General features: G+C 38.5%; 3 protein-coding genes across 3 annotated transcripts; 2 read left to right on the top strand and 1 right to left on the bottom strand.

Annotated features, from left to right (window-relative positions):
* The first annotated feature begins 25,159 nt into the window (after positions 1-25,159).
* Positions 25,160-26,489, top strand: LOC132306904 (ribonucleoside-diphosphate reductase small chain-like). Its single transcript, XM_059804496.1, has one exon. The coding sequence runs from the start codon at positions 25,289-25,291 to the stop codon at positions 26,282-26,284; it is 996 nt and encodes a 331-aa protein (XP_059660479.1). The 5' UTR covers positions 25,160-25,288; the 3' UTR covers positions 26,285-26,489.
* An 8,080-nt stretch (positions 26,490-34,569) lies between these two features.
* Positions 34,570-36,355, top strand: LOC132309492 (uncharacterized). The gene is made up of 4 exons (XM_059807796.1): positions 34,570-34,680; positions 35,504-35,756; positions 35,943-36,001; positions 36,173-36,355. The coding sequence occupies exons 1-4, from the start codon at positions 34,570-34,572 to the stop codon at positions 36,353-36,355; spliced, it is 606 nt and encodes a 201-aa protein (XP_059663779.1).
* Positions 36,356-39,728: 3,373 nt separating this feature from the next.
* Positions 39,729-42,857, bottom strand: LOC132310229 (uncharacterized). The gene is made up of 2 exons (XM_059808429.1): positions 42,268-42,857; positions 39,729-41,378 (listed from the first exon to the last, which is right to left on the bottom strand). Exons 1-2 carry the CDS (start codon positions 42,735-42,737, stop codon positions 40,043-40,045), a joined length of 1,806 nt encoding a protein of 601 aa, XP_059664412.1. The 5' UTR covers positions 42,738-42,857; the 3' UTR covers positions 39,729-40,042.
* Positions 42,858-72,089: the final 29,232 nt, after the last annotated feature.

Here is a 72,089-nt window from a genome sequence, read left to right as displayed (position 1 = left end):
ATCAAACCCAGACCCGACCATGACACTACTTCCACACCTTCTAACCACCGGCCGACGAGTGGTTCACCATCTCCTTCGTTCACATGTTGGTTACTCCTTTCACCGACACCTTCATCCTCCAAGAACACCTTCGTTCACATGTCTAAGCCTGGAACTGTCGTGTACTTGAAAAATAGAAGTGGGTCAGGCCCACGCGCAAGTTCTATACTACTACAATCCAAACAGAGGCCCGATACGCATGTACATCCTAAACAATTCAACAATAGCTAATAGTCCGTAAATATATATATATATAGTCACACTAAATGACTCTCACTGGACTACAGGCCGGTCTCAACCTGAATAGAGGTAACATGCTAAAACGCACACGAAGTGGGCATATGTACCTATACCTAAACAGGGTACACCTCCAACCATCGTAGCCAGCTACACATCCCGATGCATATACGCTCCCTAGCCATCGGTCCTGAGGCTCAAGCTCATACCGAGGCACCATAACAGTACATATATAAAATCCATCCAAAATCCCTGGTATTGCCGCTCAACAAGTAGTTGCCATGACAATACAAATCCACGGGACTTAACTTTTAGTTAATCCCATCCTTATTCCAAGTAGGTGGGTAATGGTATTGTTTTAAAAACCAAACCCATCCTTAGTATGCCACCGTCCCATACCGGTGCCTACTTTCCAATCCTCCAGTAGTCAATAATACCAATAAATCAAGTATATATCAACTAAATTCCAACATCCAACATTCAATGTTAGCAGTGATAAAATAAGCATTGATAAACAGGGTCACAATAACAACATATACATGCCCAATTTAAGTTGTTTCCTTTAGTCTGATATAAAGACAATTTATTAAAACTTCCATTTAACACCTTACAAATGACATACAGATATATAGGGTATGTATCACAAAATCCTAACCTCCACAGTTGATACTAACTGTGATAATGTAAGCATCAAAACAATATTCACAGTATGTATGTAGACATGCTCAAATTATAGTGTTCCACAAAACCGATCTAGTGTTAAACTCAAATCCTCCTAATATTTAAGTTCCAACAGTTGCTATTACAGAAGTTAAGATAGCTATCATCTAGACCCATCCTTCCAATAATTTATACTAGCAGTGGTAAGGAAAAACGTGAACCACAAAACCACAATGCATCCACAAACATGCGTAGTCTAGGTTGAACAAGCATACAACACTACTGTAACTACCAGTTTCATAGCAAAACAGATATCATTTTAGTTTGGTTTAATCTTCATTAATCCTGAAATCATTTAAGAGTGCAAAGAGTATGAAGCCTAAGGGAAAGAGTAAGGATAGAATCTTGCCTCAGAAACTTTTGTTCAAAGTTTCAACGTTGTCCTCTTAAAACATCCCGGCGAGTTCCAAAACCCGGTTACTGTTCACGGGTACGAAACACTATTCCCGAACTCAAAATCTGATCTCCACCGTTCAGATTGTGCAATACTGAGTCATGAACCTATCCTCCAAATTTCAGCTCGATCGGACCACGGACGAAGTGGGATCAGATGTTTGATGAAATCTGGGCAGAATGGAAAAAAACCTGTGCTACCCAGTTACTGTTCACGAGTACGAATCATTGTTCCCGAGGTCAAACTCTGATCTCCACCGTTCAGATTGTGCGTCACTAAGTCATGAACCTCTCCTCCAAAATTCAGCTCGATCGGACGACGGACGAAGCAGGATCGGTTGTTTGATAAAATCTGGGCAGAATGGAAAAAAAACCTGTTTGACCCAGTTACTGTTCACGAGTACAAATCACTGTTCCCGAGGTCAAACTATGATCTACACCGTTCAGATTGTGCTTAACTGAGTCATGAACCTCTCCTCAAAAATTCAGCTCAATCGGACCACGGACGAAGTGGGATCGGATGTTTGATGAAATCTGGGCAGAATGGAAAAAACCTGTGCGACCCAGTTATTGTTCACGAGTACGAATCACAGTTCCTGAGGTCAAACTCTGATCTCCACCGTTTAGATTGTGTGTCACTGAGCCGTGAACCTCTCCTCCAAAATTCAGCTCGATCAAACCACGGACGAAGTGGGATCGGAGCTTTGATGAAATCTAGGCAGAATGGAAAAACTGCGTTTTTCCTTCTCCACTTCCACAAAACGTGTGCTTTGTTTAAAAAAAACCCTACACAGACGTCTACCTTACACTTATAGAGTTTTCCTAAACCCTAGGTTCATTTAAGTCCAACTCACAATCCTAACCGGCCCATCCAATTAACGTAGAAACCTACGACGGTTATAATATAAAACCTTAATTTATACTGTAATTAAAACCCTAGTTAGATGTATTTACCTAATTACCCTATTCACCATTAAATACTTAACAAATAATCTAATTGAACAAAATAATAATTAGTAAACCCAATTAAACCAAATAAGACACACATAAAATAAGACACACATAGAATAATTAAACCAATTACACTTAAACCATTAATGCCAATTAAATAATTAAAATACTAACAAGTAATTCCAATCAAATAACTAAACCAATTATACTTAAACCATTAATGCCACTTAAATAATTAAAACACTAACAAGTAATTCCAATCAAATAACTAAAAATAAATATCATTTAAATAAATTAAATCACCACAAAAGAAATAAATTAAATCACCACAAAAGAAAACAATTAAGCACCTAATAAAAAAAATAATGACACATAATCAAATAAAATGCACTTAAATAATAAATTAAATACCATTAAATACCAGGGATATCCTTTTTAAAATTAGGGGTATTACATTCTTCCCCCCTAACAAAAGGAATTCCGTCCTCGGAATTCACTCTTACCTTCTTCTAATATTTCAGGAAACCGTGAGCGAATGACATCCTCTCGTTCCCAAGTGGACTCAGACTTATTGTGATGACTCCACTGAACACGAACCAAAGGAATAACCTTATTACGAAGAATCTGATCTCGTCGGTCGACAATACGACACGGTGGCTCTAAATAAGTTGCATCCGGCTGCAACGCAATCTCCCCAACATCGATATGCTGATACCGATCCTCATCTCGAAGAAATTTCCGCAACATGGAAACATGAAACACGTTGTGGACGCGATCCAAAGTATCCGGAAGTGCCAACCGATAAGCAACAGCTCCAATGCGATCCGTAATCATGAATGGACCAACAAATCGCGGTGACAACTTCCCTTTCTTCCCAAAGCGCATAACACCCTTCATAGGAGACACTTTGAGTAGAACCTGACCCCCACCTGAAACTCCAAAGCCCGAGTACGACGATCAGCATAGCTCTTCTGCCTACTTTGGGCAGTACGCATGCGATCTTGAATAAGAGCAATATTTTCAGAGGTATCCTTGATGAACTCAGGACCTAAGAATCGATTCTCTCCAACCTCCATCCGACAAACAGGTGACCGACACGGTCGACCGTACAATGCCTCAAATGGTGCCATACCAATAGTCTTCTGGAAACTATTGTTATAAGCAAACTCCACAAGTGGCAAATATTCCTCCCAGTGGCCCTTGAAATCCAGAACACACGACCGAAGCATATCTTCCATAATCTGATTCACCCTCTCAGTCTGTCCGTCAATCTGAGGATGATAAGCAGTACTAAGGTGTAACTCCGTACCTAAAGCCTGCTGAAAACTCTTCCAAAATCCAGATACAAAGCTCGAATCCCTGTCCGATATAATAGACAATGGAATGCCATGTAGCTTCACAATCTCTGAAATGTAAAGCCTCGCCAACTGCTCCGAAGTGTAGTCAGTGCAAATAGGCAAGAAATGAGCTGACCTGGTCAACCTATCCACAATGACCCATATGGAATTATGCCCCTTGAAAGAATTTGGCAACCCTTCCACAAAATCCATAGATATGCTCTCCCATTTCCACTCCGAAATTGGTAGTGACTGTAGAGCTCCTGGCGGCCTCTGATGATCAATCTTAACCATCTGACAAGTACTACATTGAGAAACAAAAAGAGCAATGTCCCTCTTCATACCTACCCACTAAAACTGCCGCTTCATATCTTGATACATCTTATCGCCTCCTGGATGAACAGAGAACTCAGAGTGATGAGTCTCAGTCATCACATCCTTCCTCAAATTATCAGCAGAAGGTACCACTAACCGTCCCTTGTACCTTAAACCTCCATCAGCCCCAACATAGTAGAATGGAACCTCTCCGGAAGCTATCTCTGCGACCTTGTCGACACACTGCTGATCGGTGAGTTGTGCTTGTAAAACCTTGCGAATGATGGAAGGTGTAACCACCATGCAAGCCATAAAAGCATCCGATAACTCATCCACACTCTTTAAAGCATTCCACTCAGTAGTGAATAGAGCAGAAAGACTACCAATAGGTCGGCGACTGAGTGCATCCGCCACTACATTCGTTTTCCTTAGATGTACTGTATAGAAAAATGATAGTCTTTTATAAACTCCAACCACCTGCGCTGTCTCATATTTAGCTCCCGCTGAGTGAACAAGTACTGCAGACTCTTGTGATCACTGAATAATCTGAAGGACTCACCCAACAGATAATGCCTCCAAATACGCAAGGCAAAGACCACTGCTGCCAACTCCAAATCATGTGTTGGATAATTAAGCTCATGAGGCTTAAGTTTCTGAGATCCATAAGAAATCGGTCGCTCCTCCTACATCAATACCCATCCAAGACCCTGCAACGAAGCATCCGTGTAAACAAGATACTCTATCCCGCTCTGCGGAGTAGCCAGAACCGGTGCAGAAGTCAGCTTCTTTTTCAGCTCATCAAAAGCTTGCTGACAGTGTTCATCCCACACGAACTGTACACCCTTCTTGGTCAGATGAGTGAGTGGTCCTGGTATCTTGGAGAACCCCTGGATGAATTCCTGTAATATCCTGCCAAACCGAGAAAACTCCGAATCTCAGTAGGTGATGTAGGCTATCCCCACTCAACCACCGCTGAAACCTTGGCCGGATCCACTGCTATCCCCTTTTCTGACACCACGTGACCCAGAAATTTCACCTCCCGCTGCCAAAATTCACACTTCTCAAACTTGGCATATAACTGGTGCTCATGAAGCGTCTGCAAGATTATGCGAAAATGTCTAGCATGATCGTCCTCCGACCGAGAATAGATCAAGATGTCATCAATAAAGATAATAACAAACTGATCCAAATAAGCCCGGAAGACTCTATTCATTAAGTCCATGAATACTGCAGGTGCATTAGTCGTCCCAAACGGCATAACTCGAAACTCATAAGAACCATATCGCGTGAGAAATGCTGTCTTAGGAACATCCTGCTCCCTGACCCTCAGCTGATGATACCCAGAACGCAGATCAATCTTAGAGAAATATGTGGCTCCCTCTAACTGATCAAACAAGTAATCAATCCTGGGCAAAGGATACTTGTTACGAATCATAACCTTGTTCAACTCCCTGTAATCTATACACAGACGAAGCGAACCATCCTTCTTCTTTACAAACAGAACCAGTGCTCCCCAAGGTGATGTACTCCTACGAATAAAACCCTGGCTGAGTAATTGCTGAATCTGATCCCTCAGCTCTCTCATCTCTACCGGTGCCATCCTATAGGGTGCCCTAGCAATAGGCGCAGTGCCTGAAGCTAAGTCTATCACAAAATCGATCTCGCGACTAGGTGGCAACCCTGGAATCTCCTGAAATACATTCGGGAAATCCTGTACAATCGGTATGTTATCCAATGACACAGTAATCCCCTCCTCATTTTCCTCCTCCACATGGAACAAATAGGTGCTACCTCCCCCTTTAGAACGTGGCATAGCTACTACATACATATCCTGACCAGGTATGGTAAAAATAATAGATCTATCACAACAAATAACTTGGGCATGGTAGTGAGACAACCAATCCATCCCAAGTATCACATCATAAGTGTGCATGTCCAGGACCAATAGATTAGCTAGAAATCTGAGTCTGCCAATATCAAGTGTCACAGGCCCATCACTCTCATGTATAATAGCTGTATCACCCAATGGTGTAGAAATACCCTGAGGTCTAGTGCATACCCTCGTCCTCATCCCAGACAAAGCAACAAAAGTCCTAACTACAAATTAGTGTGTAGCACTCGTATCAAATAAAACACGTCCATGCAAACCATGAATAAGAAACTTACCCTCAATAGTCTGAGGTGCCTGAACATCCTGTGGCATGGGGTTATACACCCTGCCATAGTGCAACTACTGTGGTGTCTGTCCCTGAGTCTGCGGCGGTGCCGGTAAAGCCAGATGTGTCTGTCCCTGAATCCGTGGAACCTGTGGAGCTGGTAGAGGCACTGGCGCCCTCTGTCCCTGCTGCACATACTGTCTCTGTCCCTGTCCTTGTCCTGCTTTAGGACACTGCCTGGTGGTATGACCATACTCTCCACAAGTGTAACAACTACCCTGGAAAGTACCAAATGGCCTCCTCTGTCGGTTAGCCTATGGCTGACCCTGTCCTGCCTGTGGTCCCCCATTCTGTTGCCTCTGAATAGGTGCCCCATTCCGATAAGCATCTGAACCACCTTTGTGCTTCTTCCAAGGCTGTTGTCCTTGGAACTTGCCTTTGTCATTCTATCGGTGACCATTGCCATTCCCCTTTTCAGCTGACTGATTAGTAGAGTCTTTATCTCCCCGCTTCTCACCACGAGCCTGTCTGATATCCACAGTCAACTGATACTGTTGTAGAGCGGCGTCTACCACCTGAGCATAGGTAGTATAGGCTGGACTACCTGTAATAGCTCTCTTGATAGACCACATCAGTCACTTGACAAAACTGTTGCGCTTCTTCTCCTCTGTATCCACCTCTTCCGGTGCAAAGAGAGACAAGCGTGTGAACTGCTGCTCATACTCCGCCACTGTCATGTTTCCCTACTGCAGACTTAGAAACTCAGTCTTCATAGCTGCCCTGACTGCATAAGGAAAATATTTCTCATCAAAGCGAGTACTGAACTCATCATAAGATAATGTCATCCTCTCCTCTGAGGTGGTAACTAACTCCCACCACTGTAGTGCATCCCCAACTAGCTTGAAAGTAGCAAGCATCTGCTTCTGAACCTCCGTGCACTGAACCAAACGAAGATGACGCTCAATGTCCTGTTTCCACTGGTGAGCTGCTCTCGCATCGGTTGAGCCTGAGAACACAGGTGGACTCCCCTTTGTGAAAGAGCTCCTAGCCTTTCCCCAAGAATCCGTCTGAACCACTGGTGCTGGTACAGGTGCCGGCTGTACCTGAGGCTGATTCCGAAGTGCAGCTGTTACCCAAGCCTCTATAGCCCGAGCAACGAGGTCATTGAGGTGAGGAGGAATCTCTGGATCTCTGACCTGGTCCAGAGTCTGTTGAACATTCTCCTGTTCCTCCTGAAACTGATCCATGTCATCTTGAAACCCAAGCCTTTGTTGCTCTTCCTCCATTTGCTGACGCCGTAGGAGATATTGTTGCCTACGTGCCGTTCTCCTTTCCTTCCTAATTCCTTGCATGTTCTGTCCATTTCTAGTGTTAACCATCTATTAACAAGAAAAGACAGACGTCAGTACCCTTTCTATACGAACCATAAGGAATACAATGAATCCTAACTTAAGCTCTATTCAAGAGAAAACGCTACGCGGAAGACTTAATACGAAAACATCCTAGAGACACTTGAACCTGGAGTGCTCTGATACCAACTGAGATACCCCTCGGATCCGAGACACGGGTTGATCAGGCCCAGGCCCAAACCCGAGGGAATATCAAACAATTAATATTTTATAATGAACACGGAATACAAAATAAATTAAGAAATGAAATTAAAGCTGGAAGGAACTAAAAATAGAATCCGTAAAATATTATAATTATTAAAATCCATCAAACCCAAACTCCAAAACTCCATCAGTTTACAACTTGGGAATCCATCTCTAGTGAACCCCTATTAAACATCCAAACGGAAGATAGAACAACTGTAATAAACGTCCAGAAATAAAACTATAGAGAGAGCCCTACATCGTCGGAAGAGTGAATAGAGACCTCTGCTCAGCACGAACACGTCTAAGCCTGGAACTGTCGTGTACCTGAAAAATAGAAGTGGGTCAGGCCCACGCGCAAGTTCTATACTACTACAATTCAAACAGAGGCTCGATACGCATGTACATTCTAAACAATAGCTAATAGTCCGTAAATATATATATATAGTCACACTAAATGACTCTCACTGGACTACAGGCCGGTCTCAACCTGAATAGAGGTAACATGCTAAAGCACACACGAAGTGGGCATATGTACCTATACCTAAACAGGGTACACCTCCAACCATCGTAGCCAGCTACACATCCCGATGCATATATGCTCTCTAGTCATCGGTCCTGAGGCTCAAGCTCATACCGAGGCATCATAACAGTACATATATAAAATCCATCCAAAATCCCTGGTATTGCCGCTCAACAAGTAGTTGCCATGACAATACAAATCCACGGGACTTAACTTTTAGTTAATCTCATCCTTATTCCAAGTAGGTGGGTAATGGTATTGTTTTAAAAACCAAACACATCCTTAATATGCCACCATCCCATACCGGTGCCTACTTTCCAATCCTCCAGTAGTCAATAATACCAATAAATCAAGTATATATCAACTAAATTCCAACATCCAACATTCAATGTTAGCAGTGATAAAATAAGCATTGATAAACAGGGTCACAATAACAACATATACATGCCCAATTTAAGTTGTTCCCTTTAGTCTGATATAAAGACAGAATTAATTAAAACTTCCATTTAACACCTTACAAATGACATACAGATATGTAGGGTATGTATCACAAAATCCTAACCTCCACAGTTGATACTAACTGTGATAATGTAAGCATCAAAATAATATTCACATTATGTATGTAGACATGCTCAAATTATAGTGTTCCACAAAACCGATCTAGTGTTAAACTCAAATCCTCCTAGTATTTAAGTTCCAACAGTTGCTATTACAGAAGTTAAGATAGCTATCATCTAGACCCATCCTTCCAATAATTTATACTAGTAGTGGTAAGGAAAAACGTGAACCACAGAACCACAATGCATCCACAAACATGCGTAGTCTAAGTTGAACAAGCATACAACACTACTGTAACTACCAGTTTCATAGCAAAACAGATATCATTTTAGTTTGGTTTAATCTTCATTAATCCTGAAATCATTTAAGAGTGCAAAGAGTATGAAGCCTAAGGGAAAGAGTAAGGATAGAATCTTGCCTCAGAAACTTTTGTTCAAAGTTTCAACGTTGTCCTCTTAAAAAATCCCGGCGAGTTCCAAAACCCGGTTACTGTTCACGGGTATGAAACACTATTCCTGAACTCAAAATCTGATCTCCACCGTTCAGATTGTGCGACACTGAGTCATGAACCTATCCTCTAAATTTCAGCTCGATCGGACCACGGACGAAGCAGGATCGGATGTTTGATGAAATCTGGGTAGAATGGAAAAAACCTGTGCGACCCAGTTACTGTTCACGAGTACAAATCACTGTTCCTGAGGTCAAACTCTGATCTCCACCGTTCAGATTGTGCATCACTGAGTCATGAACCTCGTCTCCAAAATTTAGCTCGATCGGACCACGGACGAAGTGGGATCGGATGTTTGATGAAATCTGGGCAGAATGGAAAAAAAACCTGTGCGACCCAATTACTGTTCACGAGTACGAATCACTGTTCCCGAGGTCAAACTCTGATCTACACCGTACAGATTGTGCTTCACTGAGTCCTGAACCTCTCCTCCAAAATTCAGCTCGATCGGACCACGGACGAAGCGGGATCGGATGTTTGATGAAATCTGGGCAGAATGGAAAAAACCTGTGCGACCCAGTTACTGTTCACGAGTACGAATCACTGTTCCCGAGGTCAAACTCTGATCTCCACCGTTCAGATTGGGCGTCACTGAGTCGTAACCTCTCCTCCAAAATTCAGCTCGATCGGACCACGGACAAAGCGGGATCGGAGCTTTGATGAAATCTGGGCAGAATGGAAAAACTGCGTTTTTCCTTCTCCACTTCCACAAAACGTGTGCTTTGTTTAAAAAAAACCCTACACAGACGTCTACCTTATACTTATAGAGTTTTCCTAAACCCTAGGTTAATTTAAGTCCAACTCACAATCCTAACCGGCCCATCCAATTAACGTAGAAACCTACGACGGCTATAATATAAAACCCTAATTTATACTGTAATTAAAACCCTAGTTAGATATATTTACCTAATTACCCTATTCACCATTAAATACTTAACAAATAATCTAATTGAACAAAATAATAATTAGTAAACCCAATTAAACCAAATAAGACACACATAGAATAATTAAACCAATTACACTTAAACCATTAATGCCAATTAAATAATTAAAACACTAACAAGTAATTCCAATCAAATAACTAAACCAATTACACTTAAACCATTAATGCCACTTAAATAATTAAAACACTAACAAGTAATTCCAATCAAATAACTAAAAATAAATATCATTTAAATAAATTAAATCACCACAAAAGAAATAAATTAAATCACCACAAAAGAAAACAATTAAGCACCTAATAAAAAAAATAATGACACATAATCAAATAAAATGCACTTAAATAATAAATTAAATACCATTAAATACCAAGAATATCCTTTTTAAAATTAGGGGTATTACACCTCTCTTCCCCCACTCTCTACACCCACCACTACAACCGCAGCCACAACCACCACCCATCTGATCTCCCTTCTCTCTCCTCTGGTGAACTGTATAAGGTGGGTTCGGGTTTGGGTTTGGGTTCAATCAAAGGGTATTTAAGTCAATTAAAATGTTAATTTTATTTGAAAGGGTAATAAGGTCAATTCACCATCTTCAGGGTCTCTTTGTCCATTTTTCAAACTTGAAGGGGTGTCATTGTCCAAAAACATGCTAACTTCCTCTGCTTGTCCTTTCCTCAAACCTCAGGGGGTGTCAATGTACTTTACCCTTTTTTTTAATTTGTCTCTCAGATTTTGACGGGCATTTTACTATATAAGTTTAAGAAAGTTAAATTGATACATTAATGGTAGTAATGAAATTAGTTTATATTTTTTAGAGGTAAGTATAAAAAACAACCCTAAAGTATACTTTTCATAATACTTTTACCTCATATTTAAAAAAGTGTGCAATAAACACTCCTATTCTTTTTAATTTGTGCAAAAAAAATCCTCAATTAATATAATGCCCATTTTACCCTGTACTCTCTCTCTCTCTCTTCTAGTTCAGCTGCTGTATAAATATTATTTGCAGCACATACATGCTTTATTTTATTTTTCTCAAGGAGAAATAAGTTTATTTGCTTAGAAGGTATAACGAGAATTCATATATAAACTATGTGTGACTTACTGTTTCAGTGCACGTGCGCACACATATTTACACTTGTGGGTACAAATTGTTCGATCTGGCATATTGGCTTACTTATTCATTTGACATAAAGGTAAGAATGATAATGAAATTATTCTGGCATATGTTCTTATTAATTATGTTGATACTTATCCCCACTCCTTCAAATAAATGTTATTTGTTTAGATGCACGTTCTATCACAATATTTACCAGTTTTCATGTATTTGTGTTTGCAGTAGGAGAAAAAGTGCAAAACATTGAAGAGTGGAGCTGCTACTGAAGGATCTCATGGACCTTGTATTGGACCTTTAAATGATATCCGCAAATCGCAATGAACTGAACTCTGAATATATAGACACTTATGACAAAAATAATATCCTTTCTCTTAAATCAAGCTTTTCAAACGGTGTTGGACCTTTAAAGTTCAAATGGTGTTTTTCAAATGGTGTTTTGACAAAAATAATATCATTTCAAGTTCCAAGTTTTCATTTTCAAGAAATCATATCCAACTGGATCCATGCTATTCTGATTTATGGAGATCAATATCATGATGATGATGAATCATGTCTTTGGCTAGATTCTCTCACAAACTTTTTGACCCTTTGACTTGAATTGCAACAAAAACTCCCTTAGCTTGTACAGAGGGTTCTCTCTTTCCTTCTCCAATGGATGAATGTTTGGGGTACTAGAACAGGACTATTGGCTTCTGTCCGGTGGTGTTTGGTTCTCTTTTTTCCTTGTGTTGTCAAGACTCTCTGAGATTTTTCCAGTTTTGATCTCTATGGAAGACGACCTTGCTTTCCATTTGGGGTTTTGTAAACTCTCCGAAGAGGAAGAGCAAGAGTTAGTTATTGCTGATTCTGTGGCCGGCGAAAGCTCTCAATGGTGCGAATTCAGTCTCGCCGGAAAGCTTTTTCCCGACAAACCTTTAAAGCTCTTCGGTATGCGTAAGGCTCTCAACGAAGCATGGGGTTGTGAAAGTCTCCAAATGTATTATATCAACGACCAAATGTTCCAGTCTGTTTTGTCTTGTGAAGAGGATCTGGATAGAATTTTAAGAAATCGTCCTTAGAGTTTCGATGGGGACCTTATTTCAGTTCAACTTTGGTCGCTGGATTTTGAGTTCCATACGACCTCATTTCGCAATGTTCCCTTTTGGATCCGTGTAACTAATGTTCCACTTTAGTTGACCACCGACGAGGTCGCCCGTAACATTGCTTCTTCCTTCCTCTCCTGGGAGAAGGTTGAGGTTCGGGACTTGAGTCTCCAAGGCTATTACCTGCAGATAGGGATGGCAAATTCCCTATCCCCGTCAGGTCCTTGCCCCGCCCCACCCCGTTTATAGCGGGGATGGGGACCCTTTTATGTAAACAAGGATGGGGATGGGGGTAAGTTTTGAAAATCCGCCAGGGCAAGGATGGGGTAAACCCGCCCTGCACCACCCCGATTAAAGGTTAAATTACTAATATACCCTTATATTTAATAATTTTTTACTAAATTAGATTTAGTATATATATATAAATAAGAAAAAATATGTTTTTTTTTTAAAATAATATATGTTAATCTGGCTGGGGCCAGGGTCGGCGATGGGGCGGGGACGGGGATAAGGGGTCGGGGGCAAGGGCAGGTATGGGGGTGGTGGTGAAATTTTAAGCGCGGATGGGGGCGGGGATGGGGATTGAAAAATTCAACAGGGATGAGGATGGGGAATGAGATCCCCGCCCCACCCCGCCCCATTGCCATCCCTACCTGCGGATTCGAGTCGAAGTGGATTCCTTTAAACCTTTTCGCCGCGGTATGAAAACCTTTCATGGGGGTAAGCGACAATGGATGAAATTCAAATATGAGTATCTTCCCTCACTCTGCTATAATTGTGGGCGAGTGGGCCATGAAGTTCGGTCATGCCCGGAGAAGTTACTCCCATCGATGACCGTGAATTCAGTTCATGGTTAAAAGCTTCTGGTAATGTAGGTCGTTTAAAGAAAGGCTAGACAAGTTCGGGGTCTCCCAATTTTTCTACATCCCAGAGCTCTCCCTCGGGTGCTCCATCTCTGGCCAGAGTTTTCAACTCCGGTGAAGTTAATAGTGGTAACCGAGCTACAGTTCTAGTTTCTTCTTCAGTAGGCCTAGTTTGCATGCTACCCATCATTTTAGCTTCTCCTAGCTTAGGGGTTAGCCCTATTGATGTAGCTGCCACAGAGCCTGACACTGTGCTACCTATGTATGTGCCTATAGGGGTAGGTTCTCTGTCTGATTTGGTGGGTGGGGTCAGTGCAGCGACTTTGAATATCTCTTTAACCCTAGGCGCAAATGATGATGGTGTAACCCATTTCACAGCTTTAGAGGCTGACTTGCCTCCTAGTGGCTTGAGGGGTGGGCCAATCCTAGTGAGCCCCTCATTATCCATTAGACTCAGCCCATTTTGCGGCCTCTCTTTATGAGGAAAGCGGATCGGCTACTGGTATGGACCGAGCTCAACTGGGTCCATATGACCCATGCAAGTCCATATCTGGTTTGACTCCTCCTTTTTCTGGGCCCGATCCAGCCCATCTGCAATCTTTGTTTAACCAAAAGACTCCAGTTACTCCTAATTCTACAGGACACACGTCTTGGAAGCGTAAAGCCATAATAAAGAAGGAGTCTTCTCCGACCGATTTTGGTGTCCAGTCATAAGAGGAAATCCAATGGCGATGCTCCCTCCCAGATTTCTGCACCAAAGAAACCCAAAGCGGCGGCACTTAGTGATGGCAATTTGTGTTTTTTGACAGACTCTACAGTCCCTTCATCCAAATCGGTGGTGGTAGCCAGTCTAGATTAGCCCTAACCCCCCCCCCCCCCCCCCCAATGAAGGTTCTGGTGTGGAATTGTCAGGGTTTGGGAAACCCCCTGACAGTTTCCCTGTTGAGGAGGTTAGTTCACCTCCATTCTCCACCTTTGATTTTCCTTTCTGAAACTAAAAATGCTAGTGATCGTGTTGAGAAGATTCGGGCGTTGTTGGGTGCATACGAAGCGTTCGTGGTTCCTTCAGTAGGGCGCACGGGAGGTTTGGCATTGTTATTTTCCAAGGAATGACAGATTTAAATTATTGATTTTACTGAATTTCAAATTACTTGTAAGATTATTGGGGGCCGGGGTGACCAACCTTGGTTCTTTATGGGTGTTTACAGTTCTTGTACTGAGCATGAAAGGGTTCAACAATGGAATTATATTCATAGCCTTCATTTTTAGCTGGGACCCAATGGATTCTCATGGGGGATTTTAATGCACTAATTTACAAAGACAAAAAAAGAGGCGGTCATTTAAAATAGGGGTGGATGCTCAAAGAATTTAAGCAATTTATTCAAGATTGCTTTCTTCAAGACGTACGTTTTAAGGGATTTCCATTCACTTGGCGTAATATACGAGAGCAAGGTAAGTTTATTTTGGCTAGGCTTGACCGTGCTCTTTGCTCTTCTCCCTGGTCTCAGCTCTTTCCCCGTTGTATGCTTCATCATCTTACCGTCCATGTTTCTAATCATAATACTTTGTTGTTATGTCTGAATGATAGCATCTCTCATGTTAAAAGAAATTTTCATTTTGGATGCGTGATGGGTTCAGGAAGAGGATTTTAAATCCACAGTGGTTAAGGCTTAGGATCTCTATTGTCCGGGTTCTCCACTTCAGGGAATTTTTCAAAAATTGGTTCAGTGTAAATCGGACCTCCAACTCTGGTGCCGGGGTAAATGCAATAATACCTATGTTTTGATCCAAAAGCTTGAGAAATGGTTGCAGATTTTAAAAGAGCAAGTCGGTGGTTACAATAAGTCTGAATGTTTCCATCTTGAGCACGAGTCGGGGAAAGCTTGGTGTGAGGAAGAATTGTTCTGGCTTCAGAAATCTTGGATTGACTGGTTGAATCACGGCGACAGGAACTCCAAATTTTTTCATAGGAAAACTCAAATCCGTAGAAGAAAAAATGAGATTGTGGGGCTGAAGGATTCTAGGGGCCAGTGGATGGACTCTAAGGATGACATCCGCCGGGTTGAGGAAGATTATTTCAACAATCTTTTTTCTTCCATTCCCGAGCACGACGATCTTGATTTTTGGAGGATGATTATCCCTAAGTTTACTGATGACATTAATCATGATTTAATGCGGGAGGGTTCAATGGAGGAGCTCCGGGCCGCCCTTGCTAGTATGGGTCCTTATAAGGCCCCCGGTTCTGATGGTTTTACTCCTCTGTTCTTCCAATCTAATTTGGATATGCTAAAATATGATCTTCCCCTGGGATAATTCCTTCCTTCAGGGTGGCCTTCTCCCATAGTGTCTCAACTCCACCAATATTGTTTTTATTCCAAAAGTTCACCATCCCACCATCATGTCTAACTTTCGGCCTATTTCCCTCTACAATGTTTCATACAAAATATTTTTCAAAGCCCTTGCCAATGATAAGCGTCGAATATTGCATATTCAAGCGCCCTTATTTGAAGTAGTTAAGTTCAGTAGTTGGTTATACTGTATATTTTAGCTTTATTTGCATGTGTTTTGTCTATTTTCAGGTTGGTTCCCCAAAGAGAGTTAAAAGTGACGCTTTGATAAGTTTTTGAAGATCAAAGTATGTTATTGCCGGGAACCTTCGTTTTGACCAAGATTAATGACCCATAGGACTCATAACGCTCTACGCAAAAAGTTCTAGGAAGAATTTAAGTGTCTTCTGGCTGAGCCAAATCTTTGCAGAATTGCAAGTAGCAGATTGGTGCATGGCAGAGCCATGGGCACCTGCCAAGGATCCACGGGCGGCTGCCAATCATGGCAGTGAGTTCGTGCGTGGCGGGCGCCCGCCCAGAAGCTGCGGGCGTCCGCCAATGTGGCCAGTATCTTTGTGTACTGTGGGCGCCCGCCCAAGAGCCGCGGGCACCCGCCAGTCAGCAAACACAGATACGTGGGCTGTATTGTTTCTTCCAATGCTGTCCCCTTGACCCTTTTGTGGTCCTGATTTTTCTTAGGGTTGTTTAGGCTCGAAAATAGAGGGAAAATGAGGATATTTTTGGCTAGATAAAGGGTTTGAGGCTTGTATTAGGGGCATCACACATTTTGGCAAGTTTTAGAGAGAGAAATATTGTAAGGTTAAAGGGTTTGTGTGCCTTGGAGCTCTAGGTGCGAAAATGGAGTTGAAGATCACTCTTTTTCCTTCCTCTTTTACATCCATGGGTAACTAACTCTTTATCTAGGGAGGTGATGAAGCCCTCTCTAGTAAGCATGTCTTAGTTTCATTTAATTTGGGGAATGATTCATATACATGGTAGTTCATGATCTAGAGCACTTTACATTTTGTAATGGATCTTAATTCTATAAATGATCATGTTGATTTTATTATCTTGTCTATGGATTTTACTGCCTTATGATTGTATTCCTTTCATTTTCATAGTGACAATGGAAATGAGATTATGAAAAGGTTATTATTAGCATGTATATGAGAAGCTTGTTAGTCCATGGCTTGGGGTTCTCATTTGATGGATTTTTCTTGATTCTGATCTCCATGTGCTACTACCATAGTGATTGAGGAGTTTGATAGTTCCTAACTTAGTGAGCATGTCATGACTACACCTTAGTTTAGGTAGTTCAAGCATGTGGAACTTTGAGGGACTATACTTAAGTCTTGATCCTATAACTTAGCAATTTCATGTTGCTACATATCATTGCTATATACTGAAATTGTTTCCCAAGTTAATAGCAACTTAGCATGTTAATAGGGGAGGTAGTGAATTCATTTCCCTAGTCTTAACTTTATTATTCTCATCTCTTTAATTTCCTTACAATTATTGTTTTATGTACAATTTAATTCTAGTTTCATGTGACAAACCAAACAAAACTCTATACCCCTTTCATCAAACTAAAAGTGAATTTAAAGACCTTGGTTGCCATAAACTAGCAGTCCCAGTGGTTCGACTTACCCGTCCAATAGCCCTATTTTACAATGATTTGTGCTATTGCAAAGGGTTGATTATTATTGATAGTCGACGAGACACCATCAATTTTTGGCACCGTTGCCGGGGAGTTTTTGGTTCTTTAACTTAGAGTAAGTTTTCTTATTCTTTTCTTTCAATTTGTTGATTAATAGAGGATGGGATTACATGTGTGGAGGATTGGTGATTATTTGGGAGTTGTAGTTTGCTTATTACAGGTCAAAAATTTTGGGGTTTTCACATCTCTAATACCCATTTGTTTCTCTTCCTAAATTTTGTGCACTCCAGGTGTTCGTAAAAATTCCTAAGCCAACTTCTTCACTCAAATGGCACCCAAAGTCTCTTCCAAGCGTGCTCGCTCATCAAAGGGCCCTTCCAATGCACCTCCTACAACAAATTAGGCGGATTGGCCCATCGAAACCGAAGCAAAATTTGACATCCAAGATGGCTTCCAAAACAATCCGGAAACGGCGTGGGCAGTCCGCGAATTGACGAAGTGTGGCCTCGCATCTCTTTTCAAGCCATGCGCTAGTGGTTACTATCCACGTGTAGTCCGCCTATTTTACGCAACCATGTTCCATTCATGTGACAACCCGGATGTCATTAAGTCCACTATTGATGGCGTCACTTTTAAGTTCAAACTTCGGGACCTTGCCACGGCCTTGGCATGCCCATTGGACTCTCCTGTGGATGAAGCGGGTCTGCCTCTATACATTAAACCTCCGAATCTGAGCTTGGCCGATATGATTGCCGAAATTTGCCACAACCAATTTACCGGCAATCGAACAACAAACACAAATAAATCATTCCTGCCGTGCTGAATCTAGTTCGTGGACTCCGTCATGGCTAAAAACATCATGCCCGTTGAGCGTAAAAGGGCTTTTTTGTAAACCTTTTATGCCGCTGAAATAGGATGTTGGTTTTCTGTCCTAAGGCTTGTCTGGGACCAACTTCTCAAGGTCTATAATGACCAAATTATGATGCAGACGAGCAATGCCACCACCTGGGTGCTTCCTTTTCCATACTTAATCACCAGGTTGCTCAAGAACAAAGGGTTTAAGGCGCCTCGTAATGAGAAAAAACTGACCACTGCATTTCATTTTGACCTTGGGACGTGGAGGTCCAGTACCGACCAGCTCAAGAAGTCTCGGCAAGCACGCATTGGTGATGTGTTGGATTGGGGAGCTCCAGCTATCCCTGTTGCTCCTGTTCCACCTCTTCCATATGCTATGCCTGAGGCCGCTTATGACTCGCTCAACACTCGTCTTGATACACTCCAGCTGCGAATCGAGGGCATCCTTACGGACTTCCATAAGGAGACTCCAGAGAAGCTTTAGGCGACTCAGGATGGACAGCAGACACTGCAGGCCATACTCCAGACTCTGATAGACCGTACCCCAGGCGGCGCCGGTGGCTCATCCTCCACTCCAATGATGGACTGATTTTATGCCTTTAGTATCTATTTTGCTTTGTAGTAGTACTTTTTGGACTTATTTTGGGCCGCGTTTGGCATTTACTTTCTAGTTCCTATTTTGAACTTTTAACTGCAAGACTTTTGCTGCTTTGCATGGATATTTGGTTCTTAGTTAAATCAATTGCAGTTCTTTCTATTCATCTTTGTTTGGATTTATTTGATGCTTGCCGTGTATTGATGTCTTTTGACAGGTTTTGGAAATCAAGTTTGGGGGCATGTTCTTGGAATTCACAAAGTGGCTTATTTTTGCACCACCACTGAATTTTTTCCTCCACTTGGTATTATTGTTCTTTATACCCTCTTTTCATTCTTTGTCTTTGCACATTGCGGACACTGTGACATTCAAGTTTGGGGGTGCATTATTGCATTTTGGGTAATTACATTTTTGTTTGCATGCGCTAATTGTTCATGTAAAGTAATAAAATCATTTTTTGGGAAACAATGATAAAGGAATCTTGGAACTTGTTGGAGATTGAAGCATGTGTTTAATACTTTGTGTATAGAGGTAAATGATAGTTTTAAAAATAAAAGAAAAATATGAAATGATCATGTTGATTCAAACCGATTTGTATAAATGCTTCGATTAGATTTTCGTCGGATTTCATACTCTTCTAAGTTTCAAACTGCACAAATGCACACCAAAAATTTAATTGTGAGGCATGCAACCTGATTGACCTTGACCGTGACTCAGTTGATTTGAATTGATGACCTTAATGAATGGATATCTTTGGCAGCTTAAAAAAAAAAAAAAATGAATAATGAATGAATAATGATAATGACTAATTTAAATTCATAACCTTACTAACTTGAGTTATTAAGTCCTAGGAGTGTCTTTACACTTAGCACCCTAAAGCCATTTGGCTTGGAAAATGCTAGCCTAACATTTACTACATGGGTTGGTTAGAAAGTTTAAGAGACTTAGGCATTGCACAGTCATTCACAAAATAAAAATAAATAAATATGGTTTGTTGGAGTTCGTAATCTTGCCAATTTAAGTTATTAAGCCTTAAGAGTGTCTTTACACTTAGCACCCTAAAGCCATCTGGTTTGGGAATTGCTGGCCTAACACTTGCTACATGGGTTGGTTAGAAAGCTTAAGGGACTTCGGCATTGCACGACCATAATATGTATCTAAAAAAAAAAAGAGTTTTTTTTTTTTTTTTTGAATAAATCATACCTTAGAGACTTCATTTAAAAGGGAACTCAATGATTTGAAGACTTGTGTCTTGAAATTGGAAAAATAAGGTAAAAGCCATATATTGGGAATCTAGTTCACTTTCATTGAAGTTAAAGTTGATTTCTGTTAAAGAGATGACAATTGAAGTATTTATATAGACTATAATGTTGATGCACGAGATTTCAAATATGTTTAGCCATTTTGTATATCAAGGCTTCATATATGCAAAGTAGTCTGCTTAATAATCCCGTCTCCAAAATTCTGTCTGTTCCAGGTTACATTTGAGCTATGCATATATTTTCTTGCACCATGATTGATGCATGTTTCTTAGCATTTCAAATGTTGTCATTTTGTTAAGAGTTTCATTTTTGGTTTTGCTATGGGACTAGCAAAATGTAAGTTTGGGGGTGATAAGCGCCGAATATTACATATTCAAGCGTCCTTATTTGCAGTAGTTAAGTTCAGTAGTTGGTTATACTGTATATTTTAGCTTTATTTGCATGTTTTTGTCTATTTTTAGGTTCGTTCCCCAAAGAGAGTTAAAAGTGACGCTTTGATAAGTTTTTGAAGATCAAAGTATGCCGTTGCCGGGAACCTTCGTTTTGGCCAAGATTAATGACCTATGGGACTCATGACGCTTTATACAAAAAGTTATAGGAAGAATTACAGCGTCTTCGAGCAGAGCCAAATCTTTGCGGAATTGCAAGTAGCAAATTGGTGCATGGCAGAGCCGCGGGCACTCGCCAAGGATCCGCTGGCGCCCGCCAATCATGGCAGTAAGTTCGTGCGTCGCGGGCGCCCACCCAGAAGCTGAGGGAGCCTGCCAATGTGGTGAGTATCTTTGTGTACCGCGGGCGCCCGCAAGTCAGCAGACGCAGATACGTGGGCTGCATTGTTTCTTCCAATGCTGTCCCCTTGACCCTTTTGTGGTCCTGATTTCTCCTAGGGTTGTTTAGGCGCGAAAATGGAGGGAAAAAAGAGGATATTTTTGGCTAGATAAGGGGTTTAAGGCTTGTATTAGGGGCATCGCACATTTTGGCAAGTTTTAGAGAGAGAAATATTGTAAGGTTAGAGGGTTTGTGTGTCTTGGAGCTCTAGGTGTGAAAATAGAGTTGAAGATCACTCTTTCTCCTTCCTCTTTTGCATTCATGGGTAACTAACTCCCTATCTAGGGAGGTGATGAAGCCCTCTCTAGTAAACATGTCTTAGTTTCATTTAATTTGGGGAATGATTCATGTACATGGTAGTTCATGATCTAGAGCACTTTACATTTTATAATGGATCTTAATTCTATAAATGATCATGTTGATTTTATTATCTTGTCTATAGATTTTATTGCCTCATGATTGTATTGCTTTCATTTTTATAGTGACAATGGAAATAAAATTATGAAAAGGTTATTATTAACATGTATATGAGAAGCTTGTTAGTCCATGGCTTGGTGTTCTCCTTTGATGGATTTTTCTTGATTTTTATCTCCATGTGCTACTACCATAGTGTTGAGGAGTTTGATAGTTCCTAACTTAGTGAGCATGTCATGGCTACACCATAATTTAGGTAGTTCAAGCATGTGGAACTTTGAGGGACTATACTTAAGTCTTGATCCTATGACTTCTTGAAGATAATTTAGCAATTTCATGTTGCTACATATCATTACCATGTACCGAAATTGTTTCCCAAGTTAATAGCAACTTAGCATGTTAATAGGGGAGGTAGTGAATTCATTTCCCTAGTCTTATCTTTATTATTCTCATCTTTTTAATTTCCTTGCAATTATTGTTTTATGCACAATTTAATTATAGTTTCAAGTGACAAGCCAAACAAAACTCTATATCCCTTTCATCAAACTAAAAGTGAATTTAAAGACCTAGTTGCCATAAACTAGCAGTCACAATGGTTTGACTTACCCGTCCAATAACTCTATTTTACAATGATTTGTGCTATTACAAAGGGTTGATTATTATTGATAGTCGACGAGACGTCATCAGCCAACAGACTTAAACCTTCCTTCCTCTCTTTATCACTGAAACCCAAAGCGCCTTTGTTCCACAGCGTTTAACCATGATAATATTGTTTTAGCTCATGAACTTTTGCACGTCCTCAAAGTTAAGAAGTATGGCGATTCTTGCTACATGGCCCTTAAATTGGAATAGCTAAAGCTTTTGATCGGGTGAGTTGGTCCTTTCTTTTTAAGTTTATGAGCCATCTGGGTTTTGATCAGCGCTGGGTGAAGCTGATTATGGATTGTGTCAGCTCAGTTTCGTATTCAGTCCTTATTAATGGGGAAAAGGGCAGTTGTTTTACTCCCTTCCGTGGTTTGCATCAAGGAGACCCACTTTCTCCATATTTGTTTCTCCTCTGTACAGAGGGGTTGTCTTCAATATTTCATGCTTATGAGAGCAACAAAAAAGTTGTGGGTCAGCAGATGGGTCGTGGCTGCCTATCCGTTTCTCATCTTCTGTTTGCAAATGATGCACTTATCTTTTACAGGACTAAAGATCCGGCAGTGCTCCATATGAAGGCCATCCTTGGTCGCTTCGAAATTCTTATTGGTCAACTGATTAATTTTGATAAATCTTGCCTTTATTTCTCCCCCAATACTTCATCTTCCCAAAAGTTTTTTTGCATGAATTTGCTTGGCATCCACAACATTGACTAGTCGAATAAATATCTCGGCCTTCCCTCTTTCTTAGGTCGTTCCAAAGTCACAGCTCTTAAGTATATCTCGGAGCGTGTGGCTGCCAAAACTAAAGGCCTGAAGGGTTCTTTATTATCCAAAGCCGGCGGGGAGGTTATGATCAAGGCAGTTTTCTCGGTCCTTCCTACCTACTCTATGCACTGTTTTAAGCTCTCCAAACAAAATTGTAAGGAGCTTTCCAGCTATCTCCTTAATTTTTGGTGAAGTGGGGTTGAGAAATCTTCTAAAATCAAGTGGATAAGTTGGGATAATATATGCAAATCGAAGAGGAATGGTGGTTTGGGGTTCCGGAATGTGGAAGCTTTTAATACGGCTCTCCTTGCTAAGTTAGCTTAACGAATAGAAATTGGGGATGATTTATTGCTTTATAAATCTTTTAAACAGAAGTTTTTCAAGAATTGCAATTTTTTAGAGGCTCCGAAGAGCCATAAGGCTTCTGGGGTCTAGAAAGGGATTCTCTCTGTTCGAGCTGTTATCAAGAAAGGTATGAAATAGCGTATCGGGGATGGTAAAGATGTTAACTGTTGGCTTAAAAATTGGTTACCCGATCGTTCTAAGTTCTCAGTCTCCTCTCAAACTTTTGGGGCTGGTATTTCCACTGTTGCCGAGCTGATCAATCCATCTACTCATAAATGGAATGTTACTGTGATTGATCGGCATTTTAATTAGCGCGACCGGATGTTAATTCGCCAAATTTCGCTTAGTACCATGGGAGGTAGGGATTGTAAGGTTTGGGGCGCCTCTAAGGATGGTTGTTTCACCGTTAAGAGTGCTTACCATGTCGCGTTATCTATTCTTCTAAAGAAGCCCATCCATCTTCCAGAGGCTGGGAGTAGCTTTGAAACAGGGAAAGAAAACATGTGGAGTCGAGTTTGGAAATTCACGCTCATAGGAAAATTATCCTCTTTGTTTGGCAATGTCTTTATGAGAGACTCTCGGTTAATCAATTGCTCCTGTTAAGGGGGGCGTCGGAGGTTGGTTTTTGTCTAGTTTGCGAATTTGCGGCAGAAACTGTGGATCATTTATTATGCATTTGCCCATTTGCTATTTTAGTTTGGAAGTTATGTCCCTTTTGATTGGATTTTAGTGCTCAACATCCGTCTCTTTGGCTAAAGTGGTGGGAGGAGCTTTGTGAGCGATGGGCAATGTCTGAAACTTCGAAGGAATGCATGAGTCTGACAGCGTATATTTGCTGGACGTTATGGAAATGTCGGAATGACCGAGTTTTTAAGAATTTTTCATGGGATCCTTTTGCGGCGTCCCAGTCAGCTCTCCTCGCCTTTCAGGAATTTCGGGACGTGTCTCGTTAGACTCTTTTGCTCTCCCTTCTTCCACCGTTGGTTCCCCTACCTTTGGCGGGCTGGGTGCCTCCGACGGTTGGATTTTTGAAGCTCAACTTTGATGCCGCTTTTAATCCCTTTACTCTTGCTTGTGGCGGCGGTTTTATTCTTACAAATTCCTTTGGGCAGCCGATCAAGGTTGCGTCAATGTTTTTGTTGGATGTTTGTGGTCCGTCAATGGCTGAAAGTTTGATTTTGCGCGAATCCTTGCTTCTTCTCAAACGATGGCGTTATTCAAAGGTTGTTATTGAAGGGGATTGTTTGTCTGTGATGAAGCTTAATGTTTCTGAGGATGCTCAGTCGATAGTTTTCCAGGATGTTTCTTTGCTTCTTGCGGAGTGTGTGGGATCTTCCTTTGCATGGGTTCCCCGTTTTTATAATAATGTTGCTCATTTTTTGAGTAAAAAGGTTTTAGCAGCCGATTGTGGTGATTTGGAATAGCGCATTTGGCCTTTATAGTTGTTGCATGCCTTTCGCCTTGATTGTTCCTTTTCATCTTGAATATAGTTTGTTTGTTGGTGTCAAAAAAAAAAAAAAAAAAAAAAAAAAAAAACACTTGAATTGCAACTGTGTGTGTATATATATATATATATTTATGTATATATATGTATCACTGTAACACGCAAAAAGAGAGAAAAGAGTACTAAATGAGGTGGGTCCTTCTATATCCACAGATGATCATCAGATGCTTGGCCAATCAAATACCATAGGCTTATTCATCCGCATCATGGCATGTGGTCCTCATGATGACAGTAGTAATGTTGGGGGACCATCAATATCAAATGGATATTAATCACCACCGTCTATTTGACGTACAACCAGTAAATGCTTTGAGAATTTTCAACCCACAGTAGTCTCTTAAAATACAATTTTTTTTTTGTGTAAAAGATTGTCTATTTATCAAAATTTAAACTTTGAGCGCGAATCAAATCTCCCGCCGCCTGTTCAAATAATACCAAAAGCTTCTCTTTCACGTTACACATCCACCAATTCAATATTTACAACACAGTTGGCTCCTCAAACTTTCAATTATCTTCCTTACCAAAAATACCCTTCTCATTCCCTCCACATCAAATTCATCAATCCCACAGTACAAACCTAACCACAAGGCTATTATCGTTATTATACGAAACATAAATGAATTCCCCTTCAATCCTAACCCTAACCCTATATAAACCACTCATCATCACCTTCAATCCTAAACATCAACACTCAATTTGTCTGCAAACCCCACCCCCCCAAAAAATTTCTTCCACATTTCAACACAACCCCTCCAAGATGCCTTCAATTCCAACAGAGCCACTTCTGGCCCCAAACCCAGATCGATTCTGTATGTTCCCAATTCAATACCCACAGATCTGGGAAATGTACAAGAAAGCCGAGGCCTCCTTCTGGACCGCCGAGGAGGTAGACCTCTCCGGCGACGTTCGCCACTGGGACGAAATCCTAACCGCAGACGAGAAGCACTTCATCACCCACGTTCTCGCCTTCTTCGCCGCCTCCGACGGCATCGTCCTGGAGAATCTCGCCGGAAGATTCATGAAGGAGGTCCAGGTCGCCGAGGCTAGGGCTTTCTACGGCTTCCAGATTGCCATCGAGAACATCCACTCCGAAATGTACAGTCTCCTGCTCGAGTCCTACATCAAAGACTCGGCCGAGAAGAGCCGACTCTTCCACGCGATCGACACCATCCCTTGTGTGCAAAAGAAGGCCAATTGGGCCCTCAGATGGATCGACAGCTCGGAATCGTTCGCCGAGAGAATCGTCGCCTTCGCGTGCGTCGAGGGGATCTTCTTCTCCGGCAGCTTCTGCGCGATCTTCTGGCTGAAAAAGCGCGGGTTGATGCCGGGACTCACCTTCTCGAACGAGTTGATCTCCCGAGACGAGGGACTGCACTGTGACTTCGCGTGTTTGCTGTACGAGTTGCTGACTCAGAAGCTGAGTGAGGAGCGAGTCAGGGGAATCGTGTCCGACGCGGTGGAGATAGAGAGGGAGTTCGTGTGCGACGCGTTGCCGTGCGCCCTGGTGGGAATGAACGGTGATCTGATGAGCCGGTACATCGAGTTTGTGGCTGATAGACTGTTGGGTGCGCTAGGGTACGGCAAGATGTACAATGCTCAGAACCCGTTTGATTGGATGGAGCTGATCAGCCTTCAGGGGAAGACTAATTTCTTTGAGAAGAGGGTTGGAGAGTATCAGAAGGCTTCTGTGATGAATAGTTTGAATGGGAATGGTGGAGACTCGCATGTGTTCAAGCTTGATGAAGATTTCTGATTTTTCTAATTTTAATTTTTTATAATGTGAAATTATGTTCTGTTTTTTTATGTTTGTGTATTGCTTTAACCAGTGCTTGTTTGTAATTTTTTTTTAGATTTACTAATATTAAAAAGAAATGAAATTCTGATAATGTGGTTTTGAAACATAACAAATGATCTTTTTCCTTTTTGTATTGTAATTAAACTTTCTATTTTTATTATTACTTTTTACTAAGTTTTGTTCTTTTATTTAAAGTGAAAAAACTTAACCAACTAATGAATGCACATAAAAATTGCAAATAATGAGCATTCGGGATGGTATTATACTATTATATCAAATCTACATGAAGATATTTGTTTATTATTTATTTTGTTTTAGTATTTGACAGGTAAATTACCTATACATCTACTTTACAAAATAAAAGAATTTTTTTTTTTACAGATACACGTACACATTCATGTAGATTTGATATAATATCAATCCTGTTGTTCTTAGTAGAATTGAAATTCTCCTTTTTCCAGAATAATACATGGCAAAACATTGGATACCGAAATTTATTTATTATTATTGTTGTTATTTTTGGTTTCATATGAAGCAAAACAGAGGGTTTATGGCCTTGGTTTTCAATTTTTATACTATTGTTGTTTTGGGATGCTTGTTTTGAATTCTGTTCATAGTGGGTACGCGATAAATCATCTGGCAAGTGAGGATCATTTGAAGAATTTGAAGAGATTTTTGTGGAAGTATGGCGGTAGGATGGTGGCTTGGATGCTTTAAGGATTTCTGATGTGGATCTTGCTAAGGTATCTTTTCTGGTCACTTTTTTTTGTGTCTTTTATAATGCATAATTTGCATCTCCTGGTTGGTTACGAGAGAAGATTGTTTTGAAACTAGTGTCTTCTATAAACTAAGATAAATGAGTTGAGAATTATTGACATGAGCAGTGGGCATATCATTCAAACATCAGCTCTTGCTCTTGTAACTTATCTGTGCACCATACTTAATAATGTACAGACTTATTCCTTCCCATATGTGTGTGAGAGCCTGAGAGGTTATAATGGCTGCAAAAATAGCAACCTTTAGAGTTGGAATGCATTTGACTTCAATTTACCATTGTGCTTTGCATTGACATAGTGACATACACTGGCCAACTTTCTAGTAGTTAAGTAAATCATAGGATTTGAATTATATGAAACACAATAGCAGTGCGCTCTGAAATTTTCTGAACTCGGTAGATATCTTCTTTAGACGATATACTTTGAAAATATTAATCATAGACGGCTGTATTTAGCAGGTGTTTTCTCATTGTTGACAATTGCCTATGTACAGGGGCGGCTCAATATAATTTGAGGTCTTAGGCGAAACAATTCTTTGTATAACTTTTTTCTAAATTGATTTTTCAAACATAATATATAGCGGAAAAATGCCTAGAGTTTTCATCTTTAGAAAAATTGAAATCATTAAATTTAATTTGACCATTTTCTACTAATAAATCTCTTATTTTTTTTCAATATTTTTCCATTGTCAAGGATCATAGCTATGATTAAGATATTCATATTTCTTACTTATTTAAGTAAATGAACAATAGAACCTGATCATAGCTATGATTAAGATATTCATATTTCTTACTTATTTGTATAAATGAACAAGAAATAAATGTTATTTCTTTAGATAGTTCTATCACAGTATTTACCAGCTTTCATGTATTTGTGGTTGCAGTGGGAGAAAAAGTGCAAATCATCGAAGAGTGGAGCTGCTACTGAAGGATCTCATGGACCTTGTATTGGACCTTCAAATGATATCCGCAATGAACTGAACTCTGAATATATAGATACTTCTGACAAAAATAATATCCTTTCTCTTAAATCAAGCTTTTCAAATGGTGTTTGCCTTTACAAAATTATTCAAATGAGAGATATCAGGTATCCCATTCAGAACTATCTGAAGTCAGAGAGTTTGGCCCTCTTCTACATGATGATATCATACATGTACATGTGGATGCACAATTGGGTACAAATCCATGGGGTTTAAAAGATGTAACAGGTGTGTGCATATTCTGAATACCTGATATCTTACTATTAATGTGTAAATTTTTGTGACGGTTCATGTGGAGCAAGAATACTTGCACTGATACTCTGGTGCTTATATTGTGACTCAGGTTACATGGATGGCCAACACTCACTGTTATTCAGGTTTTATTTAGAAATATTTTTGTTTGGATTGAACTTTTAAAATGAGCTAGTTATGTGATTCTAGACTTGCTTGAGACTTAATTACGGTGAGATGCCCTATTTTGTAGGAAAGGATATGAATTTGAAAAGAAAAAAAAATTGGCTTTTTTTTTTTTGGTTTAATTGAGGTAGCCAATGGGGAAAGTGATTCACTAAAGGGAGAGCATAGGTTGTAGGACTCACCTCTTGTTGGAGGCTATTTCCTTCGGCCATATTTTTACCTCATTGCCTTTCAGGAAGAAATTGATGTTATCCAGGTCATGAACCAGCCATATTCTAACGCGAGTTACGTAAGCCAACAAACTCTGTGGTTCTGTGTTGTTCCATTTTCAAGAGGCAACAATAGTTAGTTACAACACTTATGTGATGGTCGAAATCTGTGCTTCTTTTGCAAGGTTGAGATTTATGTTTTGATGTCCTCTGGAAAAACTGTCTTTGCATTGAACATCACTAGATATGGAATGCTCGTTTAAATTTAAGAAAATGAAAAATCTAAATAAAACCATTGTTTTTATATTATTGCTGCTTCTGGGGTGGGATGAAGTTGTAAAAGTTTATGAAAATTTTCGGAAGTTACGAAAAATTGCTTTTGATTGGATTGAACAGAAAGTTATTTGCTTTCACTCAGTATTTGCAGGGTGTATTTCTCTCTTCATTTAGTTCTTGTTTACCAATTGCAAATGCCTTTAAATGCTTTGAGGTCGTTTATGGCTAATAGTAGCCCAAGTAACCTAAATGTTTGGGATAGATTAAGCTAGAGAAAGTATGTGGTGCATGGTGGGCGCCCTCAATATTACATATATCTATCTTCTTCTAGAGTTTGTATAACCTAGTGTTGTGTTGGAATTTGGTAGTTGGCTTTTTGTGAATAGTTTTGCTTTTTGGTGAAACGAATATTAATTAATAATAAAAAAGGGTGAAGAATTTTACAATGACTTTCTTAGTCGAGATTGAAATCTTTCCAAGTTACATGGACAGGGTTTGGTGCCTGGCTCCTTCTCAGGGATTCCCCTGGCCTTTTAGATTGCATTGGGTGGAAACAACCTTTTTAAGAGCTTTTAAAAAACAGTGGAGTCTGATGGATGTTGCACCTAGCTTTTGCTTAAATATACAAGGTTACAGAATTGAGTATTTGGAGAATCTCTTAGTACAGGCCTTTACAACCCTAGATTGGACATTTGCTTCAGAATGTTTTCTATTGTCTCATTTAATTGATCCTACTGATGTATCTCCACTTGTTCTCTATTTTGAAAGACGCGTTGCATTGAAGGTTGCATTTTTGTATAGACATTTAGAGAATGGCCTCTCTCTGTTGTATGCTTCTTTGCCTTCTTTTCTTTTTTATGATTTGTAGGCCATGGTCCACTTAGGTAATCGCATTTTGACACAAGGTTGGGAATGTACGGGAACTTGTACTAAGGATACAAGTCTTGATGGAAATCTAAAACGTGGCCGGCACAGTTCAAGCAACATAGACATTGGCTTAATGTCTTGTCTTAAACCAGGGATTTCTTCTCTTTGTTGGCGTTTCTTTCTTACTCTTACGGGGCTTATAGCCTCGTAATTTGTGGGTGGTAGTATTTTGACTTGACAAGATTCACTTGGATTTTAGAGGCTATATGGATTATGGAGCACTGGTGGCATCTCCTGTGAGGGAGGATATGACCATGTACTTGCACATTTTTGTCCAAAGAACTTGTCTTCTGGCAGTTAAGATGGGTATTTGACAATTGGTTTTAAGTCTGTTAGAAAGTTGTTAATGTATTATTTTGGCTTAAAAACTTGTTTCTGGACATTTTCTGGAAATTTGATTGGCTCTAAAACCTTTAGCAAAATCTGTGTGTATTAGTTCTAGTTTTGTTTGTGATATTCTCATAATTGTCTGCTCTGTATCTCAATGAAAATAGTTCACTAATTCTGCCAAATTGATAGGGTGATTTATTGGTACAATGGTATAACTTGAACTGATAAGTATGAAGACAGAGGTTCAAGACTGAAACGTTCACTGTGTGCAAATTAATGACAAATGTTAGACATGGCTATAATTTATCCCTCACAGCACGCATTCAGTTGGTACTCTTCAGATAGATAAGTTTCTGTTTGTGTCATTTTTGTTTTCTTTGTTTCATCGTCATAAAAAAATTGACAACAATTTATTATGCTCCATGCAACTCATGTTATGAATTTCGTAAATTATTCACTCGAGTGCTTGAGATAGGTTTAAGCTTTAAATTTTCATCATTTCAGAATACCTGCATGCAAAATGGTGCAATGGATTGCAGATAGCATGAACAACACAATTAAGAATGGAAGTACAAGCTACTTATGATGGAAGTACAATTTTTGATGCTTGAAAAGAACTGATTTCCTGAGCCCAATATGGCTCTTTTATGCGAAAAAGGTTTTCTAAAAGAAGAATAATAAAATAAAACATATTAAAAAGAAACCTTAAAAAGCCAACACGACTTTTCTAAAATCCTAAAAAGATAATAAACATGCAAAATGTTTTAGGTTAATTTCACCTAGACCCTCTGAGGTTGGCGCATATTTCACCTAGATGGAAATTTGATTTTTAGCGACCACTTAGACCCCAATTTGATTTTTGGCCTCAAACACATGCGAATTGACTTTTTTACCCTCAAAATTTTAATACTACAAAATATTTTTAATTTTAAATGACATAAACACCCCTCTTTCATCTCTCTCATCTACGGTCTCTCTCACCCACCCCCTTCAACCACCAACACACCACCTTAAAAAGTGCATAAATACCCACAAACCACCACCTCTGTAATCAATCAAACAAACCAAATCTTACCCCAATCACAACCCCACAATCAACGCCCCTTATTCATAAAATTAGACCATGTAATCAACAACCACAAGAAGGAAAAAAAAAAAAAAATCAACAATCCACAGCCTTGCAAATCAAACCCAAACTCGGCAAGGATGGCTGCCACCAAGACCCGCTGGACCCAACAAACCCCACCGGAGACGAATCCGAACCGGAATCGGACTCAAACCATGGCAAAGACAAGCTCAGCACCCCTTCGCCGGAATTGCGCCACACGCTCCAATCGACATTTTCTTGAGGAGAGTAGTTACGGCGTGTTGGAGGTCCTCTTTACCGCGATCGACGGCGATTGGTGACTGTCGATACAGATCTTGACCATCGGTTGGAGGTCCTCCGGCGATATGCCATTGATTATCTCCATCGAGAAGTTCTTGCGTTGTAGCAAGCTCAGGCTCAGGGACCGTCCATATGATGGCGAACTTGTGGCTTCGGATGATGGTGGCGGCGAGCTTGACGGCGAGCCCGAGTCCATCCCATTCACCGGTCAGACTCACCCGTGCACAGCCGCAGTTCATCCATAGCCACCGCCCGAGCACGCAGTCGCTGTCATCTGAGCCGCCGCTAGTCATCCACGGCCGAACCAACTTGTCGCCGCGATCTGATGCCGGACAACCTCCTCGTCGATGACAAAGGCGATTTGAAAGTTGCGGATTTTGAACTTAGTGATGGGGTGGTGACTGGTTCATTTGGAGATGATTGTTGACGGTGGTGGTGATTGGTGGGTTGAAATTGGGAAATTTGTCAATGACAGTGAGTTTTGATCTCCGAAACAAAAATTTGAGCGGCGAAATTCCTCAGACCGGTTCGTTTGCGAATCAAGGTCCGACGGCGTTTCTCAATAATCCGTCGTTATGCGGATTTTCGTTGAAAAAACCATGTCAACTTTGCTTGTAAATCAGAATCCATCGCCGGAATCTGACGACAGTGATAAGAGAGAAGGGCTGAAGCCGGGGCTGATCATATTGAGGGTTAATTGGGAAGATTGCCTGAGAGGAGGAAGAGAAGGAAATGTGCTTTGGGGGCAGTTTAGTCACAAAAAATAGTCAATATTAGGTCAAAGGGTAACATAGTCATTTAATATCAAAAATTGACATTTGGGGTATAAGTGAAATATTAAGCCACTAATTGGGTCCAAGTGGTCGCTATAAATCAAATCTCCATCTAAATAAAATATGCGCCAATCTCAAGGGGTTTAAGTGAAATTAACCCAAATGTTTTACCAGTGATGAAGAGAAGAACAAGAAAGCCTGGTCTTTTATACTAGTATCAGCTTAACAGTGCGAAGTGTTATAAATTTGTTGTGTGACGTTCACAATATAAAGTCAATTCTTTAAATTTCTGTCTGTCTCTTTGCAACCACTAACAATTTAAATGCAGCACATAGGACGGGAGCACAGATACAAGAGGGGATTCGAGTTCTAGGGTGGTGATGTTCCAAAGACGTCACGTGATCAACACGTCAGAGAAGTACACCCCTTGGTCACGTCAAATGGCATAAGAAAGCAGTACGACTTTTGCTTCAGAGGTGCGTGCTCCGACTCCGAGTTTTGAGTCCTCCGAGGCTGATGTTTGATGATTAGGGCAAGTGGTACAGTGCTAGCCACATGAGTTGCTGACGTGGTTAGTAACATTATATTGTTATCATTCACGCTATGGTTTAATTGATATATATTATTTTATTATTTTTTATTGCACTTTTTTAATACATTTAATATTTTGAGTAAAAAAAATTAAAAATATATTTATTTTTTTGTTTGCTTGTATTTTATAAAACGACTACTTTTTCAACCACTTGAATTTTTTTATATTATATATTGCTATCTTTTAGTCACGGTATGAGTTAATTGATATCTATTATTTTATTATTTTGTTTGTATTTTTTAAAACGACTACTTTTTCAGCCACTTGAAATTTTTTTTATTATATATTTGAATAGAATACTTCTTTTAATACATTTAAATTAATATATTTTCTCATAATTAAATAAATCAAAAATACATTATATATTTTCTCACAATTATATAAATAAAATAAATAAAAAGACATTACATATTTTCTCCCAATTACATAAATAAAATAAAAAAAGACATTACATATTTTCTCACAATTAAATAAATAAAATAAAAAGACATTGCATATTTTCTCACAAATATAAATAAATTACATATGACCACCACCTTCATTTAGTTTATTTAAGATTTGATTTGTTGTTGAATGATCCATGCCTTTGATGCGTCTGTTGGAGTCTTCGATGGATCTTGACGCATTATATCTTTTTCAAACTTCATTTCAGCCATCCTTTCTCTTGTTTTTATTTCTAACTGTTTAGTCCGTTCTTTCTCCAAATTTGATTCTATTGACAGCTGCTTAGTCCGTTGTTTCTTCATAGAAAGTTGAAGTCTCATTTGCTCTCCTTCCACACCTGCTTCACCAAACATGACGCCTTGTGCTGTTACAGTTTCCAATTGTTTAAGAATACTTGCTTCAAGAGATGGCGTTTTCTTTTTACGAATCTTCCTTGCTTTTTGTCCCTCGGGACGTGACATATTTGAACCTTCGGTATCGACTGGTGTATCGTCATCACCAAGATTTACCGACCCTGGAGTTGATACTGTAGGAGTTGATGAACCTGGTGTTGTTGAAGTCGATTCCGACCAATTTCTTGGCTCATTAATATCAAGATCAACACCTCTTTTCATTGGTCGTCTAGTTGAATTTTTGTTAACGTTGCAATGCATCTACCATTTTTCCAACAATGCTCGTATTTAATTTAATTTAATTTAATTTAATTTTTTTTTTTCTGTTGAAGTTTATATAGTTCTCTAACAGCATTCATCTATAAAAAATAAATAATCATTGAAATTAATAAGTTGGATTAAAATTAAGAATAAAAAAATATTGTACAAAGTAAAAACTTACCATATCATACTCGTTGTAACCACTGATTAGATTGTCGTGGACATTTTTGTAGTATCTTGAAAATTTGTTTACATCACGTTGAAAGTTTGAAAAACGGTTCATCAGAGCACCGTGTGATCTTTCTTCAGTTATCTTGTCTCCCAATTGCCTAACCCAATGAGCTTGAATTCGTTGCCACAATGTACCCATACTTTGATTTGTACCCGTCACTGGATCTTCACCAATCATGATCCATGTTTTGCACAATGCTATATCTTCTTCTTTGGACCAATTCTCACCCTTTCTCTTTGAGGGTGGCTATGATTGAGAAGGTTGAGAGGAATTTTGGAATTGAGGTACGTATGGGGGTTGTTGAGATGGATTTTGGAATTGAGATGTGTAAGGGTGACAAAATGGATTTTGAAATTGAGGTGTGTATTCTGGATAAATTTGGTTTTGGAATTGGGGCTGAGATGTATATTCAGAATGGATTGGATCTTAAGAGTGCCACCCAAAATTGAATTGAGACGGTATTTCGAAGTTTCCATATTGGTTAAAATGAGGGCTGTTGAATGGAGGTCGCTGATCCATTGAATGTCGAAGGATGATGATTTAGTGAAATGAATATTGAAGGCTGAGAGAAATGAGTGTTGAATGATGAGTATTGAGTGAAATGAATGCTGTATTTATAGAGATTGTTGTATACCCAATGGCTATATTCTCAACGGCTATATTCCCAACGGCTATTTTTCTAACGGCTATATTCCAACGGCTATATAAACCACTAACTTAGTCTTTTGTAATTGCTCAAGTCCATTTTCTTTTCCTTCATTCCTTAAGTCCATATTTTCTCTTATTTGATTCCTCTACCACTTTTTCTCTTCTCTGAATTCTCAACTTTTATATAAGGAAAAAATGGTATCATCATCACAATCTTTTCAAATCTCCGAATCTGATTCTTCAGAAAATTTGTCAGATTCTGATTGAGAGACGGTTTATCAATTCCATTAAAAAAGGATCAAAACGATTCTGGGTATTTTTACGCCTGAGAATTTAAAAGCATTATTTAAACCAAAGAAGAGACGATATATTAAACGTGATCGGGAGGATGCAGCACAACAACTTTGGAAGGATTACTTCGCCGAAAATCTTGTGTTTCCACCTGAATACTTTCGTAGACGGTTTAGAATGCGATGACAGTTGTTTCTTCGCATTTTGAATGATATTACAACTCATGACAACTTCTTCAAACAGAAGCCCGATGCTACTGGTCGTATGGGGTGCACCCCTATACAGAAGATGATAGCAGCAATACGTATACTTGCCTATGGAATTTCAGTGGATCATTGTGATGAGTACATAAAGGTTGGAGAGCGCATTGCAATTGAAAGCTTGAAGAGATTTTGTGATGCTGTAATTGCATTGTATGCGGAGCAGTACTTACACTCGCCAAACGAAAGCGACATTACACGTTTACTTCAAGAAGGGGAAGAAAGAGGATTCCCAGGTATGCTTGGCTCTATAGATTGTATGCATTGGGAATAGAAGAATTGCCTTAAAGGGTGGCATGGCACACACAAGGGGAGAGGTCGTAAGCCTACTCTCATATTGGAGGCGGTTGCATCAAAAAATCTATGGATCTGGCATGCTTTCTTTGGTATGGTTGGTTCACACAATGACGTGAATGTCTTAGATCATTCCCCAGTATTCAATCGTATCATTAATGGTACAATGCCTCCAGTTAATTACGAGGTGAATGGACATCAACGTATGTTAGGGTATTACCTATTTGATGGTATATACCCTAAGTGAGCAACTTTGATTCAAACCATCCTGCACCCAACTATTGAAAAAGAGAAATTGTTTACTCAAAGACAATAAGCCGTTAGGAAGGATGTTGAACGGGTATTTGGTGTGTTGCAGATAAGGTGGGCTATAACGCATGGACCAGTATATTATTGGAAGAAAGAAGACCTGAGCAAGATAATGAGAACGTGCATCATATTGCACAACATGATCATAGAAGACGAGGGCGACACTAACATTTTGGAATGGACACCTCCAACGGATGAGTTGGTCTACCTTCCACAGTACAATCGAGACTGATCATTTTTGGCAGCACATATCTCCACTCGCCTCAGCAGGATTCGCAATGTAGAAAACAATGGAGATCTCAGGAGAGATCTTATGGAGCATTTGTGGAATAAATTTGGCAATGAAGAGGTTTAACGATAATATTGAGTAAAATGTATTTCTTCATATTGTATGTTTGTGATGAATAAAATATTACTTTACAATTTTTTTTTCTTATATATTTGTTGACAAATTTTAAAGGAAAAAAAAAAATCAAAATCATAAAATAAAAAAAATTTGCAATAAAATTAAATTACATATAAAAAGAAATAGTAAAGAAAAAAAAAAAAAAGCCATTTCTAACAATATGATTTTTTGTTTTAAAAAATTCATATGTATTTGTTGACAAGTTTTGAAATCATAAATATTTATTTCAAAATAAAAAATAAAATAAAATAATCAAAATCATAAATTTATTTTTTACAATAAAAGTAAATTACATATAAAAAGAAATGGTAAAGAAAAAAAAAGGGAAAACAGCCAAGCAGTTGTGGGCCAAAGAAAAAAAAAAAAAAAAAAAAAAAAAGGGGAAAAGAGCCGTTGCTGCATCAGGTGGGGCCTTGTTTGGCTCGCAATGCTATTGTTAGTAGTTGCGATGTACTTTGCTAGTCTTCCTCTAGGTCCCACAAATTGCTAGCCTTATACCAATTTAAACACTAGCAATACCGACTCCTTAGCTAGCAATAAAGCCCTTGCACCGGTTGCTCGTAGAGAACGATCCCAATAATTGAACAATGCATGGAAGATTACAAGGTTTTCAGAACATTTCTCAGTGGGTATGTCTTGCCAATCTTGCATTATCGGATAAACTTAGCTTTACCATTTTTAACAGTATCACAAAATAATGAATATACATTTATATATACACTCATATATTTATAATGATTTTGAGGGTCTAGCTTCAATTTTTTTTGCAAATTGTAGTGAATTTTCCCCATTGTAGTCCAAGTGATGTTGTAACCAACTACAGGAAAATTAAATTGATATTTAGGGTCATGATCTATTCATTTTGAGAACTCACGGTATCACCCCGCAGAATTTGTTCCCACTCTATAATATGCGTAAGAACAGGTTAATAATGTACTAAAAGAGTTCAAATTGAAAACCTACAACTCACCCTTTCAACTGAGAAATTTTTAGATTAAATTTTAAAATAAGAACTTTTTGATAGGTAAAATTACTTTTGAATTATACAAATTTGATGATAAAACAGTTGCTTTTATTCCAGAAGGAGAAAATATTAAGCACAACCCTCAAGAACCAAAATGGTTGGTTTATAGCTTTGGGGGAATGAGGAGGGGAGGGTTAGGTTGGGTTGGGGTGTAGAGTGGGTTTTGTTATTCATTTGACTTCCTTTTTTTCTGAGAGCTTGACAGGAGTTGGTTGAGTGTCCAATCTTAGAGCATATTGAAGATTTAATGGAGGACTCAATGGAGAAATTTTTTTCAGTAATTGATGTTGTTTCCTATTATTGAAAATTTAGTGTTAGTAGAAGAATCAATGGATCCTTATTTCCTATTTTATAATTCTTTTCATTCTCATAATTTCTTTTCCTATATAAAGGAACATCCACCATTGTATTATATATGAATTGAGACAGTATTATAAAAGTGATGTAGCCATTTGGGCTTTTTGTGCTGTGGATGCAGGCCCTAGCGGCTGAACCACGTAATATATGTGCGTTCCACTTGTTTTATATATCTCTTCACTATTGTTTTATGCTTTACAACATGGTATTATAGCCAAATTTCACTTCCTAGGTTCAGATCTCTATTTTGGAGTATTCCCTTAGTATCTGAAATGTTGCTAAGGGTCTTTTGGTACTATTTGTGATTTGTTTGGGCTGCCGGTTTGTTCAGCAGTAATGTTCTTCGCCTTTGCCGTGTCTCCGACACTCCGACAGTTTTTATTGACTTGTTTGGGCTTTTGGTGTGTTCGGTAGCATTGTCTTCGTCTTTGTCGTGTCTCCGACAGTTTTTATCAACTTGTTTGGGCTGTCGGTGTGTTCGGTAGCATTGTCCTCGCCTTTGTCATGTCTCCGGCAGCTTTTTGTTGACTTGTTTGGGGTGTTAGTGTATTCAGTAGCATTGTTCTTCATCTTCTTTCTTCATCATTCACACTTGTTGTTACTCATCATCTCAATGGTAAGTTGGGCATTCGTGCTTCAACTTGAGGGGGAGTATTGAAGATTTAATGGAGGAATCAGTGGAGGAAAAATCTTTCAGTAACTGATGTTTTTTCTATTATTGAAGATTTGGTATTAATAGAGGAATCAATGGAGAAAAATCCTCATTGTTTCCTATTTTCTAATTCTTTCCATTCTCATAATTTCTTCTCCTATATAAAGGAGCCTCCACCATTGTGTTATATATGAATTGAGAGTATTATAAAAGTGATAACCCTTTGGGCTCTTTATACCGTGGATGTAGGATTTAGTGGCTGAATCACATAATCCTTGTGTGTTCTACTCATTTTACTTATCTCTTCACTTCTGTTTTATAGTTTACAACAGAGCATAAGAAGCATTACTTGGGACACAGTTGCTAAGGGTTTTTTTTTTTTTTTTGTAAGGTAGTTGCTAAGGGTTATGCTAAGGAGTCTAAGCTAGAATCCATAGATTGTGTTGAGGATTAAGTAATATTTGGGGCTGAAGCTCCATCTAACCCGACCAAGGCTTGATTGGTGGGCTTTGACCTTAATTTCATGCCCGGACAAACTCGACTCAGCACAGACCATTAGGGAGGCCCTTACATGCAGCAGATCAAGCTACGGAGAGTAGGAAATTTTTGATCTTTGCTAGAATCTGCATTAAGGTAGATGTGAGCTCTCCACTTCTAGACAAGTTCCTGCTGAAGACTCGAGAGAGCACATAGGTTGAAGTTAGGGTGGAATATGAACACACAGACTCGAGCCCAATGGATACTTGGTTTAGTGGATTATTTTTCTTTTCTTTTTTTTTTTTTATTTATTTTTTTTCCCTCCATTTTAGCAGACAAAAGGACATAGTAGAATCTCAGCTTCTGTTTCCTTTTACTTTTCCTTGGTTTTTGATCTTGAAGACTTGACAACTAGTTCAGGTTTTCGGTGAATAATAGTAATCAAGTCGAGAGTTTTTCTTGTATCCAGCACTATTCAACATTCAAATCCACATTCTAAATTTTTGATCAATCTTTTTTGGTATATGCTACAATTAACTTGTTATTGTAGTAGCTTTATTTTAAGTGCCGTTTTGATGGATTTTCATGATTGAGATACCAACTTGCATTTGTTGGAGGAAGACAGTTAAAAAGGCAGGTTATGTCAGAGTTTACCATACATAACAATAAAGTTCAATTAATTACCGAAAAAAAAAAACCATATGTTCAAATTATAAATGATTTATCAATGGTTTGTATGAGGGATAACTTGATGCAACTAAGTGAATTATAAATTACACATGACAATTGTGTTCAAATTATTGTAAATAAACTAATCTGACCATAAAAAACTATATAAGGGCATCATGCCTCCAAAATTGAAGACAGAAGCCCAAATATTAAAAAAGAGAGAAGCAGCATTGACCATTTTAGGAAAATCGATAGAATTGTGCTAAACTCAACCTCCCCATTTTGGTTTTGTTAAACTCGATCAGTAAGGTTTGGATTCTGTGAGCTGATGTCTTCATTTGACTTCCTTTTTCTTGAGACAGAGAGCTTGACAGGAGCTGGTTGAGTGTCCAATCTTAGAGCACAAAGAGCAGTACTTTGGAACGCATTCATATTCCACCCTAATTTCAACCTGTGTATTATCCCGATTCTTGAGCATGAATTTGTCTAGAAGAGGAGAGCTGCTCACATCTACCTCAACGCAGATTCTAGCAAAGATCAAATTTTTCCTACTCTCCGTAGCTTGATCTGCATGTAAGGGCTTCCCTACGGCACTAGCTATATAGCTTAGACCCTTCCCTGTCCAGAACTGTTTTGGTATGTTATAAAACTTAACCCACACAGGCACCAAACTGCACCGTTCCTCCTCATAATTAGACAAATCAGGGTTCCATTTCATTAGCATGATTTGCTTCCCAGCAATGCTCCATGGCCCCGAGCTGAGAATGGCTTCAGTTGCAGTTAGGTCGTCAAACTTGAAGTAGAAAAATCCTTTCCCATCGGCTAAAACCTCAGTGAGCCCCTTGTCTTTCCATATCCTCATTGCAGCTGGCTGGACAACACTACTGCAAGGCATTTTATAATTGTCAAGAAAGTAGCCTACCACGTATGCTTTCCAGTATTCTATGCCTTCTTCAGATACCTCTTTGGGAGGGTCAACGATAGGCTGGCCATTTTGATCTACTGAAGTAGGCTTGTGGAACTCGAATTTCATTTTTCGGATTGGTGGTTGTTTGGCTTGTTGATGAGTGGTGGTAGATAGTGTAAGGCTGTTTTGGTGCTTGGTGGTTTTCATAAGAGTGAGGTTCCTTTTGTGGGAGGTCGGGATTGGACACCTTTTGGCGGACTGGGCTTCGATTCTTGAATTGGAATACAATGCTGTCTTACATGAAGGGATATGGCCACCGGAGGACGCCTCGTCGTTGGATTCTTCATCAGTGCTGGTCATGGTGGTGGCATCTCGAGCATTGAGCTCAGAGATTGTTTGCTCAAGTCTAACAATTCTTTCTCTGGCCTTTTCGAGGTTCTCTTTCAGCCAGGCGATCTCCTTGATGAGATCAGCTGTTTCCAACCCATTGGGCAGGGTCACCACAAGTGGCTTTTCTGCAAAGGGAGAGATGGGTTGCATATGATCAGCAATTGCAGGTAAGTCGGGTGACATTGGAGGATGCAGATTTTGTGGTATGTGGACAGTGTTGAGGTTGATGGGGATTTGGCCTGAGTGAAGCATGCTTGATCCATGAGGAGTAGATCTTGTAGGGAAAACAGGGGTGATGTGGGAAGGAGAGGAAAGCAGCTCCAATTCTCTTGAAATCACTTGAACAATTTGTTGGATAAACTTACTCTCATCCCTATCAAGTATAAAACACAATAAAATTGTAATCTAGTGAAGGAAAAGAGTGAGAGGGAGAGGGAGAGGGAGAGAGATTTATACATATATAAAGGTTGAAATATTTATTATAACTTATATATAGGCAAAAATATATATACATACATACACACACACACACAGATATATATATAGTCTATACAGAGAGTTGAAAAAATACTGGTAACAACCCATTTGCTACAAACACCAAATTGTGCACAAAATAATGGATAATGCTTAGCTACGGACCGGTGAGTAGCTTCACTCTACTCACCCCTTATTTGTTCAATAACAACATACCATATCATTTTTAATAACCAAATAACCCATGTTCTCCTGTATTTTCTCGAATCAACCATTAAATAACATTTTTATTAAAGCTGATGTGATATGCTGTTATTAAAACACACTGGGGCTACCCACAAGTGAGTAGCTAAGTATTATTTCAAAATAATTATCTGCACTTAATTAGAGGCGTTGATGTTAATAATAGCAAATGCAACAATAGGTCTGGTCCTCATGTCAACCAATCGGATATAGTGACTTGCCATGTCATTTGTGATATGTATCATGAAACGTGTGTATTTATATATAGCCAAAGAAAGAGATAAGGGGAAAATAAGGTAATAAAAACACTAAAAATACATATTTTGAGTGAGACAAATACCACTTGCCAAAATATACCGAGATATTATATAATTTCTTCTCGGTGTATGCCATGGTACCATTTCTACAGCTCTAATTTTACTCTCCTACTTAGATATGAAGTTTGTCACCGTTTAATGGGCAGTCTAATTGAGATAGGAGACGTATAATAGAGAGAGATGTTGAACTAAGCTGGTAACTAATAGAAGCAGAAGCAATGTACTTACCCATACATATCTAATTGTAACCCGCTTAGATTTGCTGACTCCGCCAAAACAGCCCTCCATCTCTTCACCCTTTCCGTATCCTGTAATTCTTCATGCCGGTAAAATGCTTCCCCAAAACACCCTTTTTGTTTTAGCACGTCTGATGCTTCCACATCGTAGTAAACGGGCAAAACTATTTGTCCCTTGGTCCTCCTGCACTCTAAGATCTCCACCACTTCATCTAAGCACCATGACGAAGAAGCGTAGTTCTTGGAGTAAACGATGACAGCAATGCTGGATAAATTGATATTTTTCATGAGATCCAAAGAAATAGATTTTCCTTGCTGAAGCCCTTCGTCATCTTTGAAGGTCTTGATTCCTCTCTGTTGGAGAGCGTTGTAGAGATGGCTGACGATGGTTCTGCGAGTGTCCTCGCCTCTGAAGCTCAAGTACACGTCATGTTCCCATCGAGGCAGTGAAGAAGAAGCCATAGGAATTAACCTTGTTTAATTGTGTGTGCTAAATTAGTCGGAGCTAAAGATATGGAGAGCAATTAGGCAAGTAGAAATATATATATATATATATTACACATGATTTTACATCTTAGCCATTTTCTCCGCTTGGAAGGTAACATAATTTGATTGGGAGTTTCCACTAAACTTTGTATTGTTTATGCTACCGATGACAATATTGACTACGGTGATGTGCAAGCAATTTCTTACATCTGGCGTAGCAGTTAGCCAATACGCGTGTTGACCTTGACTTGACAAACATAAGTTGTATTTTAACTGGTAACTTGTGTTTGTATTTTAATTAGTAACTTATGATTAATTTATTTTATTCTTTTATTTATTTGTAATTAATAATAATGATTTGGATTTCTTGACAGGTATAGATTAAGAATAATAGTATAGATTAAGAGAGAGGGGGAGGGTAATTGTATACTTATTATTTTCTATTTATACATATTTAGAGAGAGAGAGAGAGAGAGAGAGAGATTCTCTTCCTTTTGTGTGTTATATTTCTTTTTATTTCGCATTTTCAATTGCAATTTAAGTTGATAAATTTGTTTTGGTGAAATATTTGTAACAGTCTATTGCAACGATGACTTATCAGTAACCACACCTCATACATTCCACTCCTCCTTTTCCATCTCATGCATCTCATAATTACTCCCTCTCACATAAATTTATGGGTTCGATCCCTAGTATAAACCATGTGTGACAATAATGGAGCAATTAAAAATTCGAGAAGTGAGGGCGACGGGTCGGTTGTTATACGGATTAGTTTTTTTTTTTTTAAGGGTTAATTACACGTTTATCTTATTGACAGACTGATGAAAGTTGATTATTTTTTTAACAATGACACTCCTCAAGTTGTTGAGTTTGACAAAGACACCCTTGAGCACTTTGACACATAATAAAATGACTAGAATGCCCATTGACTTGTGAATTGACCCATTAGAGTATTGAAATTACTGATTTAACCTTGTAACTAATTTTAATATGCCAAACTAATCTATCTACACATAATATATATAATTATATATATCATCTCATCCTCTTATTACATATATACACATATATATAGATATTGATATCTATAGAGAGAGAGAGAATGTGTAAGAGGAGGGGAAGAAGAAGGTGGTTGCCACCTCCACTGGCAGTACACCACCACAACCCATTAATGTGATTTCAATTTACAAATCAATCTACTTCATTTGAATGTAATATTGTTTAATACTTACTTTTTCTGCAACGTCGAGAAATGTATACAATTCTTATGGGGTTGACTAGTAGCACAATTGATGGTATATTTTGGATCATGTGCATTGTATATGTATGGATTTGGGTGGTATTGGTGCAAATTGATTTTCAAGAAGTCTTGTTTTGGGTGGTTTGAATCTGATGGGAGTTGACATTGGTGGCTCTTATTTCGATGGATGGTTTGCCTTCTTTTTTTCTTTAGTAAACTAATGTCTTTTGAAAATTATTAAGGATATCAGTTGGTTTTGTAATGAGTGGAGAGAGAAAAATAAAGAACGGAGTGAGCGGTGGTGGAGGTGGCAATGGTGGGTGGTGGTTGTAGGGTGGAGGTTGTGGTGGTGGACGGTGGTGTGGAGTTGGCAGAGGTGGGTTGTGGTAGAGATGAATGAGAGATTTAGAGGTTAGAGAGAGAAAGTAGAGGTAGTTGAGTTAATTTTGTTTTTTTTCCTCAAAGAAGGGCATTTCGGTCATTTAGAGGTTCTGAGATTATAAATTAAATGTGAATAAAATATTAAAGAGTAATGTAAATATTTCACTCCTTTTTAGGCCTTGTTTGGATGCAAAATTTAACCGGATATCATTGTTTAAAAAAAAAACTATCTTAGTTGTTAATAGGACAAATTTTAGGGGTGTGAATATAATTAATCCATTTTTTCAAATAACATTACTATGGATCACGTGTATTGATGTATTACATAGATAGTCTCTACTTCTTGCCATAAATAATTAAAATGCAGTATCTATTTTAAGCATGATGTCATAAATACAGCCTTTTACTAAACTCGAACACAGATCCAAGAGGTGGTTGGTGATGTTCTAGGGACGTCATATGATCAACACGTGAGAGAAGTACACCCCTTTGTCATACGTTAAATGGCATAAGCAAACAGTACGGCTTTGAACAGAGGTGCGTGCTCCGACTGTGAGTTTGGGTCCTCCGAGGCTAATATGGGTCCTCCGAAGCTGATGTTGTTGTGTTTTTTTGTGGTGGAGTCTGATCATGTGATTACGTGAAGTTTTTTGGGAAACTGATAATTTTAATATTTTTTTTGGCTACTGACGTGTGGGAACCGGTTCAGCGATTGGGTACCGGTTCTACGGAGTAATAGCCAAAATCGAGAAAACGTTGATCAGCCACTGTCCAGTGCGAACCGATAGCCAATTCTGGAACCGGTTCCAGAATTAAAGAAGATCTGTCTCTAAACATTGGGAACCGGTAGCCAATTCCTGGTACCGGTTCAACTTTTCTGGAAACTTACATGATTTATTTTCCTTAATGGTCTTAGACTCTACAAAAGGCAATTCTTGTCGGACAAGTTGTGTTCCATTATATGGGGCTATATATATTAACCCTAATAAGTATTTTTAGGGCGTGATGAAAATTAGAGAGAAATCATACGTGTTGTATGATTAATTTGTGTCAACACAAGAGAGAGCAATTGAGAGAGATTGAGAGAAAATTCTCTTTGTAATTCTTCATTTTTTTCATAGTGAATTTGTTTGGTGTGCTCCATGAACGTAGCCCTAAGATTTGGGTGAACCATATATATTTTGTGTTATTTTTTGTGATTTTTTCTTCATGATTGTTTGATTATTCCTCAAACAGCGTGCATTATTATTTTACGTTTCTGTCACAACAACTGGTATCAAATCCGGTTGATTGTGTAGAGCAACTCCAGCAACTGGTATCAGAGCCTCTAGTTGAGAACCTAGGGCATAGAAGGTGTTTGATGAAATTCTGAAAGTCTTTCAGTCAGATCTGTCCGTTCAAGTGGGAGTAATGACATCAGAAGATAAGACATCCACATCTATGATTGAGAAGTTCGATGGCACAAACTTTGGTTTCTGGAAGATGCAAATAGAAGACTTCTTGTTTTAGAAAAATCTTTCTCAACATTTGAGAGAGAAGCTAGAGGATACAAAGGATGCAGATTGAGAATTGCTTGATAGGAAGGCTCTTGGCATTGTCAGATTGACATTGTAAAAGTCAGTCGCCTTTAACATCAAGAACGAGAAGACGACAATGTCTCTCATAGCAACCCTTTCTAGTATGTATAAACAGCCTTCTGTAGCGAACAAAGTGCACTTGATTAAGAAGTTGTTCAACATAAAGATGGTCGAATGTGGTAAGTTCAACGAACATCTAAATGTGTTCAACGAGATAGTTGGGTAATTAGAGTCTGTTGATATCGACTTCAAAGACGAGGTTCGAGTACTGCTAATTCTAGGGCAGTTACCCGAGAGTTGGAGTGGCATAGTTACAATGATCAGTAGCTCTGCAGGGAAGACCAAGTTGAAGTTTGATGAAGTTGTGAGCATGATTCTCATTGACGAAATCAGAAAGCAAACAACAGGGGTTTCCATTAGTGGTTCGGCATTAAATGTTGAAAGTAGAGGCAAAAATTCAAACAATAAGAAGGGCAACTATAATAGAAATAGAGGCAAATCTAAGTCAAGGAATTGAAAGACACAGTTTAAAAATTTCAAAAAATCCACAGATCTTAGTGATGTTGAGTGTTGGAATTGTGGAAAGAAGGGATATTACCGTGTTGATTGCAGACTTCCAAAGAAGGGAACCGAAAGAAAAATTGACTCAAACATTGTCTCAGAAGAATCAGATGATGCATTGATATATTCTTTGGAGAGCAAGGCGGAGTCATGGGTTTTAGATTCCGGCGCATCGTTTCATGGTAGCAAAAAGCTATTTAATAGCTATGAACCGGGTAACCTTGGCAAGGTGTATCTTAGTGATGATCAGCCTTACAACGTCGTTGGCAAGGGTAAAGTGTAAATTAAGTTGAATGGGTCAACTTGGAAGTTAAAGAATGTGAGACACATCCCTAACTTGAGGAAGAATCTGATTTCGGTGGGACAATTGTCAGAAGAAGGTTTTATTACAACCTTCAATGGAGACTCGTGGAAAGTTTCCAGAAGCGCTTTGACGATTGCACCTGGTAAGAAATTTGGCACTCTCTACATAACTACTAGTGCTTGTGGGTCTATAACAGTTGCAGAAAATAGAGAAGATCACAACCTTTAGCACTAAATACTAGGTCACATGAGTGAAAGGGGGCTTAAGATTATGCACTCAAAGGGGAAATTACCAGGCATACGGGCAATTGATATTGACTTCTGTGAGAGTTGCGTGATGGGCAAGCAGAAGAGGGTTAGTTTCAAGAAGAGTGGCAGAGATCTCAGAAAGGAGAAACTTGAGCTAGTTCACACAGATGTTTGGGGGCCAGCCACTGTTTTATCCATTGATGGAAAATCCTACTTCGTGACTTTCATTGATGATCATATGAGGAAAGCATGGGTTTATTTTTTGAAGCACAAACCTGAGGTATTTGATGTGTTTAAGAAATGGAAGGCCATGGTGGATAATGAGACAGGTCTGAAGATTAAGAGGTTGAGGTTAGACAATGGTGGTGAGTATGAAGACACTGGGTTCAAGAAGTTCTGTTTTGATAATGGGATCAAACTAGAAAGGACTGTGCAAGGAACCCCATAGCAAAATGGGGTGGCAGATCGGATGAACTGAACATTGACAGAAAGAGCTAGAAGCATGCGCATACATTTGGGTCTACCCAAACAGTTTTTGGCAGAAGCAGTCAATACAACATCCTACCTAATTAATCGTGGACCATCGGTGCCTTTGGAGTATCGAATACCAGAAGAGGTATGAAGTGGCAAAGAGGTAAATCTTTTATGGTTGAAAGTTTTTGGTTGTATTGCATATGCGCATATTAGTGACCATGCTAGGGGAAAGCTCAACCCTAAGTCACTAAAATGTATCTTCGTTGGGTATGGCGGAGATAAGTTTGGTTATCGACCCTAGGATAATCAGAACAAGAAAATTATCAGAAGTAGAGATGTGATTTTTAACGACAGGGTAATATACAAGGATAGAGATGCTGCACAGTTAACTAGTTCTGTACAGAGTAAGCCTGAGTTTGTTGAGTTAGACGATGATCCAGAAAGCATTGATGCGGAGCAGACAGATGGGGGTACTTGACTAGAACTTACAGAGTATAGTTCACTGCAGATTCCAACTCTTATGCCTGCACCCAAAAGGTCTACACGACCTCATGTACCGAATAGAAAATATTTGGATTATATGTTGCACAGGTTGAAATTAGGGTGGAATATGAATGCGTTCTAAAGTACTGCTATTTGTGCTCTAAGATTGGACACCAACCAGTTCCTGTCAAGCTCTCAGTCTCGAAAAAAAGGAAGTCAGATGAAGACATCAGCTCACAGAATCCAAACCTTACTCATCGAGTTTAACAAATCCAAAATGGGGAGGTTGGATTATATGTTGCTATGATGAGGCATGTCAGGTTAAAGATGCTAGCAAGTGGGAGCTTGCAATGAAAGATGAGATGAAGTCCCTTATCTCCAACAAAACATGGGAACTAGCCAAGTTGCCCATTGGGAAGAAAGCTCTTCACAACAAATGGGTGTATAGGGTGAAAGAGGAATAAGATGGTTCCAAGAGATATAAGGCGAGTATATACGTTGTTGCATAACTTGTTAATTTTGGAAACTTGGGATGTCGTTGTTTAACTACGGCTAGGGCACGGTTCTAGTACGGGGAATTGTCCCCCTATAGTTTAGTGCGCACATAGGGAGATTACCCGTGGGCTAATAACCCTAAAGTAACAACGTTGTCGGTCCGATCCGGCGTGATGTTCAAGTATCCACCTTGTTTGATTTCGCATTTTATTTCAAGTTGATAACTAGATGATGTTGTAACTTGTTGTTCCTTATTTGATTTCCCATTTTAAGTTTCAAGATGTTAACTTTGAGAAATCATGTTTATGCGTTATATTGGAAGTTCCAATGTTGGTTAAATTGCATTGATATTGTGATTTATGTTGTATTGTTCTAATGTGGCCTAAGATGATTCTTTAGACTCATTTAGAACATAGACGTTAGGTGGTATGAACCATTTTAGTTGATTTTGTATTTTAGATTTCAAGTCGATAATTTTGAGAATCTATATCTCGGTGCGTTATATAGTATGCTTTTATATTATTTAATTGCAGAAATATTGTAGTTTATGCTAAAAATGCTTTAAAGTAGTTTAGGATGATCCCTAAGTATCACTTATGACATAGACGTTAGGTAGCATGATCCTTTTGAATTGCTGCATGTTAATATGAAAACCTTGTAAAAAGTTAAGTCTATGCATGCTCATTTCCTACGAATAATTTGTTTACTCACCCCAAAGTTATCGGGTTGTTTCAGGTACGGATGCCTTGGTTTGGGATGCACAACATCTGTAATACCCCTATATTTTAAAGAATTATTTAATTAAATTAATTGCCTTTAAATTAATTAATTAATTTTAAATTAATTATTTGTTTACTTGTTTATTTGATTTATTGATATAATGATGTGGTTGATTGTTGATTGATTTGTTGGCGTGTTGATTTTTATTTGTATGGTATAATTTAGTTGTTAATTATTATTTGATTATGTGCTACATGTATTTGGTTGTTTTAATATTAAGTGTTTATTTATTTAATTATTTGTTTAAATTTAATGGATTGGGCTTAAATTATTTGGATCAAATGATTTGGGTCTTGGGCTGGAGAAGGAAGCCTTAAAGGATTTGGGATGGTTTAAAGGCCCATGGATTTATGCATGAGTATATGTGTGTATATATATATATATATATAGAAAATTATATAGTTATAGTAAGTATATATGTATAGGACTTTATGCATATATATGGTAAGTATAGTTAAAAAAAGATTTATGAATATATATTACATATATATATATATATTTATATGTTTTATGTATATTAATATAGTTGGAGCCCTACATGGGGAGGATTTGAATTGACAATATATATTATTATTATTATTTTTTATTGTGTGAGGAAAATATATATATATATATATAAAATAATTATATATATATATATATATATAATATAATATATGTGTATATATTTTATTTAAGATTATTATTATTTTTATTTGGAAAATCATACTAGGAATAGGATTAAAGTATGAATGTATATAAATATACACATAAAATTATATTATTAACAGGTTTTTCACGTTAGAAAAAAAATAAGAGAATCAGAGAAAAAGAAGAAGGGAAGGCTAACAAAGAAAAGGTCGGATCAGATAAAGATGACGTCGGATTTGGAAGAGACAACCAATGTTGAAGCGTCGGTTTCGTTTCGAAACCTTTACGCAAGTTCTTTTTTAACTCTCCTCTTAGAACCCATAAGTTTATCACCTTGGGTATCAAAATCTATAGATTAAATTGGCATGTTAATTACCTAGACATTGGATAAATGCATGTGAAGAAATTGATTAGTAAAAAAGGAAGAATCTTTCTTTAACTAGGAAACTTTTTCTAATTCCTGTTTTAGTATTTTGTTTGTATCTCTTTTCTCAAGTGTCAAAACAGCTCAAATCTCATGTTGTGGAACGGAAATTCGAATATCTACAATTTTGTATTTCACGAAAATTTCGTGAAACGAATGTTTACCTTGTCAAAACTGGGTTGGAATACAGTACGAATTTTGTATATACATATATTTTATCTCATAATTGTTTTAGCCAATTATATTTTAAGACGTGTTGTTTAAATATATATCTTATCGCATAATTATTTTAACTAATTTGGACAATTTGTATTGGCTGGGTGTTGGCCAAATAATTCTGAATATTTATATTTTAACGTGTTACGTGTTATTTGGACGTTGCTAAATTGTGTAACCTATGTATTATATATGCCTATGTGTTATATACTGCCACACATAAATAAATAAATATAACCTAATCAACTAATAAGTTGTTCATTAATATTTATCATGTTTATATCAGTGGTGGCGTTGTTGATGAAATCATAATAGGTTGTTTATTTAAATTAATTTTATACTTATAACTTGCATGGAGTGCCTATGTATGATTTAATTCATAGTTAATTGTAAAATTTGATACATGGTTAAATTGGAGGCATGGATGAGTTGCCAAAGGAATAAATAAATTGGTTTATTAATTGTATGAATAAAATACATACATAGGGAGAATGGATGAATTGTTAATTAATAGTATGGATAAAAACATACTTTTGGAGGCATGTATGAGTTGCCAAGATATAAACAGATTGTCATTTAATAAGCATGGTTGATTTGCCAAAATATAAATAAATTATTTGTAGAGCCAGGGTTGAGTTGCTATAGTATAAATAAACATACTTGTAGATGCATGGTTGATTTGACAAATCATAATCAATATTTGTGGAGGCATGGATGAGTTGCCAAAGTATAAACGAATTAATATTTGTGGAGACATGAATGAGTTGCCAAAGTATAAATAAATCAATATTTGTGGAGGCATGAATGAATTGTCAAAGTATAAATAAATTGCTAGATAAGTTAGATGATTAAATATACATCTATGGATATTGTGTTTATAAGTTGGAAGTGATAAAGATTCTTATATTATAATAAACTAATATTTAAAGGATAATATATTATTTTATCAATACTATAAAATAATTGTAGTGAAGGCATGGATGAGTTGCTAAAATATAGATCTTTGTTATGTGATATTTATAAATAAAATCATACATTGGTGGACATTGGGATTTGGATTGAAAGAAAATATTTTTTGGATTATTATTTATTCTTTAAATGGTAAAATTACTGTTTAAATATGGAATTTAGGTTTGAAGGAGTTTTTTCTTAAAAGTGAAATGTATTTGAAGGTTAGTTTAAATATGATGGTAGTCTTATCATTATTTATGGTCTTAGATTTCAAGGAATATATTAATGAACATATTCTTTATATATATATATCATCTTATATTAAAGGTTAAAACTTTAATTAGGATGATTTTGGCTTGAGAAATTTTATTTATTGGTTTTCAGAGGCTTGGTAGAAGGAACTTGCTCGTGAGTTTAACCCACGATTTATTTTTCAGATTATTAGAAGTTCCAGTCTCGAGGTTGAGGATCCGCAACTGGGAGACTATCATTCATCTACTCATCTTGTTTACTTTTTAGTATTGTTATTTATTGTTAGATGTCTGGTGAATTAATAGTTTATGATTTAAGGATTCTTGACTTATAGGATTCCCGAGTTATATTTTAAAATTTTAAATTCACGAAGTTTATTTTTGTAAAGGAGGTTTTATTTTATCAATAGAATTTCATTCAGCGATTTATTTATTCTTTTTATTCTTGTTGTATTCTGTGTTCGTTTAAATACTAAATTGTTTTGATATTTCTGTATTTTCGGGTGTGGGCCTGACCAACCTACACGTGGAAATTCGGGGGTATCACAACATCCCTAGATCGTTTCATTGGATCAAAGTTTATTTAAATGCATTCTTGTTCACATGCAAGTGTTCGCATGTTTGATTTTTTCCTTTTGAAGTTATAATACATAGTTAGGACAAAATATTATTTTTGCCTTGGACTTGTAGTGTGTGCCTAAGCACACTTTTTGACACTTATTTCATGTATAAGGTATGTGGCCAAGGGCCAAACTTCATTTGAAATATATGAATACCTATGAACGTTGAATTTTGCCTTTAATAAGAAAAGTATGAAAACTAGGGTTTCAATATGTCATTTTTGCACTGAAGTGTGCATTGTGTATGAAACTCATCTTTTGGCATTCATTTACCATGTATGAGGTGTGGCCAAAGGCCAAACACCATTTTGTTTTAGGTTTTACATTTTTGTTTCCCATATTGCATTTTTGGGCTAAAATAGGAAAATTCGAGCCTTTAAGGGTTCATTTTCAAATCGGGTGGTGCAAAGTGTGCACGAGCACCTCCATTAGGACTCATTTAATATGCATGAAGTGTGGCCAAGTGCCAAAAGGTCTTTTGATTACATCTAGGTCTGGTTGTTGCATTGTTTGTCCTTAAATGACATTTTTCACGCATTTGAGGTTTGATAGGTTATATTTTACATCGGCGGTATTTTTAAGCCGTGGATTATTATAATACGTCCTAATAGGTAAGTTACATTTGTGTGCATGATTGTTTCAAGAAAAACCCTTTCCTTGGTGAAATGAGCCTCCTATGGACTCATTTTAAAATTTTCTTGCGAAAATCTGGTTTAGGGGCATTTTGGGTATTTTACTTAAAAATAAAATCTTCTCTTAACATGGTCATGTAGAAAATGTGATTTTAAGGGGGGTTTCTTCTTTGTGTTTTTTGAAAAAACGTCGTCTCGGACACGAAAACCCTATTTCAAATTCCATTTTCTGGTTTAAAACATTTTTTTTGCTGTCAGCCACCCATCTAATCGATTAGATAAGCCATAATGTTAGAAAATCCACGGAAGACCATCTAATCGATTAGATGGCTCATCTAATCGATTAGATGGTCATGAATTGTATCTTTTGACCCTTTTGCTTCATTTGAACATAACTTTGTCATTCGGACTCCGTATCAAGTGATTCTTGAGACTAAATTTATTAATTTTTTCATTGTCTTCCCAATGGTGTGCATGGTAGTACCCATTTCTGGATAAAATGACTATTTTATCCGTTGTTCATTTCTTGTAGGGTTTTGAAACCCTTGTTCCCTTCTTGCTTCCTTTGAGTCTCGGGAGTCCTCGGGAAGCTACTTTTGTATCTTAGGGATGACGTACATCTCTCTAGACTTCCATTTCATGTGAAAAGACCATTTTACCATTCAAGGCATACTTAGTCTATTTTTGATCTTTTTTCTTCCGCATTAGTTCTTGTTGAGTTCTGTGGCCTCATGGAAGGTCACTTTGGCGTCTTAGAGACGTATTGTATCTCTAGAGATTTGGTTTCTATTTTTTGCTTCTGCATTCGAGATCCATTAATGGATTAACTTTTGGGTCATCACTGATGCCCCGGGTCATAAAGACTTGGGCCGTCACACGAAAAATATTCGTTATGCATATATTGTAAAGTTTGATGTATATACAAGTTGGTAGGGGATAAAAGATTATATGCCCACACTTATGAAAACATTTTTATGAATATATATGTGAATAATAATTAATTCACAATTGGTTATTTATTTCTTTTGGCTGGAGGAATAATATTATAAAAAACTGTAAATTAATTTATTATTACTTTGTCTATTATAAATTTTTAATTTGTAATATTCTTTGAGGCTACAATTTATGGTTGCAGAATTTATTTCAGGAAATGAAGTCATGGTTACCATTTTCAGATTGTTGAAAATTTATGCTGCAATTGTTAATCTTCTTATATGAAAAATGATAGGTATTCTAAAGTTGAAATACTTTATCATTAAAGAAGATGTTTAGAAATAACGAATGTCTATCGAACATATAAGCACACAACTTATGATTGCAATCCAGTAACGAATGGACTACCATCCAAGACATTTATAAAACATGTTGAAAGAATGAGTCTTGAATATAGTCAATAATGATTATTTTTTAATAATGGATTGCTTAACAGTGCTTATATATATTTGACATTTTGCGCTCATTAAATGTGGTTATGATATTTCCTATTAATTAATGTACATGTACGTATCCCTCTGTTCTATAATTAAATGTCTCTTACGGGGAGTAGAACTTTTTAAGGGGACATATAATTATTGCACTGTCCCCTTTAAAAATTACAAAGATACCCTTTCAAGTTTAAATATATGTAAAATCAAGTTTGAAATTTTTAAAAATTTTAAAGGTATTTTATGAAATGATGTGAAATATGTTGTTTAAACTTGGTATGTGAACAAGTATTTTAGGACAATTCAAAAAGGAAAGATGGACAACTATTATAGGACGGAGGGAGTATTACTTTGATAGGAATAGTTTTGGAAAAGACATTATTGTTAGATCATTATTGATACTTCTCATTTATAGACTATGTTGAATAAGTTACTAGTGTTGTGGTACATGGAAGAGACTGTGTCATTTAGTGATATACAACCGCCATGATTCGCATTAGTAATTTATTTACCATGGTATTTATGATGACCAACTTAAGGACTCAATCTGATTTATGGTGCACACTAATGATTATTTTACTAAACCACTATGGAAGTTATCATATGGGCCAAGTGGGAGAATATAAAATTATTTATTAATTGTGTGGCTCACATTATTTGGACATGTTCATTAATTAGTGGTTAAGTAAATAGATATCGAATTAAAATTATATTATTTGGTCAACTTATAAATTATTACCTTTATGATAATTAATTATTGGAGAAGTGTTTTTCTATTTATTCCTTACTTTGATGGAAAGTGGAATTAAGGTTACTAAAAGGAAAACTGGTCATCTCCCTACTTTTATATAAAAGTGCATATATCCCATCAATTATGTACGCTAATAAAACAACACGTATAAAGTTTTATATGTGTAAAAGGCCAAGAGAGATAAACCAGTTTCTACGTTTTTCTTATTGTTTGGAGTTGCCATTTAGCTCGTTATTAAAGGATCTCGACGTTAGATTTGATCTCAACAAGATTTGTAATTACAGATAGAGGTATTTATATTTAACTACTTTATTTATGCGATATAGATATGTGAAAATAATGAAACTCTAAGATTTTAGAATTCATGTTTATTTGTGATTAATGCTTGACATGAACTATTAAAATTTACACGAATTATTAAAGTATACATGTATGTCTCGCCAATTTCAAGATATTGCTTGTATCATTGGATAAACTTATTTTTACCATTTTTAACTAGTAGACGCATAAATTTGCTCAAAATTAAGGTGTCAAAAGGAGGAGGAAAAAGTAAATATGCATGTATACTGTAATTGTGTATATACATACAATTTTTTAAATTATAGTGAAATTTCCCCACTGAAGATTGAAATTTAGGGACATGGTCTACATACAGAATTTAATGTGGGATAAAGAGTTATTTATAATTTTATCCTATCCATCTGGAGTCATTCCCAAACGTTATACACATCCACTATCTGACCATAAAAAACTATATAAGGGCATGCCTCCAAAATTGAAGACAGATGCCCAAATATTAAAAAAGAGAGAAGCAGCATTGACCATTTTAGAAAAATCGGTAGACTTGTGCTAAACTCAACCTCCCCCATTTTGGATTTGTTAAACTCGATGAGTAAGGTTTGGATTCTGTGAGCTGATGTCTTCATCTGACTTCCTTTTTTTCGAGACTGAGAGCTTGACAGGAGCTGGCTGGGTGTCCAATCTTAGAGCACAAAGAGCAGTACTTTGGAACGCATTCATATTCCACCCTAATTTCAACCTGTGTATTATCCCGATTCTTGAGCATGAATTTGTCTAGAAGAGGAGAGCTGCTCACATCTACCTCAACGCAGATTCTAGCAAAGATCAAATTTTTCCTACTCTCTGTAACTTGATCTGCATGTAAGGGCTTCCCTACGGCACTAGCTATATAGCTTAGACCCTTCCCTGTCCAGAACTGTTTTGGTATGTTATTAAACTTAACCCACACAGGCACCAAACTGCACTGTTCCTTCTCATAATTAGACAAATCAGGGTTCCATTTCATTAGCATGATTTGCTTCCCAGCAATGTTCCATGGCCCCGAGCTGAGAATGGCTTCAGTTGCAGTTAGGTTATCAAACTTGAAGTAGAAAAAGCTTTTCCCATCAGCTAAAACCTCAGTGAGCCCCTTGTCTTTCCATATCCTCATTGCAGCTGGCTGGACAACACTACTGCAAGGCATTTTATAATTGTCAAGAAAGTAGCCTACCACGCATGCTTTCTAGTATTCTATGCCTTCTTCCGATACCTCTTTGGGAGGGTCAACGATAGGCTGGCCATTTTGATCTACTGAAGTAGGCTTGTGGAACTCGAATTTCATTTTTCTGATTGGTGGCTGTTTGGCTTGTTGATGAGTGGTGGTAGATAGTGTAAGGCTGTTTTGGTGCTTGGTGGTCTTTGAAAAGAGTGAGGTTTCTTTTGTGGGATGTTGGGATTGGACACCTTTTGTGGGACTGGGCTCTCTTACCTGAAGGGATATGGCCACCGGAGGACGCCTCATCGTTGGATTCTTCATCAGTGCTGGTCATGGTGGTGGCATCTCGAACATTGAGCTCAGAGATTGTTTGCTCAAGTCTAACAATTCTTTCTCCGGCCTTTTCGAGGTTCTCTTTCAGCCAGGCGATCTCCCTGATGAGATCAGCTGTTTCCAACCCATTGGGCAGGGTCACTACGTGCAAGTGGCTTTTCTGCAAAGGGAGAGATGGGTTGCATATGATCAGCAATTGCAGATTTTGTGATATGTGGACAGTGTTGAGGTTGATGGGGGGATTTGGCCTGAGTGAAGCATGCTTGATCCATGAGGAGTAGATCTTGTAGGGAAAACAGGGGTGATTTGGGAAGGAGAGGGAAGCAGCTCCAATTCTCTTGAAATCACTTGACCAATTTGTTGGATAAACTTAGTCTCATCCTTATCAAGTATAAAGCACATTAAAGTTTTAATCTAGTGATGGAAAAAAGGGAGAGGGAGAGGGAGAGGGAGATATATACATATATAAAGGTTGAAATATTTATTATAACTTATATATATATATATATAGAGTTGAAAAAATACCGGTAACAACCCATTTGCTAGAAACACCCAATTGGGCACAAAAAAATTCTCTGCACTTAATTAGAGGCGTTGATGTTAATAAATTAATAATTACAAATACGACAATAGGTTTAGTCCTCATGTCAACCAATCCGATTTATACTTCATTCCACGTGACTTGTCATGTAATTTGTAATACGTATCATGAATATATATATATATATATATATAATAATGAATGATCACATTGCAATTTGAATAGAATTTAATTGAAAGGTTGGAGGGATTAATAATTCAAAACAATTTCATAACAAAGTACAAACTAGTTTTCATATATGTTTTACAGAGTTGACTAGGTCTCTTCTTAAGTTTTATAAGATTGGTGTGTATATAATCTAAATTGATTTTTCAGCCACTGCATTTTTTTTTTAATTATACTCACGTCTGCCTGTGTGTGTGTGTGTATATATATAGTCAAAGAAAGAGATTAGGTGGAAAATGAGAAAAATGAAGTAATAAAAACACTAAAAATACATATTTTAACTGGACAGATGCCACGTATCAAAATATACCGAGATATTGTATAATTTCTTCTCGGTATATACATATTTTAAATCTGAAGTTTGGCACTGTTAAATGGGCAGTCTAATTGAGATAGGAGACTTTATTGTATTTGGAATTTAGGATGTCAGTTATACTGATAAAAAAGTTGTTGCTCGTTTCACTTTACCATAAGGCACAAACCAATTAATATAATAGTATAATATATTGAGAGAGAGAGAGAGAGAGAGAGTAGCTAGTAACGAATAGAAGCAGAATGTCATGCCCCGCAACTAAGAGGTTACGCCACGCAGGCGCCACGCAGACGCCCAGCAGAGGATGACATGGAGCCTGCATGGACCTGAACTTTCTAGACTTCTCTACACAAGTATAGAACTTTCTGGAATTCTCTAGATTAGTGTGGAGTTGTCTAACTTTTTCTAGACTTGTCTAGAGTTGTATAGAATTCTCTAAACTTGTCTTGTACATTGTACATAGTTCTAGAATTGTGTAGATATTTCTTTGGAGGATTCTGGACACTAAATGTAGGCCACACATTTGTATACATCTAAAATGTTCCTATAAGGCCAAAGGCTTATAAATAGGAGGTAGGAGTTCATTTGCTCCTCACTAAGTAACCAAGTTGTAATCTTCTCTTTTCAAGCAATACAAGTTCTATACATTCCCAAACTCTCTTACTCACTTGCCTAATCTCTTTCTACACACCCAAGTAAGCAAAACACTTGTCTAGCCTTAGTCTTCACTAAGCTAGCACACTCGGGTAGGCTGACTTAGCGCTTCAAGGAAGTTTGAAAGTGTCTAAGGCCGCACGGGAGCTTGGAACGGTTCAAGTATGTGACAGTTGGTATCAGAGCTAAGGTCGTGAGGCGTCACACCTTGTGTGGAGGAAGCTATGGTAGAGCAATCAGATGTGACTAACAACCAAGAGGAGGAGTTACGTGGAAGGGAAACAAATCTCCCTCTAGTCGGAGTGAAGACAAGGGCTAGGTCGAAGGACATCATGGCGGGCTTAGAGGCACGTATGGCAAACATGGAGGGGTCTATAGCCAACGTGTTGGAGCAACTTGAGGATGCTCACCAGCGCATAGATGGGCTGGAGTCGGAGGACGCTGAGGTCCAAAATGCTGTCAAAGGGTCACTCAATGCCCTAAGTGGTGACTTTCGACAGGAGCTCCAAGCACTTCGAGAACTTATGTTGGGCGAGTTTGCCACCCTACGTGGCTATGTTGATCAGGAGCTTGGCACTTTCCGCGAGCAAATGGAGGAAATGCAAGTGGATTGGGCATTATACAAATGAGCGGTGGCATCCGGCACAGCTACTACGGGGATAGTAGCACCTTGGGTTGATATTCCCAAGCCTAAGTGCTATGGTGGGAACCGGGTAGCGAGGGAGTTGGAGAACTTCCTTTTTAACATGGAGCAATACTTTGAGGCTACGGGCATGACCGATGAGACCATCAAGATATGCACGGCGACCTTCTACCTCACCGACCATGCCATGCTGTGGTGGAGGAAAAAGTATGGTGACATGGGCAAAGGTACGGTCTCTATTGATACTTGGGCTGATTTCACAAGGGAAATTAAAAAGCGTTTCTATCCTGAAAATGCTGAGGATGAAGCCAGGGGTAGACTTCGAAGGCTAAAACAGGTTTGGTCGATCCGGGACTATGTGAAGGAATTCACTAACTTGACTCTTGAGATCCCGGATCTATCCAACAAGGACTCTCTTTTCTTCTTCATGGATGGTTTGCAGTTGTGGGCTAAGACGGAGTTAAGGCGGCGCAACGTGCAAGACCTTGCCACGATTATTGCAGAAGTAGAGTCCTTTATTGATTTCAGCTCCAAGAAGGAACCCTCGTCCAAGCCAAAAGACAAGGACAAGGATAAGGGGAGGTATGCTGGCAAAGGTGGGGGAGACAAGGGCACTGCACCCCACAAGGATTGGTCCCGTAAGCGAGGAGGTGGCCATGGTGGCAAAGAGGGAAGGGTGAACAAGGAAGGAACACCCAAGCTTAAGGGCTCATGCTTCATATGTGACGGACCATATTGGGTGAGAGATTGTGTGATACCGCTCGGATCCGAGACACGGGTTGATCAGGCCCAGGCCCAAACCCGAGGGATATCAAACAATTAAGGTATTTTAAATCGAACACGGAATACAAAGTGAAATACGAAATAATATAATAGGATGAAAGAAACTAAAAGAAAATCCTTGTATCATAATTAATCAAATCCGATAATTCAAAACTCCATAAGTTTAAACTCGGAAATCCATCCATTGGACCCCTTATTAAAATTTTCAAACCAAAACTGAAAAAAAATAGAAATAAAATCCAAAGCTAACATCGAGAAGATTCCTACATAATCAGAGGAATGAATATCTGTATTTGCTTTGCATGTCCAAGCTCTAACCCTGAAATTGACGAACACCTGAAAAATAAAGGAGTGGGTCAGGCCCACATGCAAGTCCTGATCTACTACAATCCAAACAGTAATCCGATACGCAGATACATCCTAGGAAGACTCAACAATATCTAAAGTAGTCCATATATGTATATAGTACACATTATAGGATGCTCGTTAGTCCAGTAGGTCTGTCTCAGCCTGTATAGAAGGCAATATACAAATACGCACCCTAAGGTGGGCATGAGTACCTAGACCTACTAGGGAACAACACCTATGTCCAGTTATCCATCCTAGGCGATATACGCGCCCTAACCATGGTCATGAGACTCAAGCTCATACCACGGCACCATATAATATATATATAAAGTCCATACTCCTCCTAATACAAAATACCATCCATCTATGTAGTGGTTTGATATATGTATAACAAATCCATCCTGAAACCACAGTAGGTCATTCGATTCTCAATTGATATGACACAAGTAGGTGATCGACTTAACCTATATGATTAATCCATACCTTAATCCAAGTTAGGTAGAACTTAGTGTTTTAACTAGTCCATACCTAGTATGTCACCGTCCCATACCGGTACATACAATCCAATCCATCCAACATAATTATTAAAATAATTACTGTTATTTATCAACCATTATCCAGAATATGCATAAATACAATTTAATACATATCACATGACTTTAGGAAAATCATTACAGAACTTAAACATCACATTCCATCCATTAAAATTGCAAATATGAGTCATAGCATTCAAGTCCTCCATAAAATCCATAAATTGATAGAATCTACAAAATATACCTATCAATTTATTCCATATCAAGAATAGATAATTTCAAGTATTTACTATTCCTATAATTCTATTTAAATACAACCAAACAGTAATAAATTATATATGCCAGAAAAATTCCAAGTTCTAGTACATGGTTTAAATGTTCAAAACAGTTAGCAACTCTCATTTTTCTTAAATTTAATTTGCTCTTATCCTTAACCCAATCATGGATTAATATTTTCCATAGTATAACAGGTTTATTCCAAACCCAACAACAATTCAAAACAGCTTAAACAAAGTTCCAATACCCTATACTGACCAAACAATGCACAGAAACCAAACTGAGTGCGTTCGATTGAGAGCAGGCTCATTCAGAATAAAGAGTCTGCTCTTTTTTTCAAAAGAGCCGGCTCAATTATCCTAGAAGCCCACTCCTAGCATGCTAGAGCGGGCTCCACATTCCTTTGGAGCCGGCTCTAAGGTAGAAAGAGCCGGCTCTTCCTCTTTTTGGAGCCTGCTCTTCCACCCTTAGTTGCCGTCGTCCGTTCTGCTGCATCTTCTTCGACTCCGGTGTTCTCCAGACCTCTGTAAGGTTCTTATTGGTTGTTCTAGGGTTCAATCTTAGTTCTAGGGTAATCTTAACCCATTGTTAACCAATCCTAACTTGTATAGAACACAACCTTTTTTGAAGCAAACAATTACAGAATTCTCAGTTCTAAACTAATTTGATTCAAAACAGATTTCTTCGGTGAAATTTGAATACTGTTTTTACTACTTGATTTAGAGTTTAATCTCAGCCCCAAATTAGTTACTAATCATCAGTACATAATCATGATCTCAACTTAATCAAAACTTAAACATAAACACCGAGAAGAAACCAATAATAGAAACATCAAAGATTATGCAAATTTCTTATGTTAATGAGATTAATATAATTCATACATGCATACAAGACTTGATATAATATTCGTTTAATCCATTTTAGTCTTTAAATAAATCCTTGGAGTCTAACTAGGCATGCACAGAACACGAATTAATGGGAAAGAATAGAACAGAGACTTGCCTCTGATTTCCAGTTGAAAATCTAAAACTGTCGTCACTAGCAACTCCGGCAACATCAATTGTTGTTATCAACCTCTGCCGCTGCTAGTTAAATCTAGAACTCCTCCTTGAATCCCTCCCTTAATCTCTTAAGGTTCTCTTTGTATTTTGTCTCACAAAACACACTCAGTTGTTCTTTGTAATCTCTCTTTATCTTAGGTACGTGGATATGGTAAATAGGGTTTACAAAAACCATTGGTAGACGTATACTTATATATTTATAGGTTTTATTTGAAATCCTAAATTCAAATCCTAAACCAACTACAAGTTGGCTCAAACCCAAGATACGATTTAATTTAAGTAAAACCCTAAGTCAATTCAGGTAATTAATTTAATGTATTTTAAAATAAAATCCAATTAAATACACATGAGATAAAAAAAAAATTAACTAACCACATAATCCAAAGATAAAACCATTTAATTTAAAGAAAATAAAACACAAATAAATAACAATAATACAACAAGTAATTCAAATTAAACACCTAAATAATTAAACCCATTAAAATAATTCAATAAAATTACACATAATCAAATAAAATACAATAATTAAATTCCAGAATTATCCTTGTAAAATTAGGGGTATTACAGATTGCCCTAAGAGGAAGACCTTCAATGTCATGACAAACTATTATAAGGAGCAACAACAACAACAGGAGGCGCAGATGGGTTCACTGCAAATCCTTAATGCCATCAAGGCTAAAACTGAAGTCCCTATGGCGGCGGCTAAGGGGCTAATGTTCGTGGAGGCGAGCATCAATGGGACACCCACACGTGCTTTGGTGGACACGGGTGCATCCCAAAACTTTGTGAGCCTTGACGAGGCCAAGAGGTTGGGCCTCAAGTATAGCAAAGAAGGGGGCTCCATGAAGGCAGTTAACTCTGCGGCAAAGGCTATACACGGCATGGCACACGGCGTCCAAGCATGCATTGGCGAGTGGGGTGGCCACATAGATTTATCGGTGGTACCTATGGATGACTTCAAACTAGTCCTTGGGTTAGAGTTCTTAGACAAGGTGAGAGCTTTCCCCATTCCTTTTGCTAACACTATGTGTATTATGGAAGGCAACACAGCATGCATAGTACCAGTAGAGCGAGGTGCCAAGTTGGAAGCCCAAGCCTTGTCAGCTATGCAGTTCAAGAAGGGCTTCAGGAAGGGGGAGACTAGCTATCTTGCTACGTTGATGGAGACGCCCAATGATGAGCTAGTCCCTTTCCTACAAGAAGAAGTGCCTAAAGAGATACGAGCCGTGCTAGACGAGTACACGGACGTGATGCCTAAGGAGCTACCCAAGAAACTTCCACCTAGGAGGGAGTTGGATCATAAGATTGAGCTGGAACTAGGTTTTAAACCCCCTGCTTTGGTGCCCTACCGGATGACACCCCCAGAGTTGGAGGAGTTGCGGAGGCAACTCAAGGAGCTGTTAGATGCGGGCTATATTTGACCCTCGAAGGCCCCATATGGTGCACTGGTGCTGTTCCAGAGGAAGAAGGATGGGTCCTTGTGCATGTGCATCAACTACCGGGCTCTCAACAAGGTGACTATCAAAAACAAGTACTCTATTCCTCTCATTGCCGATCTTTTTGATCAGCTTGGTGGAGCACGCTACTTCACTAAGCTAGACTTGTGCTCAGGGTACTACTAGGTGCGGATAACGGATGGGGATGAGCCTAAGACTACATGTGTGACGAGGTATGGCTCTTATGAGTTTCTTGTTATGCCGTTTGGCCTCACCAATGCACCTACTACTTTCTGTACTTTGATGAACAAGCTCTTCCATCCCTACTTGGATCACTTTGTGGTGGTGTACTTGGATGATATTGTTGTGTATAACACCACTCTAGAGGAGTACGTGCAACACTTAAGGACGGTCTTCCAAGTCCTACGGGAGAATGACCTATATGTGAAGACAGAGAAATGCTCCTTTGCCCAAGAGGAGGTGTTGTTCCTAGGGCATAAGATACGAGATGGCAAGCTGATGATGGATGAGGCAAATATGAGGGCCATTCAAGAGTGGGAGCCACCCACTAAGGTGACAGAACTACGCTCATTCCTTGGGCTTGTCAATTACTACTGCCGCTTTATCAAGGGTTACTCCGCAAGAACAGCCCCATTAACAGACCTTCTCAAGAAGGCCCGTGTTTGGAGTTGGACAGAGTCATGCCAGGGGGCATTTGATGACTTAAAGAGGGCAGTTACAGAGGAGCCGGTACTTAGCTTGCCCGATCACTCTAAGCCATATGAGGTGCACACGGATGCATCAGACTTTGCTATTAGGGGCGTGTTGATGCAGGAAGAACACCCCATAACTTATGAGAGCCGTAGGCTTAATGACACCGAGCGGCGCTATACGGTGCAGGAGAAAGAGATGACGGCAGTCAACCATTACCTACGTACTTGGATAGCGGAGTTCACTTATCATTTTAAATACAAGCCGGTTAAGGCCAATGTTGTGGCAGATGCGCTTAGTCGCAAGGTCGAGCTCGCAGCTATTAGTCGACCCCAGCACCCTCTTGTGGAGTGGATTAAGGAGGGGTTGCAGCATGACCCTCTAGCCAAAAGCCTTATTCAGCTGGCTAAGGAAGGGAAGACTCGGTACTTTTGGCTAAGGGATGACTTGCTTCTCATTACAGGGGACCGACTCTTTGTGCCTAGGTGGGGCAACTTGCGGAAGAAGCTAATACGGGAGTGCCACGACACCAAATGGGCTGGTTACCCAGGTATGCGGCGCACACTAGCACTCCTGAAAGATTCTTACTATTGGCCTCGGATGCGTGACGATGTGGAGACATATGTGAGGACTTGTCTTGTGTGCCAACAAGACAAGATTGAGCAACAGCATCCTGCAGGCCTATTAGAGCCACTGCCTATTCCAGAGAGACCATAGGAGAGCGTCTCTATGGATTTCATTACTTGCTTGCCCAAGTCAGAAGGTTGCGGGAGCATTATAGTGGTGGTAGATCGGTTCAGCAAGTATGCCACCTTCATACCCACACCAGCAGATTGCACGGCAGAGAGGGCAGCAGAATTGTTTGTTGACCATGTGGTCAAGCTTTAGGGAGTTCCACAAAACATTGTCAGTGACAGAAACCCGCGTTTCACGGGTAGATTTTGGACGGGGCTTTTCAAGAAGATGGGGACGGATCTTAATTTCTCTATGAGTTTCCACCCCCAATCAAATGGGCAGACGGAATGCATCAACGCTCTCCTGGAGCTTTATTTGAGGCACTATATGAGTGCCAATCAGTGAGATTGGGCCAAACTCCTTATGGTGGCACAGTTTTCTTACAACTTGCAGCGGAGTGAGGCTACCAATCCATTTGAGGTTGTTACCGGATGGCAGCCTATGACATCCAACACGATTGCTTCGACTTGCGATGGTAAGATTCCGGTGGCCTACAAATTTGCCAAGAGGTGGCATGAGCAGCTCAACTTGGTTAGGGCATACCTTGACAAGGCGGCAAAGAAGAAGAAGAAGTGGGCCGACACCAAGCGAAGGCGGATAGAGTACATAGTGGGAGACCAGGTGATGGTTAAGCTACTACCCCAACAGTTTAAGTCCTTCCGAAGCGTGTATAAGGGGCTAGTAAGGAGGTACAAGGGCCCATTCCCCATCGTCAAGCGGGTGGGCAAGGTTTCCTATATGGTGGAGCTTCCACCCAAGTTGAAGATACATCCAGTCTTCCATGTCAGTATGCTCAAGCCTTATCATGAAGACACGAAAGACCTTACTCGGGGCATATCGCATAGGGCACCCACGACCGTTGTCACATCATTTGGTAAAGAAGTTAAATGCATCCTTGCGGATCGTGTGATGAGCAGGAGAGGTGTGCCCAAGTATACAGAGTGCTTAGTGAAATGGAAGAGCTTGCCAGATAGCGAGGCGAGCTGGGAACATAAAGATACACTTTGGTAGTTCGTGGAGCATATCTAGCGGTTCAAGCAAGAACACGCGACGAGGGCGTCACGAGCTTAGGTGGGGGAGAATGTCACGCCCTGCAACTAAGAGGCTACGCCACACAGGCGCCACGCAGACGCCCAACAGACGATGACATGGAGCCTGCATGGACCGGAGCTTTCTAGACTTCTCTACACAAGTATGGAACTTTTCAGAATTCTCTAGATTAGTGTGGAGTTGTCTAGCCTTTTCTAGACTTGTTTAGAGTTATATAGAATTCTCTAGACTTGTCTTGTACATTGTACATAGTTCTAGAATTGTGTACATATTTCTTTGGAGGATTCTAGACACTAAATCTAGGCCACACATTTATACACATCTAGAATGTTCTTGTAAGGCCAAAGGCCTATAAAAATGAGGTGGGAGTTCATTTGCTCCTCACCAAGCAACCAAGTTGTAATCTTCTCCTCTCAAGCAATACAAGTTCTATACATTCGCAAACTCTCTTGTTCACTTGCCTAATCTCTTTTTACATAACTAAGTAAGCAAAACACTTGTCTAGCCTTAGTTTTCACTAAGCTAGCACACTCGGGTAGGCTGACTTAGCGCTTAAAGGAGGTTTGAAAGTGTCTAAGGCCGCACGGGAGCTTGGAACGGTTCAAGTCCGTGATAAGAAGCTCTGTACTTACCCATTTGCTCTATTTTCTAACTCTAACCTGCTTAGACTTATTGTTTCTGCCAAAACAGCCCTCCATCTCTCCACCCTTTCCTTACTTTGTAATTCTTCATGCCAGATAAATGCTTCCTCAAAACGTCGCCTTTGTCTTCGAACGTCTGATGCTTCCACATCGTAGAAAATGGTCAAAACTATTTGTCCCTTGGTCCTCCTGCACTTGAAGATTTCCCTCTTTCTCTCTAAACTCAAAGGGAGAGATGGGTTGCATATAATCAGCAATTGCAGGTAAGTCGGGTGACATTGGAGGAGATGTGTTGAGGTTGATGGGGATTTGGCCTGAGTAAAGCTTGCTTGATCCATGAAAATATTAGAGGTGTTGATGTTAATAAGGATAATGCTTAGCTACTCATCGGCACCTTACTCACCCCTTGTATTTTTCAATAATAATTTTCCACATTAGTTTTAATAAAAAAATAACTCACGTTTATTTAATGGTTGATCCGAGAAAATACAGGAAGACGTGGGTTATTTTATTATTAAAACTGATGTGGTAAATTATTATTGGAACACACAATGGGTAAGTAGGGTAAAGTTACTCACCAGTGAGTAGCTAAGCATTATCCTGTTAAAAATAAGAGATGTGACAATAGGTTTTGTCCTCATGTCAACCAATCCGATACTCTATTCCACGTGACTTGCCATGTCATTTGTGATATGTATCATGAAATATTTAATGATATATATATATATATATCAAGAAAATGCTATACTTTATCAAAGAAATTTCATGATTTTATCACAATTGACATGAATTTTTATTTTTAAAAATAATTAATCAAGTAATAAGAAAGGGACTACTTATTTTTGGGAAGAAATAATCAAAGAAATAAAAAGAACTGGCTCAGAAAACCAAATATTACAAATTGTTTTGTCTTCTCCATCTCTCAATCTAGGGTTAGTTGGGTGTCTTGTCCATTGTCCATCTCTCAATTTAGGATAAATTTTTTATCTTTACAATGATATATATATATATATATATATACATATATATATATACATATATATATATATAGAATGAATGATCACATTGCAATTTGAATAGAATTTAATTGGAAGATTGGATGGATTAATAATTCAAAATAAGTTCATAACAAATTACAAATTACCTTTGATATTAATGTTTTACAGAGTTAACTAGGTCTCTTCTTAAGTTTTATAAGATGGGTGTGTACTTTGCTATACAATCTAAATTGATTTTTTTGACCTAAATTACAAACTGGTTTTGATATTAATGTTTTACGGAGTTAACTAGGTCTCTTCTTAATTTTTATATCCATCGAGGCAGTGAAGAAGAAGCCATAGGAGCCTTGCTTAGTCGGACCTAAAGATCTGGAGAGCAAATAGGCATGTAGAAATATATATATATATTACACACATGATATCACATCTTAGCCATTTTTTGCACTTGGAAGGTATACATAATTTGCTTGTGACTTTCTGTAGACACTAAAAATTTAGTGGGCTTTGGTTTTGACAAATTGACCCATTATGAGCTTAATGTTTAATTAAGTTATTTAATTGGCCTAAGCTTGGTCCATTTAAATTATTTAATTAGCCCAACCCAGATGGTTAAATAAATAGATAATTATTCCTAATAAAATATATTTGGAATAATTATTTTTAAGGATAATTATCATAATATAACCGGTCCGGCCAAGTTATAATTTTATCCTTAACAGGAGATGACACGTGTTATCATCCTATCAACCCAAGAAGCCTATAAATAGGGGCCTAGAGGAAGAAGGAGGGACAAAAATTCAGAGTCCAGAAATCCAGAGACTCAGAAGTCCAGAAGGTCCAGAAATTGAGAGAATCAGAAATCCAGAGGGCCAAAAATCACGAGGGCAAACCTGAAGGCGAATAACACCAAGCACATCCAAAGTCGTGCTGTTCTTCACCAAATTTAACAAATTCTCTTCTCTCTGAAGACGAAGAACAACAAGCACATCCAAAGATGTGTCGTTCTTCCTCAAATTCAACAAAGGACACAAATTCAGAATTCAGAAGTCCAGAAATTCAGACACAAATTCAGAATTCAGAAGTCCAGAAATTCAGACACGAATTTAGAAGTCTAGAAATTCAGGTACACAAATTCAGAGTCCAGAAATCCAGAGATTTAGAATTCAGAAGTCCAGAGACTCAGAAGTCAGAGACACAAATTCAGAATCCAAACCTAAAAGCGAAGAACATCAAGCACATCCAACAACATACCGTTCTTCATCAAATCCCACGGTGATCAACAACAAGCACATCCAACGACGTGCCGTTTTTTTTATATCAAATTCCAATGTGATTCAAGAAGAAGCTCGTGCAGCACTTGGATCCAACCAACCAAAAAGGAGATCGAATTAGAGGACCATTCTTTTTGTAAAAGATATCACAAAGGATTGTACTCCAAATTCACAAATTAATAAAAGTTTTATTTTGCCCATATTTTGTTTCTTATTATTCAGAGAACAAGATTTGTGTGTACAAATTTCTGGCACGCCCGGTGGGACATCCTTTGCCTCTCATCTCTTTCTCCTACATCAAATTCTCAACAAATTCATCGTCAGATTCTATGACTTCTAATAAGATTCAGACGAAGAGCAAGAATACCACCAAAGACATCGCGGTCATGACGGACAACATCAATACCATCACAAAAGGTGGCAAGAAGGTTACAACTTTGTCAAGTGGTACAAACACCTCTGCAAGTTCAATGATGTGGAGCATGGTTAAATCATCCGTTCCTACCAAAAGACAACATGATGCAATGAGAGTCAATTCTGCCAAATCTGTCAAAGTAACAACTCAAACTCATACCACCTTCACCTCGCTGGGGGCAAGGAGGAAGGTTCCTACAACCTCAAAGGTTACTCCAGTCATAAGTTCAAGTTCCACCTCGCTGGGGGCAAGGAGGAAGGTTCCTACAACTTCAAAGGTTGCTCCAGTCACAAGTTCAAGGCTAGTCCACCCAAGGCCAAAGATTTTTTCTGACTCCATCACTATGCCAGTCATGATGACGAGTACTACCTCGTATGAAGAGCAATTGACGACTATGGCCCATGCAATTGAAAGATTACAACACTCTCTCAAGGAGCAAGATCTGAAAATTGCCTCGCTGACAGAAAAGTTAACATTGCGTGACGACAATGCTGAGTCCAGCAAAGGCCAAATTCCTCGTTCTAATTCTATGCCAGAGAACACTCCAATTAATAATCAAATGACGTGTCCACTAATCCAATAATTGAAGCTGTCTCCATCACCTCACTTTCTGTTCAACAACTTCAAGACATGATAAACGAACAATACAGTGGCGTTCCTCAAAGTGCTCGCATATACTCAAAACCTTACACAGAAAGAATTGACATCTTAAAAATGCCGGTTGGGTATCAACCTCCAAAGCTTCAACAATTTAACGGAAAAGGCAATCCCAAGCAACATGTCACATACTTTGTAGAAACTTACGGCAATGCTGGTACAAATGGAGATCTCCTTGTCAAGCAATTCATTCGTTCCCTCAAAGGAAATGCATTTGATTGGTACACAGACCTCAAAGCTAGAGGTATTGACAGTTGGGAGCAGATGGAACGAGAATTTCTCAACCGTTTCTATAGCACTCGTCATATTGTAAGTATGCTAGAGCTTACAAACACAAAACAGATGAAGGGTGAACCCGTGGTTAACTACATCAACCGTTGGCGAGCTCTAAGTCTTGATTGCAAGGATCGTTTGTCTGAAATTTCTGCAGTTGAAGCATGTATGCAAGGCATGTGTTGGGAGCTTCTTTACATCCTATAAGGGATTAAGCCTCGCACATTTGAAGAGCTTGTTACTCGAGCTCACGACATGAAGCTTAGCATAAAAAATCATGGTGCTAGAGAAGATGTTCCTAATATATCCAACAACCTTCAAGAAGATGAGAGAAGTGAGTCCGAAGAAGAAGACAATATACTTCCTAACTCGGATGATGAAATAGCTTCATCTTTAATTATAAGCATCATCTCGAAAGACTTGCATCAAGAAAAAAATCCTCAAAGTGATGACGAGATAGTTCGTGCCCTTCAACATAGGTTTGGATTGTCGTCTGATTCTCGTAAAGTTGAAGAAAATTATTAAATTTGAAGTGCTCCCAGATACGAGCCTAAATTGTCGATGACACTCCTTGACACGAGTTTAAACTGACTATCTAGAAAAAAAAAAAAATCAAGAACTCCTTGATACGAGTTTAAACTGTCTTCCAAACAAAAAAATGACACTCCTTGACACGAGCTTAAACTATTTACCTGAAGAAAAAAAAAATTGACACTCCTTGATATGAGTATAAACTATCTATCTGAAAAAGAAAAAAACAACACTCCTTGGCATGAGTATAAATTGTCCACCTGAAGAAAAAAAATCAAGAACTCTTTGACATGAGTATAAACTATTTCGGAAAAACTCATGTCTCTATTGAACTACGTGATGACTTAATCCCTTTTTCGAGGGTACGTAGGCAGCTTAGAATTTTATTTTAAGTTCAGTACAACGCTAAACAAAAAAAAAAAAAATCCTCAGAGTATGCAAAATGGCGAAGTGTGCTCATCACAAGATATCAAAATGACTAGTCGTAATTAATCAACTTGGCTTACTGTCAAGATATTGTTGTCACTCGTCACAAATTTTCAACTTGGCTCGCTCTCAAGATGTTGTCACTCATCATGTGATATCAAAAGTGCTCGTCGCACCTGTCAACTTGGCATGCCACTAAAGTGTAGTTGTAAAGAGAATTTTGGTCTGTCGCCAAATTGTAGCTGTAAGGAAGAAATTTGGCCCACCGCCAAAATGTAGCTGCAAAGAAGAATTTTGGTCCGTCGCCATAATTGTAGCTACAAAGGAAATTTTGATCCGGCAAAGTGTAGTTGCGAAGAAATAAATTGGTTCGTCGCCAGACTGTAAGTGCCAAGAAAAATTCTGCTCACCGTTAAGGTATTGCTGGAAAAGATTTTCGTTGAGCTATCGTTGAAGAAAAAAAAAATTGTTCATCATCGAGGTAAGGCTAGAAGAAATAAATAAAATTGACTTGCTGACAAGGCGTCGCTAAAGAAT

The sequence above is a fragment of the Cornus florida genome, unplaced genomic scaffold (assembly GCF_030987335.1).
Source record: "Cornus florida cultivar Cherokee Brave unplaced genomic scaffold, ASM3098733v1 CherokeeBrave_3.0.0_Hap2_Chr05, whole genome shotgun sequence".
Taxonomy (NCBI): domain Eukaryota; kingdom Viridiplantae; phylum Streptophyta; class Magnoliopsida; order Cornales; family Cornaceae; genus Cornus; species Cornus florida.
This window is presented reverse-complemented; position numbering and strand designations above follow the sequence as displayed.

Excerpts from the sequence above, each read along its gene's own strand:
- LOC132310229 (XM_059808429.1), bottom strand. The coding sequence starts at position 42,737 with ATGGCTTCTTCTTCACTGCCTCGATGGGAACATGACGTGTACTTGAGC. Across the intron at positions 41,379-42,267 it reads TTACAATTAGATATGTATGG|GGATGAGAGTAAGTTTATCC; the intron begins GTAAGTACATTG and ends TATACTTGATAG.
- LOC132309492 (XM_059807796.1), top strand. The coding sequence starts at position 34,570 with ATGATTGAGAAGGTTGAGAGGAATTTTGGAATTGAGGTACGTATGGGG. Across the intron at positions 34,681-35,503 it reads AAATGGATTTTGAAATTGAG|AAGCCCGATGCTACTGGTCG; the intron begins GTGTGTATTCTG and ends TTCTTCAAACAG. Across the intron at positions 35,757-35,942 it reads GGAAGAAAGAGGATTCCCAG|ATCATTCCCCAGTATTCAAT; the intron begins GTATGCTTGGCT and ends TGAATGTCTTAG.
- LOC132306904 (XM_059804496.1), top strand. The coding sequence starts at position 25,289 with ATGCCTTCAATTCCAACAGAGCCACTTCTGGCCCCAAACCCAGATCGA.